General features: G+C 33.5%; 7 protein-coding genes across 24 annotated transcripts; 4 read left to right on the top strand and 3 right to left on the bottom strand.

The window, feature by feature from the left end:
* The first annotated feature begins 5,586 nt into the window (after positions 1-5,586).
* Positions 5,587-8,698, top strand: LOC129290849 (MATH domain and coiled-coil domain-containing protein At3g58270-like). Its single transcript, XM_054927901.1, has 4 exons — positions 5,587-5,769; positions 5,853-5,989; positions 6,109-6,263; positions 7,643-8,698. Exons 2-4 carry the CDS (start codon positions 5,862-5,864, stop codon positions 8,485-8,487), a joined length of 1,128 nt encoding a protein of 375 aa, XP_054783876.1. The 5' UTR covers positions 5,587-5,769; positions 5,853-5,861; the 3' UTR covers positions 8,488-8,698.
* A 567-nt stretch (positions 8,699-9,265) lies between these two features.
* On the top strand, positions 9,266-17,901 carry LOC129297476 (MATH domain and coiled-coil domain-containing protein At3g58270-like). Of its 10 annotated transcripts, none has more exons than XM_054935963.1 (5): positions 9,266-9,442; positions 9,519-9,710; positions 9,878-10,032; positions 10,367-10,450; positions 10,523-11,522. In XM_054935963.1, the coding sequence occupies exons 2-5, from the start codon at positions 9,589-9,591 to the stop codon at positions 11,323-11,325; spliced, it is 1,164 nt and encodes a 387-aa protein (XP_054791938.1). In that variant the 5' UTR covers positions 9,266-9,442; positions 9,519-9,588; the 3' UTR covers positions 11,326-11,522. The 10 variants fall into 10 exon arrangements, with proteins under 10 accessions (XP_054791938.1, XP_054791867.1, XP_054791814.1 ...); XM_054936097.1 differs by lacking the exons at positions 9,266-9,442; positions 9,519-9,710; positions 9,878-10,032; positions 10,367-10,450; positions 10,523-11,522 and adding exons at positions 15,073-15,181; positions 15,458-15,506; positions 15,703-15,862; positions 15,958-16,115; positions 16,852-17,901; XM_054936153.1 differs by lacking the exons at positions 9,266-9,442; positions 9,519-9,710; positions 9,878-10,032; positions 10,367-10,450; positions 10,523-11,522 and adding exons at positions 15,080-15,181; positions 15,458-15,506; positions 15,662-15,862; positions 15,958-16,115; positions 16,852-17,901.
* A 550-nt stretch (positions 17,902-18,451) lies between these two features.
* Positions 18,452-20,268, top strand: LOC129322711 (uncharacterized). Of its 4 annotated transcripts, none has more exons than XM_054969079.1 (4): positions 18,452-18,470; positions 18,659-18,742; positions 18,885-19,042; positions 19,145-20,268. In XM_054969079.1, the coding sequence occupies exons 3-4, from the start codon at positions 18,997-18,999 to the stop codon at positions 20,104-20,106; spliced, it is 1,008 nt and encodes a 335-aa protein (XP_054825054.1). In that variant the 5' UTR covers positions 18,452-18,470; positions 18,659-18,742; positions 18,885-18,996; the 3' UTR covers positions 20,107-20,268. The 4 variants fall into 4 exon arrangements, with proteins under 4 accessions (XP_054825054.1, XP_054825046.1, XP_054825025.1 ...); XM_054969071.1 differs by lacking the exon at positions 18,452-18,470 and adding an exon at positions 18,494-18,512; XM_054969050.1 differs by lacking the exon at positions 18,452-18,470 and having other exon boundaries at positions 18,529-18,742.
* Positions 20,269-20,462: 194 nt separating this feature from the next.
* LOC129322680 (probable glutamate carboxypeptidase AMP1) lies at positions 20,463-29,420 on the bottom strand. 3 transcript variants are annotated; one of them, XM_054969012.1, is made up of 11 exons: positions 28,166-29,420; positions 25,642-26,610; positions 24,634-24,876; positions 24,090-24,242; positions 23,721-23,789; positions 23,389-23,476; positions 22,398-22,481; positions 22,205-22,293; positions 21,542-21,655; positions 21,296-21,430; positions 20,463-20,782 (listed from the first exon to the last, which is right to left on the bottom strand). In XM_054969012.1, the coding sequence occupies exons 2-11, from the start codon at positions 26,596-26,598 to the stop codon at positions 20,600-20,602; spliced, it is 2,115 nt and encodes a 704-aa protein (XP_054824987.1). In that variant the 5' UTR covers positions 26,599-26,610; positions 28,166-29,420; the 3' UTR covers positions 20,463-20,599. The 3 variants fall into 3 exon arrangements, with proteins under 3 accessions (XP_054824987.1, XP_054824996.1, XP_054825004.1); XM_054969021.1 differs by lacking the exon at positions 28,166-29,420 and adding an exon at positions 28,006-28,153; XM_054969029.1 differs by lacking the exons at positions 20,463-20,782; positions 28,166-29,420 and having other exon boundaries at positions 21,299-21,435; positions 25,642-28,080.
* Positions 29,421-29,698: 278 nt separating this feature from the next.
* Positions 29,699-32,361, bottom strand: LOC129322700 (amino acid transporter ANT1). Its single transcript, XM_054969039.1, has 3 exons — positions 31,763-32,361; positions 30,877-31,524; positions 29,699-30,111 (listed from the first exon to the last, which is right to left on the bottom strand). The coding sequence occupies exons 1-3, from the start codon at positions 31,976-31,978 to the stop codon at positions 29,704-29,706; spliced, it is 1,272 nt and encodes a 423-aa protein (XP_054825014.1). The 5' UTR covers positions 31,979-32,361; the 3' UTR covers positions 29,699-29,703.
* Positions 32,362-36,073: 3,712 nt separating this feature from the next.
* LOC129317373 (uncharacterized) lies at positions 36,074-44,890 on the bottom strand. Of its 4 annotated transcripts, none has more exons than XM_054961719.1 (3): positions 44,710-44,890; positions 44,150-44,222; positions 36,074-37,144 (listed from the first exon to the last, which is right to left on the bottom strand). In XM_054961719.1, exon 3 carries the CDS (start codon positions 37,064-37,066, stop codon positions 36,302-36,304), a length of 765 nt encoding a protein of 254 aa, XP_054817694.1. In that variant the 5' UTR covers positions 37,067-37,144; positions 44,150-44,222; positions 44,710-44,890; the 3' UTR covers positions 36,074-36,301. The 4 variants fall into 4 exon arrangements, with proteins under 4 accessions (XP_054817694.1, XP_054817700.1, XP_054817685.1 ...); XM_054961725.1 differs by having other exon boundaries at positions 36,074-37,077; XM_054961710.1 differs by lacking the exon at positions 44,150-44,222.
* A 6,864-nt stretch (positions 44,891-51,754) lies between these two features.
* On the top strand, positions 51,755-62,947 carry LOC129306578 (D-lactate dehydrogenase [cytochrome], mitochondrial). The gene is made up of 18 exons (XM_054947258.1): positions 51,755-52,205; positions 52,881-52,974; positions 53,131-53,231; positions 53,844-53,892; positions 54,176-54,268; positions 54,978-55,092; positions 55,225-55,285; positions 56,181-56,217; positions 56,291-56,352; positions 57,563-57,659; positions 58,509-58,583; positions 58,797-58,905; positions 59,444-59,553; positions 60,458-60,520; positions 61,008-61,087; positions 61,229-61,359; positions 61,876-61,919; positions 62,397-62,947. Exons 1-18 carry the CDS (start codon positions 51,940-51,942, stop codon positions 62,514-62,516), a joined length of 1,707 nt encoding a protein of 568 aa, XP_054803233.1. The 5' UTR covers positions 51,755-51,939; the 3' UTR covers positions 62,517-62,947.
* The last annotated feature ends 2,949 nt before the right edge of the window (positions 62,948-65,896 follow it).

The following is a 65,896-nucleotide window of genomic DNA, read 5'->3' as shown; positions in this document are numbered from 1 at the left end:
TAATTCTAGTAAAACATGTTAAAAATGAGTTATAAATAAGATCAGATAGCATACTTAAGGGGAAAAAAAGAAATTTTTACACATCAAGCAAAAAATAATCACTTTTTGTATATTTTAGTATGTGCCAACCTATGTATTTTTTTTTATTACTCATATAGGTATAGTTGTCAAAGTCTCAAATTGACTCTATGAATAACGTTTTTACATTTTCAATTTATAAAATTGTGTTAACTCATTCATAAACTTAAACTAAATATAAATTCAATTAAACTAGCAAGTTTATTTTCAAGTTTATCATTTTTAACGTTTCTAACTTATGAACTTGTATCGACTAATTTATAAACTTAGATTAGATGCAAGCCTGATTAAACTTGTTAAGTTTGTCAATTTTTTTTAGTTGAACGAATTAAGTATATATTATAAAGAATTTAATTTTTAAAATTTATAGGATATGGTTCAAAGGAAAAAAAAACTTGAAATGCAAAAACTAATATTAATATAAAAGAAAACAAAAATACCAAAAATAAATTCTCCTATTTTAAAATTTTTATGTCTTGTATATGATAATTTATCAATATAGATGAGTTTAATTTTAATTATTTATATTTTTAACATATTTAAATTATATTATAATTATATTTTAATAATTATTTATTAACAGAAGTAAACTTTTATGAGTTCATGAACTTTTAATCATAAACCATCATGTTTAAGACAAGATTGGACATTAAATATAAATATACTCCTTCTGTCGCAAACTATATGACACTTTTAAAGGAGATTTTTCATCTCAAAATCTAAGATACTTTAGTAAATTAAGGTTTTATTAAATACATTAATTTTAATATTATCCTTTCTCTTTTTCTATAATTAATTTCTATTTCTTTTTTTTTAATATATTAAATGATTGATATTTTTAAAAATTTATATTTTTGTTTGAAAGGATAAGGTTGTTAAGTGTATTTTGAGATTTATTAATATATAAAATTTTATTTAAAAATATTTTATAATTTAAAATTAAGGGAGTATTTTCCAGTGAGATTTGAACCAGGATTCGTACGTTGTGAGAGAGACCAATTCTTTTTGTTTCGTAATCCCAATCTTGTTGCCAATTTCTGTAGTTGTAATGGCATGACAAATAAAAAGGAATAGCTTACCATGGTCCTTTAATTATTAACTTAATATACTTAAATCTTATTGATATTTTCAATTCTTTTTTGAAGAATAATAATAAAGCACTGTTCATTTTAATGGACAGTGGAGGCTAGATATTTTCCCCCCCGGCCAAAAGATAATTCATTTCAAATTTCATTGAAAGTGGACGATCATGGAACAAGCACAAAACGACAAAAAAAGAGTCAAGCAGGTTAAGATAACAAAGCAAATAAGTCATCCAACGCCAGCACGTGCTCCTCGAGTAACTTCCAAACCCAGCAAGTCTTAGACTGTTCGGATAGAAACAGCGATGATTCTAAGATATTTTCTTGCCCAATGATCATTCTAAGAAACTAGATTCATTTGCACAGGATATTTTAATATTTGAAAGATAAAAACAAAATATATAATTTAAAAGGCTAAAATTTTCTTTTAATCTTCTAATTTTATATAAAATTTTCAGTTTGGTCTTTAAATTTTATGAAGTATATTTTCATTCTTCTAACTCCTAATATTATTAATTTTAAATGATTATTTATTATATTAATAATTATTATTTTAAAAAATTAAACTTAGGATGTCAACATTTAAAGATATTTTATTAATATTTAAAAGTTCAATACAAAATTTTTTTTATTAATAAAACTAACAGTGTTAAAATTAAGGAATTAAAAAGAACCTTTATAAAATTAAAAGATAAAAATAATACCTTATATAAGATTAAAAAATTACATATCTAATTTAACCAATTGAGAAAATAATTTATTTTTATGTGTTCAAAATATCATATTTTGTTAATTTACATAAATTAAACTTTAAATAATAATTTAATCTATATTAAATTTTTTTTGCTCATATGTATCAAAGATAAAAATAATTACTTATCTTTTCTTAAAGTATGTACATTTGCACTTTTTCTTCTATTAGTATGTGGGAAAATTTTAAAATCAAGTTAAAAAATATAATTCCTATTATGTTCTTCCCCATAGTTAGTTGAAGAAAAAAACTTACCCTTAAAAAGTATTCCTAAATCCATCATTCTTGGTCCCATATAAATAAAAATCTAAGCAGTAATTTCTATTTTGAAACGTGTTATTCTCTTCATAAAGGGTAGCTTTTTAATATACGTAAGAGAATCATGTATATTAAAAGATGTAAATTTTATTTTATTTTAAATTTATATGATAATAGCATTTTTAAATTAAAATTATAGCCAAAACTAATATATATATATATATATATAATAATTTTAAATTAAGCAAATAACATAGCCTATATTATACTATGTCCTCCTATCACTTTTAATTGTCTCACCGTAATTAAGAAAATATAGTTAAATAATTAGTTTTGTTTAAAAAAGAAAAAAATTAATTTACCTTTATTAAATGTATCATATTTAAAAGATAATTTTTTTATATGTAACTCTTTTCTCTATTTATAAAAAATTTGAAAATAAAAATTAACAGCCCGCTTTCTATATAAAAATACTTTTTCAAAAAACCATCAATTACCTATAAAAAGTGATTCAAGTATGAGATTGGTGGTGGTGCTATTTATCAATCACCGTTTTTATTAAAAAATATAAATTATTTTTAATTGAATTTCATTCTCAATAAAATAATTATTTATTTTTAAATTAATCCTATTTTTTTAACATTTATTTCAATTTAATAGCACATTTCATTCTAAAATAAATATAAAATAATTTATTTAATAAGAGTACTTTGAAAAAGAGATAATAATTATATTTTAAAAAATTAAAAATAAACATCCAATCTTTAAAAAAATATTTTATATTTCTTAATAAAGAAAGTGCACGAATCGCATTTCTCACAGTTTCTCAAATCTTTTCAACTATAAAAGTAAAAAAAAAAACAGAAAAAATATTTTTTAAAAAAGTTTAAGAAGGGGGTTACTGTTCAAAAGAGTGTTGATGAACAGTAAATCCCATTAGACTTTACATTATGTCTACATAGTTTATAATTTTTTACCCATGTATATCAAAAAATAAAGGATAAATTGGCCCACTAATAAAAAAAATTGTGTGCAGAAAATATGAACTAAATTTTTTAAAATTTAAGAATATGATCAATTTATATTGACAATATACAAAATTTATTATTAAAAATTTATAAAAAATTTATCATTGATATACAATAATATATCATTAATAAATATAATAAAATGATCATAATACAAAATATAATAATTTTTGAATTGTTGGTTTGGTTTTGTCCTATATAACATGGGTTATATCATTAAAAGCCACAAAAATAAAAAATAATCTTTCATTTGAAAATATTATTTGCATTTTATTATATAATTTATTAGAAGCAACCAACAACGTCTCATGCATATCATTTTAACATGACTTTTATATCCACTACCATTTTTTTTATTGTGAGTCTCACAATTAATTTTCATTGCAAGTCCCACGTGATCTTTAAACAGATAAAAGTACAAACAAAAATCGTTACTGTTCATCCATCTTTAAACAGACAAAGGTACAAACAAAAATTCTTACTGTTCATCCAACTTAGATGAACAGTAACAAATGACACATTTTACAATATACATAAGAAATAAGAGTAAGAATATAAGAAAGACAAGATAAGTTTTAAATTTCCAATCACTCGTCATCTACCGATTTACATAACTCTACGCGCTACCGATATCTAGAATAAACAAATTAAATATTTTTTATGTATTATAATTTTAAAAATTAAAAGATGTGACTGAAAAATTCATATCCTATCAAATATAAAATTTATAAGAAACTCAGCTATTAAAAAATAAGTAATAAACCGGGGCCATTCTGGATTTCTGGTACTTTAAAAAATAAGGTCCTGTGCATTTTTTATTCATTCAATAAAACAACACATTTTAACACGGTTTTGATATTAGGAAAAATAATTCTAACTATTTAAAAAAATTTATGTGGGGAAAAGATATCTAGTTTTACCTTTATGTCCATTAATTTTCTATTTTGAATATTTCCATGCATTCATTTTTATTAAGGTCGTTAAACAATCTGAATGAGCAATGTGATTCTCCCGCCCTTCTCCAACTCGATATTGTCGTTAACGTAATGTCGAAAAATTGATCACCAGAAGTTATTAGTATCCTAGTATATTCTTCGATGTTGTTTTTTTTTTGAAATGTATAAATATAAAATTTCAATTAGGCCATGCACGTCAAAGAGGGAAAGAGAGACACTTTATACAATACTAACGGTTGATTATGAAGAGTTCTTCATTTGCATGAGTGAGGGATCGAATGTTCTACCATATATTTAAGGGATAGAGCAAGATAGTCATTACACTGACATGGTGAGTAGCCGGAGTTTTAATTTTAACTTGGAATGTGAACTTTCAGCTTTTACGAGTCCGACATGGAAGGGTTTTGCATTGCATAATCCGAAAATTAGAAACATCGATCGACCAACATCTGTTCCTAAAAATAGCCTTTAATTCGTTCACTCCATCCAGGCTTTTCTTGTCAGTATACACAGTTTTTTTGGCCCTCCAAAAGTGGCTGGTACTGGCAAATTTTGTGTGTGTGTATGTGTTTTTTTTTTTTTTTGGGTGTTGGGCAATAAAGACGACAGGACGTAAATGCGAGTGCTTTTTCTTTGTCAAGATTCAACGTGTCAGTTTTGATTTTTGAGTACTGATTCTCCCAATTCTCTAAATTTTGCTTCCAGCGTCAGCATTCAAAATATTGCTTTTTCGTCTCTTCTAATACATACAACTTACTCTTCTCGAAAAACAATTGCTTATATTAAGATCTAAGGTTCTGCCACACGATTGTTTCACACGTTCTAGAGGGCCCCACCAGTGAAAATTGTTAATGCATATTGCAAATAATTAAACAGCTAATTAGTTTCTTGTTTTGCTTGGTTTATTTCTGCGTGATATTAATTTTATTTTGAAAGGCACACGTTATTGACGATAAATAATATGATTATAGGTATATACCCTTCTCGTTGGCTCTCTCTCTCTCTCTCTCTCTCTCGGCAGGAAAACACAATCTCGTTGACTCATTTTATTTTGATGACTTGTATTCTGTGAATATGGACCTCAAATATGCATATCGAAACAAATCTAGCATAATTAAAGTAAAAATAGAAATTTCAGTGTTTGGCTATCTATAATGGTCAATTTTTTTGGCTGTTTTGTCCATGAATTAAATGAAAGAATTGTGCAGGGTCCCGCCAGGTTGTATATGTGAAAATTCACAACAAGGACCTTAATGAATTACTAGCTGAGAGGTGGAGAAAAAAAGTTTGAAATTTCCTCGTTGGACAAAAAGTGTTGACTTGACTCGGGTTTTCACCTTCGCTTCTACTTCTTCGTCTTCTCCAATTCTTGCTCATTTCTTTAGTTTGCTTTCATTTCAGATTCGTGGATTCCACGATCTTCTCTAGAGTAAGCCAAGCCTCTCTTCATCGTCTGGCAACCTCGGCCACCAAGTACAACTTCCAAGTCTCCTAAATATCCTCATTCCTTATCTCCCAATTACAGGAATCTCTCTAGTATATGTATAGATATTCTTAAATCCCTATATATAGGTAACTGTCATCTTGATTCGTTTTCAATATCGCGGGAACAACCTGTGAGCTTGTCTTCGCAATCCACTGGGTTTAATTTTCTAAATTATCGCTTCGTCGTCTTTCTTATACATGCTATGTTTTGAAGTCAAGCAGAATGGAGAATCAGCAGGGGATCAATAAGGTGGTTGCTTTCGACAAATTCACATGGAAGATTGAGAATTTCTCGAAACAAAACGCCACCAATCTGCGCTCCAAGCCCTTCAAAATCTACGGTTTTAAATGGTACTCACCTTCTTTCTGGACTGACCAAATTAATAATGCTTCAAATTTATGATTTATCTCACCCTAATATTTTGATCCTCCTTAATTAATTAATTTCCTTCCTTAATCTTCACATACAGGAAGATCCATGTGCATCCGCTGAGGAGGGACGTGGACCATTTTTCTGTGTATTTGACGGTTGCGGATTCATTACCGCCATATGGATGGAGCAGAAACACACATTTCAAGCTGGTCCTCGTTAATCAGATCGACCCCAACAAGTCCGTCATCAAGGGTAGCTCTCTGTCTGTCTGTCTCTCTCTTCGTCAATCTTGTTGGTTATTTTTCATAACTCCATATTAATTATATGACAAATAGTCTGTCATTTTCTTTGAATAACCTAAACTATAATAAAATTTAATTTGATGAATTAATGATAGTATTTTATCAAGATACTCTTGACTTGAAGATCTCTTGAATAAATTATTGGAGTAGGTTGAGAAATTAACGAAAAATAACAAAAGAATAATGCTTCCTTTTAAAACATTTTATAGGGACAGGTATTTTTAAATAGTATGAAACTCCAAAATAACAATTGCTATATCGTAATTAAAAAATTTTATATAAAGAAGATATTGTAAATGATCACTAATATTAAGAGAAGCAATCTCAAATTAATTTCCTTGAAATAAAAAGCAGTATTCCTTGTTTCCTTTAAAAGTTGAACGTTATTGCGGTTAATTGCCATGCGCATTTCGCATTTGTGCTTCCTTAATGACTTTGCTTTTGTTGGCTAACAATGAGTTGTTTAGATGAGCAAAGAGAACATAGCCTAATTAAATAGATTTAGTATCCTTTTATTTAAGATTAAAAAATAAATAATTTTCAAGTAGTTTAGAGATTTTATAAAAAAGATTTATTTTATAAAGATTTTATAAAAATCAGATATTATTTTTAAATTTTATAATATTTTCCTTAATTTTTATTTTATAAAAATAATTTATTATTTTATCATTTTAAAATTTTATAATATATTTATGTATTTATCTCTTTAAAACATTCTCTTTTATCTATCGCATGAGATTATTTTTCAAAAGCTACTCAAAGTAGCTTTTTAAAATAATCATAAATATGCTTTTTTTATTCAGATTATTTTTAAAAGTTTAAACAAATATCATAAAACTTATAAAATAGATTTTTTTAAAATAAGTGATTTTTTAAAAAAATAAGTTAAAACAAATGGACCCTTAAAAGCACGGTAACTGATCTCTTACATAGCAGTATAATGTTGGGATTTTTTTTTATTCCAACAATCTTGGGATATTTGCTAATAATAGATTTAAATGTACGTTTTTAACACTTCCTCGTTTTCCTATTTTTTTCTTTAAGAATACATTGATTAAGAATTACTATGTAAAAATTATTTTCCAATTTTTAAAAATTTAATTGAATTTATTTTATTTATTATCTCCATAATTATCTTTCTTATTCCATAATTAAAGTTGATAAAGATAATATAATAATTACAACAACAACAATTTATGTTGATCTCGAACTTTAATAAAAACATTTTCCCCCAAATTACAAGACAGTTAAAAAGAGGAGGAAAATTTTGGGATATTTGCCATCATACACCTACTTCGGCTGATACATAAATGCGCTTTGATTCCCCAGAAACACAGCAGAAATTCAAAGGAGGACATCGTAGCTGGGGCTCATTCTTCGTCACTCTCAAAGACTTCTACGACCCCAAACAAGGATATCTCCTCAAGAACACATGTATCATCGAAGCCCACGTTTGTGTTCCCGACGTTGTCCCCAAAATTCAAGCCACCAAAACGACCAATATCCTTCCAACAATAGAAGGTGAACAACAAAGCACAGAACCCACCATACAGAACGAAGATCAAACAACATCAGATCAATATTCCGACGAAATTAGCGACAGACCTAGTTCCCTGACTAGCGTGTCCAGCCATCCAGAGCTTGACGAAGTCCAATGCTCAGATTTAACTCTACGAGACCTCATAGATGTGAGCAGTTTTGGACCAGATGAAGCAGCTTTCGTCCCTTTATTGGAAGAAGCATGCACGTGGCATCCTCAACTGATATCCTCACAAAGGGACAGAACTCGCTGGTTCAAACTATGGGCATTCACGTCTTTAGGCCAAGTTCTGTACTTTCTCAAGACAAAACGAGTTAAAGACATGGACGAAGATGGGTGCAAGTACCTTCAAGGTTTATGGGACGAGCTTGTGAAGTCGTCTGGGTTTAACTTGAGCTGGCTAGAGCCTTATGTTCAATCGGCGTTGAGCGCGAAGAGTAATTTGGTAAAAGCCGAGGAAGTGGAGAAAGCTACGCGGAAAGTGACTGATTTGGAGATTAGAGCGAAGAAGCTGAAGGGAGAATTGGCTGTTGCTGAACTGGAGCATGAATTAGCAAGAAGAGAGTTGGTCGAAATCAAAACAAGTTTCCATGAGTTGGATTTGAACGCTGGATTAGATTATGCCATGTTTTAACACACACACGCACGCACGCACGCACGCACATATAGGAGCTACCGTGCGCTCATGAAGATGGTAGTGGGACTCCGCGTAAAGATGTTGAAGGTTGACACTTGGATTATTAAAAATGTAATTAATATAATAACCGCGTAAAGGTGTGAGAATGGACGAGATTAAGGTTCTTTAAAAATGTGTAAATAATTCTGTCTATATTGCTGATTGCTTCCGCGTTTCGACTCTTTCATTTTTTTCGTTTTGTTTTGGTGGGACGACTCTTTCAGCTTATATTAAAAATATGATTAAATATAAGATACCCTCTCCAATGCAGTATATTTTCATGCCGGAAGACTTACTTATGTCACAAGGTTCTAAACAAGTGATCGGCTGTAATCATCAGTCATGTTAGGAGAGAGATTTACAAAATTATTTTCGACAATAAATAAAGAAAGTGCAATGACGATTTTGAATGCAACGAACTTTTCAAATATTCAGTTCATGCAGAAACCACATTTCCAAAGTTCCAAACTAGTTATTTGAAATTCATCTGAAGTTCGTTAACATTAAAAAAAACAGTTAGAGTAACAGACCGCAGAGAGCAATAGAGGCCAGGATATTCTTTAAGTGAATAGATTAAAGCTGGTTTCTTATTCCTTGAAACTTTAATCGAATAGATCTGCTTAACGTGTGCTGGCGTTGAAATTTCTGAGCAGCTTCATTGCAATTTACACATTCTAATCCAGTCCATGAGTTTGAGTTGATTATTAATTGTGCTATCTGTCTTTTTCCAATTTTCAGGTTGACTTTTGAGATTCAACGACCTACTCTCGATCGCTAGCGTGTTTCTCCGCTTCTTCTCTTAGCCAGTGGCAAGCAAAAGGGTCCATTAATCTTCAACTCATTCGTTCTTTAGCTTCCTTCATCAACTGGGATTTCCGTTCATTAATTCTTCCAAATTCCACCGAGTTTAAACGTAAGTGTCTATATAAAGTTCTGGCATTCAATCACAATACTCTTAGTTATATTTTACATATACATGCAATACGCAGATAGGTTTCAAGCTTTTGACGCCATCAATTCTCAAGTATCTATCTTTTTTCTTGGTGGGTGATAGCGAGGATGGAGAACCAGCAAGGAAAGGGCATCGTTTTCAAGAAATTCACGTGGGTAGTACAAGATTTCTCGAAAAACAAGACCAAGAAACAACGCTCCAAGGCTTTTGAAGCTGGTGGTTGTAAATGGTAGGTACTTGTTGAATTTCAGATCTGCTAGTTAGTTTCCTGCTTTCCCATGACTAATCACTAGAAGAGATAAAGTTCTAAGTCAGTCAATAATTTCTGCAATGGCCAAATGATTTATTAATTATGATTACCAGACAAGTAATTAACAACATGCGCCTCAATCTCAGGCGAATCCTTGTGAATCCAATTGGGAAGGGTGAGGAATATTTGTCCTTGTTTCTGAAGGCTGCAAATTCTTTACCATTATATGGTTGGACCAGATATGTCTATTTCAAGCTGTCTCTCGTCAATCAGATCGACAGCGAGAGGTCCATTTCAAGAGGTATATATTCGTGTCGTCTAAATTCAGTTCGGCTTTTATTATGCATTTCTCTTTGTTTTCTTGTGTTCTCAGAAACTATGATCATGATGGGAAACCTGCATTTTTCTTCACGGAACACTCGAAATTTTCAAGTGAATGACGCAATTAATATTGGATATACAGCCGAGTTCCCCAGCAAAATGTGCTCAGTTCAGCTTCCAAGAGATTTGGCTTTAATCAACTATGTCAGATATAATTAATGAGTTTATGTTGCCATTAGTAGAATTTAGAACAGCTAAGAATGTTACTGCATGCTTCAAGTTATTACTTATTAACATGTGTGTTTCCTTTTCAGAGACTCAACAGAAGTTCAATGCAGGACATAGTAGCTGGGGTGCATCATTCTTGCTTCTCAGTGACTTCTATAATACCATAAAAGGTTATCTTGCGAACGATTCATGCATCATAGAAGCTCAAATATCCGTCTCATATGTTGCTTTTAAGATTCCAGACAAAATCAGTAACCAAACACACGAGGAACAAGACAAAACAGAAGAATCCACAGAACAGCTTGAAGATCATCAATGCATATATTTCTCGGATGGGACGCCTAGTTACAAATCCTCTGATGAATACATATGGAATCAGTCAAGTCAAGCAGAATCAGAAATCCCACAGAAACAAGAAAAACAAGATATTGTTGGGGCACCAGCTGAGACACCAAGTCCTAATAAACCAGGGCATTATGAACCAACTGCTCCGCCTTTATATCCTCGTGTAGATGTATCACCCGTGGAAATACCCTTAAGCCCTCTTAGTGATCTTATAGATTATCAGAGTTTAAAGCCAGAGGAAGTAGGTTTTGTTCTATTACTAGAGGATGTTTGTTCACGGAATCCTTCACTGATAGAGAGCCAAAAGAAGAGAAGTCCCAAGTTCACACACTGGGCATTCATAGCTCTAGGTCAAGTTCTGCATTTTCTGAAGACTACGAAGGCGAAAAATATGGATGAATCTGCTTGTAACTACTTCCAAGGTCTATGGGAAGAAGTTCAGTTATTTGGATTTGACTTGACTTGGTTGGAGCCTCATGTGCAGTATGCCTTGGGAATGAAGGATTATTTGGAAAGGGCAAAGAAAGTGAAAAAACTGGAGGAGGAAGTGGTTGCTTTAGAGAATGAAATGAAGAAGCTGAGGGCATGTTTGGCAGCCACGGAAGTTGACCTTAATATAGAAAGGAGACACTTGAGAGGGGAAGAGAAGGGATTTGAGGAGAAAGACGTGGACGCTATATTGGACTATGGCATAATTTAGATTTGCACTGCACGATAATTACGGATACGGGTTAATTTTCCCATGGTATTATTTGGTTTTTAATTTTTGATTTTTGGTCTTTATTGATTTCTTGTTATCCAATTAATCTTAACTAAATGTATTAAAAAAAAAACTCAAACTAAGTATGAATTCATAATCTCTGTTTTTTTCCCTCTCCAAAGCAGTTGTATGCGACTACGTAGCATAAGTCATCTTCTTGAGCTGATACAGGCAATAAGAGCACCCAACTTTTTTTTTTATATATATAATAATCAATTATCCTCACTAATTTCCTTGATTTTTAAATGAATAAAATATTTTTTTAAAAACCACGTTAATAAAAAATATTATAAACATGATATTTGTGTAATGAGTAAGTCGGTTAGATATAATAGATTATGAAAATAATTGATTAAATAATAAATTTTAATCATAATTAATTATGTTATAATTCAATCTGTTTGAATACTATTTTTTTAAAATTAATTTTAACATAATTGAAGAGTTTGGATAATTTATTCATAATTAATTTTAACTGTATAAATTATTATAAAAGATATTGCTTTTCAAAATTAAATTATTGTTAAATTTATATCTAATATTTAAAAAATAAAATATATTATTTAAATTATATATATGATTAATTATAAAAATTTAAATTATATTAATATTAATAATTTTAATTTACATAAATAAATAACTTCAATATATCTTAGTTTAAATAAATTTAATAAAAGAGAAAAATTTAATTCTTAAATACCAAACATCAATTTTACAATAATTAATGAAGATGATAATATACAAGTCGATCTTTAATGATATCACAAATATAAACTATATTTGATAAAGATGTTAAGCACTGCTTAAAAATTTGGCAACAAAAAAAAAAAGCAATATAACAAATAACACAAAGCCTCTCTCTGTGAACTTTTACAATAATTTTTATAATAACCTTTAATTTTAAATTAAATTAAATTAATTTTCATCTACCAATTATTATTTTATTTAAATTTATAGCAAGTGGTAAATGGTGGTTGGCAGAAACTTATACTAATAATTTTATTAAAAATTCAAACTTTGAATTTTATTGAGAAAAAAAAGAAGAGAAGAGGGTTTTATTTTATTTTCATTAAATTTTATATGCTTTTTTTTATTTTTTTTAGGCTTTTTATGTAATTTTTTCACATAACTTTGTAATTAAAAATGCAGAAGCTGAATCTTGCAGCTTGGGTAAAATATCGACTTTTTCCCAAAAAAAATTTTTTTTGGATAATTGATGTTTGGGTCAATTATGCTTTAATTCATTTTTTTGTCCAAAAAATTGATTAACTCCTCAATGCAAACAGGCACTAAAGTGAAATTATTCCTCTACTTTCCTCCCTAAGCAAACCGCATTAGAATTCATTTTCTCATTCATCAACCAAGCCAAACAAGTAATGAAATGTTACAATGCTTCGTCCAAATTTCTTTATCTTCTTCTTCCTCGCCGAACGCATCATCACATCTTATACGGCGTCACACAGTGATAAGCATTATGTTTATTGTTGCGGTAATATATAATCTATTTTTAAGTGATAAGTAAAAGATTTTCGTAAAAAAAAAAAGTGATACGTAAAATATTATTGTTATTTTAATTTTTTCACTTATTTAAATAAAAATATTTAAACATAATAAAATTAGATTAACTTCACTAAATTTAAATTTAATCGTTCAGGTTTGTTAATATCCCATCTATGCTCATCATTTGGCATAAAAAAAAAACTTATGCCATCATTCTTAACTAGCAAGATATTTGTTCCCGTGAATATTTTCCTTATTTGTCTTTGGAAAATGACAATTAAAAATTTCATAAGACTATTAATTATAATTAAAAATTTTAAATTATTGTAATATCAATAATAGGTCATCGTTCTTATTTAGAATTAAACATATATATAAATTTATAAAATTATTTTTTAGTATTAAAATTATTATTATGGATTGAAACTATTGTTAATTTTAATTGAAAAAACTAAGATCCATACATGAGAATTTGATTGACAATAGTTCCAACATAATAATAATTTTAATAGTCTCAAACTATAATATTTGGGATCTTGGTTTTTTAATTAAAATTAACAATAGTTCTAATTCATGAGAGTAATTTCAATAATGTTTTTTCTTGATTTTTCAAGTGACTTATCTATATATTGACAAATATAAAAATTTTAGAAATAATTTTAATAAATTTTTAAGTGATTATTGTATATTTATAAGTACCTTTTGAAAATTTTATAAGTGAAATTTTATTTTATATTGAAAAGCAACTCATTCCTGAGTGTGAATCTTGATTTTCCATATTAAAACTAACAATAGCCCCAACTAAGGTTGTTAAACTTATGAGTTTAAGTGAACTCATAATATGGATGTAAATTTAAAACATAAACTCAGATTATAAACTCATAAGAACCTCTATTAATAAATATTTTATAAAAGTACATAATTAAATAATTAAAATATAAAATGTGACCATAATTAAATTTAAATAGATTTCAAATATAAATGATTAAAATCAAATCTATCTACACTCATAGATTATTATGCTCAATATAAAAATTTCAAAATATGGCAATTTTTTTTGGTATTTTTTGCTTTATTTTTTATTGATATTTTTTTTAGTTTTAGTTTCAATTAAAATGGATCCTACTGCTTTTCTAAATTAAGTTGTAAACGATATATACTTATCTTGCTTAACGAGTTTATGAGTAGATTAGTATGATTTTATAAACTAAAAATTCAAAAACGATAAACTTGAAGAGTCAACTCATAAATTTTATCTAATTTAAATTTATAAGTGAGATAATATGATTTTATAAGTTATAAACTTACGAATGATAAACTCGTAAAATCACCTTGAGAGTTTGATAATAATGGTCTCAACCCATCATAGTAATTTCAGCATTTTCTTTTTTTTATTTTTCAATTGAGAATAATTTTATAAACTCATATATATTTTTAATTTCAAGTAGGATCATGTTTGTTGTTAGAATTTCAATAATTTAAATTTTTAATTGTAATTAATAATTTTATGAGACCTTTAATTGTCATTTTTCTTTTATCTTTTCGGCGTCTGGTGCGATGCTTGTGCTTTCGTGTATATTTGGATTAAAAAATTTGTAACTGAGGTTAGGATTCAATTGAAGTTAGCAAACTAAGGTTAGGAAAAATGTTTGTAATTTTAACGTGATTTTTATTTGAATACTTTTTTTTTAAAATCAGTTTAGAAATATAATGATAAAAAAGGACATAAATTTTATTATATATTTTTGTGATTAATTTAGGTTTTTTAAAAAAATATTAAACTTTGTGATTAACCAACATTTTGTTTTAAAAAATCAAACTTTAAATTATAATTTTATTTTAAAAAATAGAGTTAAGAAATCTAAAATAAATTAATATATATTAAACAGGTTAATCAATTGGAGATTCTTCTTCAACCTCTCTACTGCTTTTGTTAGTGAAAAATAAGAAAAAGCTTTCCCTCTCACACTGAATGTTGATGCAGAAATAAATAATAATAGAAAATTTAAATGGATTAAATGGTTCCAACGCTGCTCAACACCGATGCAGGAGTTATGAAAATGAGCTTTGAGAAAAAAATTCATTTGAATCTTAATTTTAGTTGAAATTTTTTTTTCAATTCAAACATAATTTTTATTTTGTAATGAGCTTTTATTAAGATTTGGGCCATTTCAATTTTAGTTTGAAGTTAATCCAAACATAGCCTTCGTCCTCTTGGCTTGCTGACTCGTCTTTTATACCTCTGACTTTCTCCGCCCTCCGCGGTTCCCCCTTGCGTAGAAACTCCCCAGCTCCGGTATGTCTCTTTCTGGTAACTTTGTTGCCTACATCCTTACTTATTCTTGCTGTTTCGTTATCGTGACATCCATCATCTAGTTCCCATCTGACTCAGAGCTTCCGAGTTTGAAGCTGTCATTGTGTGTGGGTGTGGGTGTTCACTTTTTGGATTCTGGATTCTACTTTGTTGATGACGCTCTGTTTTGGGAGATCAGATTTCATATACGTATTCTAATATTTAATGTGCTTTATGTTGTGTTTCTTTGAGTCTGAGTTTTCGTGTTTCTTCATTCAGGGCTGAACAGGGGGCCGAGAATAGCTTCACCACAAATTATTCTGTTAAGGTTCGTAAATCATCATTTTAATTTTTTATTTTTCTAAATATGGAAATTTAATGGGTTTACTTTTCAGTTTTACCGTTGCCAACCCCTAAGGCATGTTGTATCATTTTAATTTTTTATTTTTCTAAATATGGAAATTTAATGGGTTTACTTTTCAGTTTTACTGTTGCCAACCCCCAAGGCTTGTTGTATATTCCAGTTTTGGTGTAGGAATTGGTGGGCTGCGCATAACTACAAATGGATAATAAACGAACAAGTCATTTGCCCAGTGAGAAATTCACATGGAGAATTGAAAACTTCTCTAGGTTGAACTCTGTTAAGCTTTACTCCGAGACTTTCATTATGGCCGGTTATCCATGGTATTTCCTTTGGTTGGAATTTACTGAATGTCTATGTCCTCTCTGACATTATTTTCATGTGTTTTGAATTTGATTTTATTTTGGCTTGCTATCAGGAGAATTCTCATGTTTCCTAAGGGGAACAAAGTGGACTACTTGTCTTTATATTTGGATGTTGCGGATTCCATCAATTTACCTGCTGGTTGGTCCAGACATGCATGTTTCAGCTTGGCTGTAATTAATCAAGTAAGCGTGAAGAAAACGGTCAAGAAAGGTACCTTTAGTTTGGGAATTTCTTTTCTCATCTGCCATAGTCCGCTTTGGTTTTGTTATCAAGTTTTTGGATGGAAGGTGTGTTTCTTAACATGTTTTATAAAGAAGTATTGGATTGAATCTATTTGCATTCCCAGTAGGTGGTATCATGGTTAACACCTGACAGCCTTATTTGCCATTTAATATAGTAAGTAATGTGCTATTCAAATTTTTGCTACACCCACCCTTCAATTCCTGTCTGGCCTATTTCTATCATTGTCATCTTTAGTGGTGTAATCTACCGTCCCAGATGATTGTCATTTAGAAGTGCTGGAAAATTGAAATTATCTGATGAAATCTGTAATCACGAGTGATATAGTAATTAAGCATATGAGATTGAGAATCTACTGAGTACTGACTGAATGAATGCTATTTAATTTAACAAGGTTCACCATTTAGCTCATTTGGTTCAATGGTGCCCGAATAAGATAAAATCATTAGAAGTTCATTTAATCGAGCAAATCTGCTGTTGGGGAGCTGAAATATTTCACGCTACTGCTGATTCATGTGCTTAAAAGTTAAGACAACTAAAACTTGCGCTCTCTAGCCATACCTTTCTATATCATTTTCGATACTACTATAGTAACTGAGAGTTGGGATTCCCATGTTCACTAATATGACACCAACTTAGTAATCATATAATGTCAACTCTTTTTGGACACAATTGACTCTTGAACCTTCATGTTTGAATTTTGCAGAGACTCATCATTTGTTCAATTCAAGAGACAGTGACTGGGGCTACACATCATTTATGCCTCTAAGTGAACTTTATGACCCTAGGAGGGGTTATATCATAGAGGATACATGTATAATTGATGCTGAGATTTCTATTCCCAAGTCTGGAAAAGAGAATCAAGCAGCTGGCCCGGTATCCCTGGAATCTGGAGATCAAACTGGACAAATGGAAGTGGAAAGTTCACTGCAAGATCGAGAGCGAGAAATGAAAACTCCCCCACTTTCTGCATGTGTTTCCGTTGAGCCTGCGCAGCATACTGGTAATCCTTCATTGCCTGCAGGACTGACCTCAAACCCAATGGATGAGCTTGTGGATTTCTGGGGTCTTGGGAAAATAGAAAATGTTTTTGTTCCACTCCTGGAGGAAGTATGTTCGAAGCACTCATCACTTATTGAATGTCAGCGGAAGAGAAGTCAACGATTTGTTGAATGGGCGTTCACATCTTTGGGCAGAGTCCTACATTTCCTGAAGACTAAGAGGGTGAAAGACATGAATGATGAGGCTTGTGAGCATCTTCAAATTTTAGGGGAGGAACTCGAGACTTTCAGATTTGATTTGAGTTGGCTGGAGCCTCATGTTCAATCAGCCTTAGGCATGAAAAACTATTTGGAGAAGGCAATGCGGGTGAAAAAGTTGAGGGAGAATGTGAGTGCTCTGGAGATGGAAATGAAGAGGCTTAAAGCAAAGCTTGCTGCTGCAGAGATAGATCTTGAAATAGCAAAAAGAGACTTGGTGCAAGCAGAAGAAGGGTTCGAAGAGAAGGATCTGGATGCTGAACTAGGATATGGGAGGCCATAAACCGCAATTTAATTCCATCTTGGTAGTGCGTTATCATGAAGAAACGCATCAGAGTTTGATGTGTACTAATATATCTAGAGTTAGATGCGGTGACTAAAATGTATCCGTGTAAATTGTATTTGAAAATTCCTGTGTTGTAATGAGGTAACTACAATTATGTGTCATTGTTTGTAATTCTAAGATACAAGGGTGTGTCATGGCATTAGCATCTTCATTCTCGAATCCGGAAAATTAAGTGTGGGATCTGACCGTGATCTCTGTTGCTAGTGAAAATTCCAGCTTACTGGGGTAGATATTCATGATACAAACTAGCAAGTATTTACCGATGCTAGTCATGCTTCTTGCCCGCAGGTTTTGTATGCGAGACTTCGGTTATGCTACGAGGTTCTAAGTGGAGGGAAATTAATCAGAAGTGTTAGTTGAGGAAGAATTTCAAAATATTTTTAAAAAATGTCGATAGTTGAGTAAGACAAATTTGGTACTTGATGAACTGGAAAGCAACCTACAGTTGACTTTCTATCATCGTCATTTTGGTCGTCATTATGATATATACGGTGTACGCAGAGATGAAACGTTCTAATCAATCTTACAAAACTCAACTAACTTCGAAGATCTGATATCACAAGTTTATTAATTTAAAAAAAAAAAACAAAATAAAGTAATAGAGCACAAAGAGGAAGGCAATTTCCAATACATTTAGCAAGTAATTGATTTAAACTTTTTATTACGATCAATTTGGAATTTCTTATGAGATTGACAGCGGATACCCAGTTGACTTTTTAGGTGGGCACGTTTGCCGCAGTCCTCCTAGTTTGTCTGCAACAAGTTGTATTCTTTATTCACCATCTTTTGATTCTATCAACCATTCTTACTTTCTAGGGTTTCAAAATATTCATTGACTTGTTCCTCTGGGTTTGCATGATAGCTATTGTACTGGAAGATCATCTGAGAACTAATATTGCTTTTCATAGATTCACTTGGACAATTCAAGATCTCTCAGAGAGGATAACCAAGGAACTACGCTCCCAATCTTTCGAAGCTGGCGATTGTAGATGGTACTTACTTGGTGAATTCCCAATTTTTATATATATATATATATATATATCTCGCTTTGTGTGTGTGTATTTAAGTATGAACTTCTACTTTCCTTCACGTGATTTCTTAAGCATTCGATGTGGGTCGTTTCCCAATGCTCAGGCGAATCGTTGTGAATCAAGTAGAAAGGAACGGGGAGCAATATTTGCGAGTGATTTTGAGGGTTGCAAATACTTTGTTACCATTGAGATGGAGAAAATTTGCTCGCATCAAGATGATTCTTGTTAATCAGATGGATCGGAACATGTCCATTGAAAAGGGTAATTTATCTTTATTATTTCTCACTTGAAATTGTAATGATGTTGTCTTTAGATCAATCTCTTGATTCCCCCCCCCCCCACCTTATAACTGTACATTTGCAGAGACTGAACAGAGGTTTAATGCCGGATATAAAGCCTGGGGTACACCATTCGTGAATCTCAGTGAGTTCTATAATACTACGAGAGGCTACCTTGTGAACAACACATGCATCATAGAAGCGGAACTATACATATCTCATGGTCCTTTTAACCTTCAAGACAACGCAAGGACTCAAAATGTTGTCCAAACCCATGAATCTCCGACAAACATGGAGGTAACAACACAGCTTGGAGATCAAGGAATAGATTCTTCGGATGACACCTTGAGTTTCACATCCCTAGAGTCTACATGGAATCATGCCAGTCAAACAAATCTAGAACTCCTAGAGATGGAAGATCAAGTATCTGCAAGTCCTTCCAACGGGAATCATAGTTTTACAGAAGTGTGCTCTTTACATAGGGATCGCCCTTTGTATCCTACCATAGATGATGAACCTGAGGGAGTGCCCTTATCCCCTCCTCTTAGTGAGATTATAGATTTCAGAAGTTTAGAAGCAGAAGAACTGGCTCTTGTTCCATTGCTGGAGGAGGTGTGTTCATGGAAACCTTCACTGATTGAGAGTCAGAGGAAAAGAACTTCAAGGTTCATTCGCTGGGCATTCATAGCTTTGGGTCAAGTTCTATATTTTCTCAAGACAATGAAGGTGAGAAATATGGATGATGAAAGTACTTGTAGGCGGCTCCAGGGTTTGTGGGAGGAGCTTCAGATATTTGGTTTTGACTTAACTTGGTTGGAGGTTCATGTTCAATCTGCCTTGGGTATGAAAGCTTATTTAGACAGGGCAGAGCAAGTGAGATCACTGAAGGAGAAAGTGGCTGGTTTGGAGATTGAAATGAAGAAGCTGAGGGCTAATTTGGCTGTTGCAGAAGTTGAAATTAACACAGAAAGGGAACGCTTGGCAGATGAAGAGAAGGGTTTTGAAAAGATTAACATGGATGCTCAACTAGGCTATGGCATGTTTTAGACAATAATTTAGTTTTATATTGTTAGTTAGCTGAAGGCTCTAGGAAAGGCCTGCCATGCTATGAATTGATCCGTCTCTTTGATCAGCAAACTCTCCTTCAATATCTTTCCTACTCTTATCCAGTTCTCATTAACTTGAATTTATCCCATTGACCTGGCTTAATTCTTATTATAATACTTCAAATTATCTGTTTGCTTTAATTTAATTATTGGATATTTAATTTATTTTTCAATTTGGATTATATTTATTAAATAACTTCATTCAATATTTTAAAATAATCCCTTAATTTTCTTCATAGTATTTGAAAATGATTCTTCTGCTAAGTTATCATTTTATATATTAAAAAAAATAAGGGCTAATCTAAACTACTCGCATTTACTTTCCAGCCAAAAAAGAAAAAATTGAAAAAGAACACAAAACTTAAGGGCTGACTCATTCAATGGCCAGTAAAGAAAGGGCCAACCCACACATAGGTTGAAGCTTCCCATAGATTTTACATGAACTCTCCCCTCAGTGCTGAAGCAGCTCTTTTGATGGCTCTGGCAACCCTCCAGATCTCATGTTGAATATCTGCCTGCCCTTCTTTTTCACCACTTCTGGCCGAGCAAGCGATAGAATCAGCAACTCCGGGGAAGAAATCCATCATACTTTCATGATCTCTTGGAGGTCCAAACACCTTTGCAAGAATACACATAATCAGGTTTATGATTAAGAATCTTTGAAAATGACGTCTAATGAAAGTAATGATCATGGATAGGGGGATATGATCCTCGTCCCCGATCTTGTAAAGATATATTTTCCTCATTTACAGACCTATATCCCAGTTCAATAAATTTAGTTGTTAAACTTAATCCCTTTCCAATACCTAGTTGCGAGTCTAACTACTCTGGATAGTGAGCAGCTACTCATCTGAAACTTGAGATACAGTCAGGGCTTTCAAGGGGTAATAACTAATTATCCAGTAGATTGCCACTATGAACCAAGATTATGATGGGACGTATGAAAGGTCCGGGGCCTGTCCTTAAGGGGTAATAACAGATTCAGTTTTGGTTTGTATTATGTGGTTTGACATCTGCCTATACCAGTCTAGCAGTCAGGGTAAAACATATTTTTCAAATCGATCCATCCATACTATTATAGTTGAAACAATGATGAACACGAGTCAAGGTTTAGAAGGCAACACACTCACAAGATGCTTGAACCAGTTCCTTTCTCTAAGCCCATCTGGATCCAGGAAGCCTTTTTCAGCAAGCATTAATCTATCATTTAAAGCTCGCCTTTTTAAATGCATGGAACAATCAACGGTTTCTTGCAATCTCAGTGCCTGCACTTCAAAACAAAGATGCATAACTAGATAAGAGACAATAAATAAAAAATAGGAGCAATCATAGCAGCTTTATATAGTAATCAAATCAATAGGGTACTATCGCTTTACATTTAATTCATCATCAAATTCTTCGACAGCTGATGCAAAGTCTTGTATCGAGGCAGTTAATGGGTGCAGAGAGATTGATTGGTCTAAAAAGTTGCTCAGCCTGTTCTTGTACACCTGGCCAAAACAGATGAAAGTTACACAATCCATTAAGATATATGAATGTTACAGCAGAAATGAGGGAAGTGTTTACTCTGCAACTCCAACATCACTATAACTTATTTCACGTTGCCCCAATCTCTCTCTCCCCCCCCTCCCCACCCAGCAAATTTCATTTGTTCTTCCGTAACGGATGAAAACCACTATTTATTGTGAACTAAACCTTGTGCACCTAATTGTGAGCATCCCATCCCATGATTTCAAGCTTTTCTTTTTTGTCATCTGTTCAAGACTTCAAGGTAATCAATCATGTGCGTGCATGCGCACGGCATGCACATTTAATTCACGAAATCATTGTTTAATTATTTAAGGCTAGTTGATATCTATGTTCTAGAAAGCTCAAAACAGGTTTCAAAAAGTTGTGGCCTCAAAAATAGCACCCAGTAGAAAATAGTAACGCAATTAAGTTTTGGAGTAAAATCTCGTAATTGACTCGACTATATAATTTCCTTTCCTGAAAGCCATGATTTAGCAAGAAATATCAACTCAGTGAAGACGAAAACATACCTGTAACTGATCTACATAAGAGTGGTAATTAAAAGGAAGAATTAGATCATCAGCCAGGTGAAGTGCTAAAAGTCCCCAAACTCCAGTTACTAATCAACATGGAACAGAAAAGAAAAATCATCTTATGTTTCCAATTTATTGATGGAAAAAATTCATATCATATTAACAGTAAGTAGAAAAGAATCAGTCTAACCAGCCACATGGCGCAGAAAGAACGGATCTCCATATTGTATCATCCAGTCGTAGGAGTCAAAAGCAGTGTGATAGACAGGAAAATCTACAGAAAAAGTTCAATAATCTAAATTCATTTAACACCCAAGACTATCGGACAGATTATTCTCATTAGCATAAACAGCATGCCTGAGACAGAATTAGTTGTCATGTTACAATTTGATGGAACCCTGCTGTTCAACACTAAAAATACAGAGATAACAACAATAAAACAGCCAGCAGGTCAAGGAAAATGCTAAGGTTTGATATAATGATTCCAAAAGACTAAATCAGTGTTCCAAAGACACTCCACTGATTCAGAACCAACCCTATTCCCTACAACAACCAAAATATCCAACAGAACAGTCAGCACGCAATGCCATCAAGCATGCATTTTGATTTTCGAGAGCCAGTCTCGACTCTTTTTCAAAATACAAAATATAACTTACTTCTCCTAAAAGACACTAGTGACTACCATAATTTCAAAAGTATCTTGCACAATCTCCATCATCATTTTTTGCTAAGACAGACCTAAAAACTCCCCGCCAACACTAAGTCAGTATAGCTTTCCTTTTAAGAGTAAGAATAGCAAAGTCAGCATCCAGCCCCTCCTAAAGGTGCTGTTCCTTTTTCTTGCATTTTCCTATTTCTCCTCTTATAGGTTTGTAGCTTCTTATTTCTCCTCTTATAGGTTCGTGCAGCAAAAGAGATTCCATCACAATTCTTGCTTAAAAGAACTAGAGATTGATCATTACACTTCCGGCTCCCAAACTAACCTCTAACATGCACAAAAAAGCCAATAACAAAATAATATTACAGTGTATTAAAAATAATAATAATAATATTACAGTGCACAACCAGAGTAAGTGCCTTCATATGTAAAATTTCCCATTGGCTTGGCTTTTCAATCATTCACTTACATCGCTGGTTTGCTTTTTGAAAACATTTTTGTTCATATGAATGAAGTAATGTACCTCTTCCATAATATACATCAATAGATGGAACCCCCGCATGTTGCACAAAGGGAGCAAAATCAGAATCCAGTCCACTGAGCCTCAAAATCTGTAATCAACCAGGACAAACACTGGTAAGCAACAAAAAATATATTGCGCCAATTGCCTCACAGACTATAAATCTAAATTGGCACTACTAACTGCACAAAAGAGATAGTATGATAGATGAATTGAGAATATTTACTTTCTATGCAGACTCTGGTAAACAACTATATAATTGAAATGCTTTAAACATATCTAAACAAATGTTACATTAAATGCTATTCAATAGATAGAGGTAAAAGAAGCAGTACATTATAATTTCCACTAACAGCTGCCCAATTTTCATATACAGTTGTACTCGTGGAGTCAGGATCCTTGACCTGAATTTGACACACATTGTAGTTGATTTTCAGCATTAGTAAGAAACCCAAAGTAAACACAATGTATTGTGCCATACAGACCTTGAACCATAAAAAACGAAAATGATGTAAAAAAATAAATCTCCCACACCCTTCAGACTAATTTTTGAATGTTATAATACAATTTTTTCCTTGAGAAATTCATTAAATTTAAACTAGTCAAAGCAGTGAATTACAAAGGATGCTAAAGGGCTGCTCATCGACATTTAATTAAAACATGAAATACACACACACACACACACATTTATATACACAACTTACCTTTTTTGAAACCTCAAGGATGAGACTATCAAGCTGAGGAGTGGAGCTGGCAAAGAAACCAGATCCCTGCACAGCACAGTCTACATTTAGATATGCGATCGCTTTAGAACCAAGATTGATTAGGTTCTGTTCCACCCACTCAGTGGATCCAATCTACATAATTAAATAAACTTGATTAGAGAGCATGTTACAAGAATTGTTGCCATAATTGCAGTTGAGCAAACTGAAATGTGAGGATTTTTCCTCTACAGGAGCAACTGACAGTGCTAGGAAAAAATTTGAAAACATACAAGCATAAAGCCAGTCAAAAGCTGAAATGTCCAAGAAATAAAATTTCAGCAAGGCAAACCAAAATCCCGTTGACGAAGGCATAGACATTTAATTATTTGCCTTCATAAGTCCATGATAATCTCTTTTACCAGATTATTACAACAGAAGTAGAACTAAGGAAAATTAAAAGGAAGGAAAAATATTAAATTTACAGTCTGTCCATTTTCCGGAACCACAAAAATAAGTTCAAAAATGAAGATGAATTGCTGCCTACCATTCCAAACTCCTCTGCATCCCAACTACAGAGGATAATTGTCCTTCGTGGAGTCCACCCAATGTGCAATAGAAGAGAAAATCGCCGAGCAATGTCAAGTAAGGCTGCAGTCCCACTGCTGGGGTCTACAGCACCATAAGTCCAGGCATCCCTGTGGTTACCGAGCAGGACAAGTCTGTCGGGTTCTTCTGATCCCTTTATAACCGCAAAAACATTTTGAATGCCAACCACCTTCTTTTCCCCCTAAAGATCAGACAAGCAAGACATAATGAAGCAATGACCTAAGAACCAGCTTAATGACTCTTCTCTTTTCAACTTTACAGCCATATTTTCACTCCATGTCAGACATGCTAAGATATGCTTGATCTTCTATGCATGTTGTAAATGATAAAACATTGCATCTTTAGGTTCAGCATCAATGATATTTGAATGGCAAGAAGAATCATATCATTTACATCTTCACATATGTTATTATCTCACCCAATTCCTTCAATCATCAAATAAGCACTTTCTAGCATCTACAATGTTTCACATCAGGGGGAAAAAAAAAACCTTCTAGCTCAACCATAAAGGCGAAGACGTGAAGGCAAATTAGGCAACTTTCAGACTCATCATGACCCTTCACCAACTTCTCTTTTTATATTTTCCTCTCTGAATTATAAATTTAGGATTTCGAACTGTTCCAATTATCTCTCAGTCTAAGTGCCAAATACTCAGCAAAAGTCACTCACATACACATGCACGCATGTATCCTGCCCATGTACATATTTCCATATACATATGCCGTCAAATTTAGTGAACGTCTAAAGAGGTTATCCACAAAATATAACAACAAAGGACAAGGTCAAAAGTCAAAGACGCCTCTATAGGCTCCGACATAATAATAATAATAATAACAACAACAATTCGACCACTAAAATGAAGAAGATGAGACACAGACATACCCACACTCAGATGAAAGTCACAAAACTTAGATTCCAATATGGCTCAAATGATCCCATCACCAACCTGGTACGTGAAATTGAGCATTGTCGGGCCAGGACCAACATGCCTGAGTACCTTGGACCCTAGCGAACTCTTCCATTCCTGTGGCACCTCAGCGCCTACTAGTGAGTGCAAAATGGTCTCAGCAATCTCAGTAGAAAGGGGCATGGATGGAATTTTGGGAAACCTTTTCAAAACCTCACTATCTTCCAAATCCAAGCTCTCGCCGCCATCAACCCCAGCCCACCCAGGGCTTAGTGGGTCCCCAATGCCTCTCATGACATGTCCCCTCTCAAACCCATTTCCAAACCTGTCCCCATCGGTATATATTAGCACCGCCACTGCACCGTACGTCTCCGCCTTCTCCACCACGGCGCCTCTGGTCAAACCGCTGCCTTTCCTCGCTAACACTATGCATCCGCTAACGTTCACTCCTAGCACCCTCAGCGCCCGGTAATCCTCGTCCCTCCCATAATTCACGAAAACCGCCATCGCATACGCCGACCCAGATGGCGAGTAAGCATGGTATGGTGGCACCACGTCCTCGTCAAACTTATTGGATCGAACCATTTCACCCAAGGGAAACTCCGAGCAGGATCCGTCGCTAAAATGCGCGGAGATGGAGGAGTGGAGGGGATAAGAGAGGAGGGCTTTGTAGTTCACAGTGTGGGTCTGAAGGCCCAGGTCTCTGAAATGGTCGAGAACATAACGGGCGGTGTCGGAGCCAAGTTTTGTTCCGGCGAGGTGCGGGTGCAGGGTGAGGTCACGGAGGTAGGAGGCGATGGTGGAATTTGAGGAAGAGGAAAGGAAAACTTGGCGGAAGTGAGACGCATTATGGGAAGTGAAAGAGGGCGAAAAAGAGTGAGGGAAATACAGGGTATAAAAGCCCAGAATGCAGAGGATGAGAACCAGAACGAAGGCACCCAGAGGAGAGGGTTTTGCAGTGAACATGGTCTTCGGCTTTGACAAACACTGAACCATTTTCTGAATAACCTGGGAAGCAATGATTGGAGAAGAGAGAAAGGGGTCGAGTAGTGAGACTTGAGGGGAAAAAATGAAGAAGCAAAGCAGGTTTTGTTGAGAAAAGGAACTGATTTTCTGCGGCAGTTACTACTACTTTCGAGGAGAATGCAATGATGATGCATTTTGGATTTTTTCCCAAAAAAATATATGAGCGAAGGCTTTTTTCCTGTCTGCTTCATCCCACTAAAAAATGATGCTTGCTTTTTGGATGTGATCGGATCGCAGGGTCTTGCGAAAGCGTTCCGCGAAACCCAGCGCGACGATCCTATCGTTGCATAGAACAACTCCTGCTCCTTCTTCATTTGGAGTAGACTAAGATAATTTCGTCCAATCAGGATGTTATACTATAATTAGAGCATACAAGCTGATTATTAAAGTTAGGATTTGAATCCGAATCCTTAGTAATTATACGTCTCCCTGAAAACTACTCCCTCTGGTTTGTATGAAAAAGAGAGGAAAAACACAATATAAGATTTTATACTTTGATCTCTTTTTGTTTCTAGTTCTCATAATTTGATTTTATTGTTTTTAATCCCTTTAACTAGATCGGTTTCAACGTTGATTTTTCAAAATTGTACTAAAAAACTATGAACTTGTATTAGCAAAATTTGTTGACATATACTTATCTCTAATATGACTAAAAATAAAATATAAATGGAATTTTTTTTATATTTGATTTCAACAAAATGCAGAAGACGAAGATAATACTTAAAGCAAAGAAATTAATATAGTTCAATATATATAAGTAAAATTAACTCTATTGATACCAACTACGCGATTCTTACATGCATTTTTAAAAATTATATAATTAGCATTGCAAATGAATCAAACTAAAAAAAAATTGAAAACAATAAAATAAAATTATAAAGACTATAAAATTGCAATCAAAATATAAAGATATATTGTCGAAAAAAGAAAAACTCTCCACCTTACATCATCTTTAAAAAAAAATCTAAAAAAGGTAAAATTTAACACGTTACCACTTGATGAATTCTTTGTTTCTTTTTATATATATTGATATTTAAAAAAAAAAAAAGCAAAGTCGAAAAAAATATTATAATTAACATCTAATAAATTACCCTGTAGTAACCGGCTCATTCCTTTTCGAAGAAGAAAAACCCGAAAACGGTAACCAATTAAGCATAAAAACGCCTTGCTTCGAAAGAAAATATAAAACACGTGAACAACTGGAGTTTCACGTGAAGAAACCAACATCAGCGTAACTTCCTCCAGGCTCCAGAAACCATGCAAGTTTAGTACCCTTCGCTCAGCTTTCAAATGTTGAATATTCTAAACCGAGAATGTAGTTACGCGCATAAATAAATGAAAAGAACTAGAATGAGATTCAAAGTTCAATCAAATTACCTAGCCAATGAATAGCCATCTTGCATTAAATGACATGAAAGAGAGCAAACCTTCTCTAAGGGTCATACGTGCTGCCTTTAAAAAAAAAAACAGAGGAGGGGAAAATAGAACCTGTTTATTAAATTACATAAGATCCTGCGAATAAGAGGAAGTTGATTACCTCAGATCCTGCGAATAAGAGGAAATTACAGAGAAAGTTTTAATGGAAGAGAGTTGAGTAGCTCAGATACGGCGAATAATAGGAAAATATAGAGAAAATGCTAGTGGAAGAAAGTGGTAATGGTCTTTCATGAGGAAAAGGAGATGCATTCATTATTAAAATGTGAAGAGGTGGATGACAGCAGGAGGTTTGTCTTGTGTTCATGAACGGTGGGGATTTTAAGTCGCATTATAATTATGAAACTAAATCAGCACTTCCTGCCACTCCTCACATGAATATCTTGGTTATTTTCCAGGAACATCTTCTTTTATAGATACTAAGAATAAACCCAATTTGTGGCTACAAATCCATACTAAAGCAGCCCCCTGCTAGCATGGCTGAAGAAGCAGACGTGATAGCTATCGCCTTTTGATCGATTTTTTTATTCACCTCTGTCTGCTATATGAAAAAAGAATGAGAACCCATGTCTTGTTTGTTTCAGCCCTGTCTTTTTCATTTCCTCTAAGATCCAAGCCAAAAGCAGGGTAAGTGGAGAGAGCATTAGGCTCTCGAGTATCCAAAAATGTTAGTACACATCAAAAGATATATGCCAGCATAAACGTGTAATCATTATAATATCCTTTCACGGAGCAGAGGAACTCAAGGTAGACCCAGCTGTTCCCATAAGATTCTCAAAGTCCAAACACATGTCTCCACCTGGACTTCAAACCTGGACTTCAAGGATTTCCCCTTTTCCGGACTGAAAAAGGATTTACTACTTGCCATCTTGTTATTGGGCAGTGTCGTGTCAATTGCATCAAAATCACAGGCTGGGCCGCATTATTGATCCTTTATCGAAGTCCCTGTTATGAACATGTACAATAACAAAATGGTTGGAGAAAGATCCAGGGGCTTCATGCAAGGCCCACATAAGTAGATAAGCTCGGGTTTGGACTATGTGAAAGGGGCGTGATTATCGCTGAGTACTAGCACGGATTTATTTTTATTTTTTTTATAGGGAATTTCAATTTGCCACATAACTCGATTTCATTGACAAGAGAAATGAAAATCAAAAGGATTTAAAAGCTACAATTTTGACATGATAATGATCTTCTCAATACATCAGTGGTGCTATGGTCTCCACCGGGATGCAGACAAGACCAAGCAAGGTGGCGGGGATAAACATGAACTTACTGATTATTACCTTTCACTGTATCAACTCAAGTCAGTTCTGTAGCTCGATATGTTGTGCAGGCCAAGGCCACAAATTCAAAAGATTAACGACCTGACAAATGCAAAGAAGCAATAGACAAGTTTTGGGGCTCATCACTGACAAGAGGAAGCTGATGTAGTCCAAATTTGAGGTTGCGGGAAATCACGGTTCCGTATAACTTAATTAACCAAATTGGGAAGGCTCATGCAACAATGAAGGGGGGAAAAACAGCATCTTGTGCAGCCCGCATGACATATTCACAGTAAGCACTTGTTGTATTACATGAAAAATACCGATTTGTTTTCTAGAAAGGCTTTTACTGAGTAGGATGCAGGTTCAGAAGCATTTAAACTCCAACTATGGTATTGTGTGTGCCATAAACAGCAAAAAATAAACCACAGAACAGTACAATAAAATCCAAGGCTTTCTGCCAAAGATGTAGAGAAGAACCAAATAGCTTTAGGTGAAATGTGGCTGGCAAAACAAATGAGATCAATGCACACACAGTACTCCCCACAAATGAGGCAAATACGCCAAAAGCTGGCACGCATGAGGCCAAGATAGCCAACACAACCACCACAATTGCTCGACTTATATAGATCCAAGTCTTTCCTAATCTGGTTGTTGAATCATTATTGTCCCAGTGGCAAGGCCTGTAAAACCATTTGAGCCTTTTCAGCTTTCCCTCCACAATTTCATTAATAGGGTGGACCATGATTGGGAATGTGAACACCAACCCTAAGCATAATCCGATCTGTCATAATAGCAATTCGAGATCTCAATGAATAATCAGAAACAAACAATGTTAAGAAGATAAAATATGAAAGTTGGCGGCAAAAGAACTGTTAATTGGCTGCTTTATCTGCTACTTATAATGCTTAAAATTTGAAACATTTACCTTAAAAGTGGATTTCATAAACCATGTATAAGCACAAATCGATCATGTCTATGAATATAATGTGAACCACGCACACAGAGGCAGAGAGATACACATGCTGGCATACACATGCAAATACGCCGACTAAACAGATCACATGTACAACACAATTTAGGTGACAAGCCTAATAAATATCAAATACTAAATCATCTTCAAGAGCCAGCTGCTTCCGCTAGTGCCCTCAAAAGGATATCCAACCATTTCAATCGTATCCAACCAATCATATCTGATCGTAAGATATCTAGCCCGGTTGGTCTGCATTCTTGGAAAGTGGGAGACTGCAAGTCACTAAAATTTTCTCAAGATCTGATTCATGCAATGGTACATTTGCTTAATGACTTTTGCTCGTCTTTTGGCTTTTATCAAATAATATAATTTCAATGTTTATTCATGTCCAGGATACACCAGGAGCAAGATAACACAAGATATATATCATTATAAATCCAGAACCAACTAGCCGAGAAAAAGAAAGGGGGGAAATGCAGGATATTGATATGCTAAGTGAGAAAACCACGAGAGAGTAATACGTCAAACCAAAAGGGCAATACAACATTCCATAACTTAGTGTCTTAACCATATTACCTGTACTACCATAGATGACCAATTCCTGGGGAGATTGAGGGTCACGATATCTCTAGTTTCATCACCATAAGCCATGTAACCAAAAAACCCAAAAAGAATGTACACAAGTGTTATCCCACCAAAGGTCTGAGCCAGCAAGCTTGGGAACTTAGCCCTGTCCTGCATCGAATTCTCCAAGGCCAATGTCATCCCAAACCCTTCAAAACAAAAGACCGCCATGCCTCCTGCAAAAGGCAGTCCACCTAAATTGGATGTGATTGCAGTTCTCTGTTCAAATGAGAATTCACCCCTTAATGCTTGCCGTATATCTTCCTTCGCCACAATTCCCATCGCTAGGACATTGCAAATATCAGCAAAAATGCTAAATGGTGCTAAAGTAGATAAGCTCTTTATCCATGATAATCCAATTTCAACTGGCACTAACAAAAATATATAGGATGTGAATGCGAGACCGTGGTTTAGGAAAATAGATTGGAGGTTTTGGCCAATGAATACCAAATATGCAACGGAACCTCCACTCTGTGCTACCAAGATAAGAAATTCTGACAGATAACGACCAATGGATCCAAAGCTCTGATAGCCCAGATCCCCATACGTTTTTGCTTCGACTGATGATCCATCTGCTGCCAACTTCTCTCTGCACAAAACCTGTGGCAAGGAAAATTAAATGCAACTTTTCAATAACAAGACACTAGCTGACTTCCAAGGAAAGGACGGAAAGGTTCTCTCAGCTAATTCCTATAGGACCTGAGTCACAGAAATAGGTCAACTAGTTCCCGCAGAAATTAATCGTTCCCCAATTAACACCTCGGTGAATCAAACGTATTCAAACTTATGTGCTAGACCAATTTAAGAAGAAAAACTAAGAGAAGGGATGCTCACTCACAAGAAGGAGCATGCAATAGTAGGTGGTTATGCCAACGATAGAAACTCCCAGTGAACCAGCAAGCCAACCAGCGATCCGAAAAGCAAAAGGCAATCCCAGTACACCGGTACCAACTATAGAGACTATGATATTTCCCAGGGTTTGAAGCTTTGACGTTGTTCCAGAAAGAGGCGATTCCAGCAGAGGGGTTGCGTAGCTTTTTGTGTCTTGCTCCATCGTCTTCTGATCCTCAGCCACGAGTTAACGACCGCTCGCCGATCTGCCATGAATACCTAACTCTTCTCTGGATTCGAGTATTATTGGGGTTTGGGATTCAATTTTGGTATAAGAGATGCATTTTCCAAATCATGATGAATGGCCCTCTGGAAACAGGAAACCAGTAAAAGGAACATTTTGCTACTTGGTACACGTTGATTCTGGTAATTTGTTGGCACGGAAATTACCAGTTGCCGCCATTATGAGCCGCCATCCTGCTAAGGCGTTGCTTGAATCTTGAGGAGTTTACGTTCATGATATGACAATTCATAATACAGAATGAAGGAGATCAGAGATTCTTAATCCCGCTTTTCATTGACGGATCTTGCAAACGTTGGTCGGTTTGATTCGATTTGGTCTCAAAATGTATACATTTAATTGATCAAACAATATTAAAAATATAAATCGAATTGAATAAGGTTATCGAACTAAACAAATATTGAACCAATTTTTGATTAATTCAATTTTGAGTCAGGTATTTGGACTTCAACCAATTTTATTATTTTTTTATTAAAACAAACCAAACTTATATATAAAATTAAGTTTATAAAATAATAATAGTTCATTTTAATTAAGGGTTAAAATTTTAACTTATTAAATGATATATTTAGTTTTATTTAAGAATAAAATTAAAAATAATAAAATAAAGCAAAGTAATTAATAAACTAAATATAATTTATAAATTAATAACTTATATGTGTGTGTGATAATTTAATTTATTCAGTCAAACAATTTTAAATTTTACTAATAGAAGTGAATCAGTCAATCAATATTTGAAAGGATGAGAACAAAATCTAATTTAAAATCTTGATTATTGTCTTTAAAAAAAATTTTACGTATAATATCATCTGTTTAGGAAGAGATTCATTTTGGGCCCCCAAAGAAAATAATAATAAAATAAAAGGAGAGATTTTATTTTGGCCAATAATGAGTGAGAGAGAGAGAGAGATTGATTCATTAACTTTAAACAGGCAACTTCGTTTTATTTTAACAAAATACAGCAACTAATTCATAGCTCGTTTGGCAACAAGGAATTGAGATAGGAGAAGTGAAAGTGAAATCAATATTTTTATCTGTTTCGTACCATAAAACCCAATTCTCCATGAAACTCAATTCCATAAAAAATGATAAGACTCGGTTCCTAGCTCATGCTTATAGAACTATGTTCTCTCCTCACTTCCTTTCTCATTAACCATCTTTGCCCTTCAAGCTTCTCAACTCATGACCTAAATGCGACAGTGCTTGATCGACGATAGTGCATCACAGCCACAACGATGGCTATTGACTTTTTTGAGTCAACTCATTGGATTCTTTTGCCCATCAAACATGATTCAATTTTTTGGTTCCAATGAATGTCTGCAATGAAGGCAAAAATGGCACGATTTGATTTTGGATTCAATTCCAAGCACAAATTATTTTTTGATTCAATTTTTATTTCTCAATTTGAGTTTGACAACTTTCAAGCATGATTCAGTTTTTGTTTTGTTTTCTTCTCCATGATCTGGGTTTGACACATTCAAGCATAATTCGACTTTGCTTCTCAATTTGATTTTTGGTTCAAGATTCTTGATTTTTTGTTTCAATTAAAACTTCTATTTAAAAGTTTCACACTTTCAACTAATACTTTTATTTCTATTTTTGATTCACAACTTTTGCTTTTGAATCTAATTCTACTTCTACAAACAAGTCTCTAATTTTTCTTTGTTTGATTTGATAGAGAAGGAATGATTAGCATGTGTTTTGCAAGTCTAGAACTACTCTTTCAAGTCTATTGATAGCAAAGGCTGCAGATTAATTGAATGAAAAGATGTGCGCATCTATAATGCTATTAGAAGAAATTGTGTCTGCTTCATCACAAAATTTTACAAGTCTTTGATTTTTTATTCTTTGACCTTGGTGTTTATCTTCGACTTAGATTTTTTGATTCTCCATTTTTAACAATTTTTTGGAAACAAATTTTGAGATTTGGTGGTTTTGTTGTTTAGACATTTTGAGATCCAGTAGAGTGTTTACTAGTAGAGATGAACAATGAAGACAAATGATGAATATGAAGATGACTAATTTTTTTAATTTTAGGGATATTTTTGTTTTTTCAGAATATTTCTATGTTCATTAAATATAATTCATATCCCACTTTCATATATATATCAAACATATTTTTATACTTCAATTTCACTTCCATTTCCACTTTTATTTCTAATTTTATTTATATTTTTCTTCACTAAAATCATTTCCCCGTACCAAAGGGGCATTTTTTTTCATTCTCTTCCTTTCTTTCATTTAACTGATAAATTTTAAGTATTTTAAACCACTAATAAAATTAATATGGTAACTGACAAGATCTTTTCATGCATTAACTAGGAATTAGAATATGTTTCTCATGCATTATTTATTTATTCCAATGAAACTTTCTCCTTGAGATAGTTTAAATAAATTTTACAAATTTGAGCTTATTTATTTATTTTTTAAATTTGAACTTGAAACTATTTAGATTTAGGATTAATAAACAAAATGGACCTTGAAATTACATGAAAAGTGCCCAAAATTCTAAACTCTTAAAATTTGCAAAATGGACTCTAAACTTTTAAATTCATAGTAAATTAAACCCTATCATTATCTTTTTGTTAACGCGTGTTATTGTTCACTGTGAGCCCTAGTTAAATGCTATCGTGGCAGTCCCTTACTGATACGTCATTTATTAATTAGCATCACAGATCCTAAACTATTATACGAATAGCTTCCTAGACTTAACTTTTAAAATTTCAAGTAAATTAACCTCATCGTTTATGTATAAAACATTGAATATTATATAGACCAAATTAGACTTAGTGTGATCCACTACGGTGAACGCATCATTGACCGTGGCAAACAATATATAATTTTGTGAAATAATATTTTTTGCCTTTTTTTATAATATTTTTCAAACAATTGGTATTCCATACTTCCGCATACTCTATAACTCTAATTTAGTCTTATTTTGAATAATGTTTATTTATTTAATAGTGAAAACTTGGAATCCTGTTTGAAAAAAAATTTAAATATTATAGGATTTTACAGATGATAACAGCGAAAGTCGACAACTTCATAAACAAATTTAAAACCCAAATTAATCAGTTAATTAAAATCATTTGATATTTAAACTTTTTTTCTAATAGGATCTCAAGTTTTCACCATTAAATAAATAAACACTATTCAAAATAAAATTAAACTAGAGTTATAGAGTATATAAAAGTACGAGACACCAATCGTTTGGAAAACATTACAAAAAAATGGCAAAAAATATCATTTCACAAAATTATGAATCATTTGTCATGGCCCACAATGCATTCATAATGGCAGATCATGCTAAGGCTAATTTTGTTTACTGTTAAGTAAATACTCCAAGCATAAACATTAAAAGTAATTTGCTCGAAATTTCAAAAATTAAGATCTAAGTCGCTACTTGCATAGTAATTTAGAATTTGTGATGCTAATTAATCAATGACACATCAGCAAGGGACAATTACGTCAGCATTTGATTAAGGCCCACTGTAATAGTTATGGCATTAACAAAAAATTAACGGTAAAATTTAATTTATTACGAATTTAAAAATATATAATTTATTTTGTACTTTTTAAGGATTTAAGGTTAAAAGCCCTTTCCGTGCAACATTTGAAAGTTCATTGTGCTCTTTAACCCATAAATTTAATAGGAACTACCCAAATTAATAAGAATAAAAATAAAAGAAAAGGATTAGGAACAAATTTGACTTTCTATAGGCTAAATGAAAAATTAGAGATTTAACAAATGCCTAACACAAAAAATAACAATAATTTTCATCATGAAAGAAACCCAATTATAACAGCTTTCATCCTAACAATGTCCTACTGCCAGCTGAAACCAGCACGAACCAGTTTGGCGCTCAATGAGAATCGGCGTGGCCAGAATCACCCGAAGCAGGGTACAATCTCACCGTACGCGTTAAAGAATTAAAGCACGCAGTTGCCTTTCGCTTTGTACGGGCTTAAGGGCTTTTGCTTGCCCCGTTTGTAACAAAAAATACAGAAAACAGAAAGAAAAAGAAATCATGGTGTGCATGTTGTATAACAATGTCTCATATTGTACAAGTGTCCATTAAACCACGTGAAAGTAGAAACCTCTAAGAAGCCAACCTCGTGCATCTACTATTGTGGTGCTTGAGTCTTGTTCTCTGTTACACTACAAGCTGGCGCTTAAGAGCTCCCAGAAACCAGGTTTTGCCTTTGGGTAATGTCTTGTGTTTACTCACAAAAGCCTATAAACTTCTACAGTGCCTCAAAACAATGTGGCTGGCAAACACAGTCTATGGCATGGATCAGTTTCCTGCGAGGCCCGACTGCATTGGCACCCATATCCTTGAGCTTCTTCATGGTTAGATTTACCAACTGATACTTATTTAGCCTCTTCCCCTGAAAAATTCTCACAAACTGCCCCAGTCCAAGTGACGTCAGCCACTTGCTCAACCCACCAGCTCTTTCAAGCTTCCTTTCTAGATTCGATGCCCGCAGACCTTGATTTAGACTTGTGCCCAAGTTTGGATAGCTACTAGGTGCAAGTAGTAGTCTTGGCTGCTTTATAGCTTTGGATATCTTAGAGATCCCAAGTAATCTCTGTGACTTTAAATTACTGACTTGCTGTGGAATTTCTAATTCTATTCTTCGATCTATCCTTGCAATCTTGGCTGAAGTTGGATTACGTAGAGGAAGGGCTTTTCTAGTTACCTGAATCTCCTTTTGGGCAGCCCATATTGTCTTCTCTAGTTCATTCACTGAAGAAAGTGCTGTAGATGTCCCCATTTGAAGTTGACAGTTGCTGCTGGCCATGTTGGACGGCCCATGGGGTGCTGCTATGGATATTTTAGTGGAAAGGGGAACAGCAGGGATTAGAATGGTCACTCGCTGCTTTTTTACAATAATCCAATCATCTTTGTCATGTTGTTGACCAGACTCTGAGGTGTCAATAAGGCAGGATGGAGTACCACTTTTCCTGCCAGCAGCAATTCCTGGGTGTCTTAGCTTTGTTTTCACCATGAGCTTAGGACCTGTTCGTCATATACTTGGTTATAGCAAAAAGCCACTAGATCAACCAAATTTTCCTTTGATCAAAAGCTAAAAAAAAAAAAAAAAACAATACATAAAAGATCAGCGTGATGTTGAAAGTAAATGCAGATTACTCTGCCCTATATATAATAAGAGTTTCCTCAGATGAACGGTGCAAAATACAATCATTAACCAAATTACAGTATTTCCAAATAATAGACATAATAAGTGCAAAATTCATGTTTTGGAACTCAATTAAAATGAAATGCATAAGAACCCAGCACATGAGGTGCACATGGAACAAAAATCTACAAAGACATGCTAGTCAAATTCCTTTTTACAAAACAACGATTGACATAACAATTTTCTCAGATCAAAATCAAAATATGGCAGTTCCCCCATGGCCTACACAAATAACCAATCAATGCAAAGCAAGCACTGAAAAGATAAAAGAAAAGTAAATTTTCTATGTGACAGTGTACATATTTACAGAGAATTCATCAATGGAAAATCTCTTTGTCGCAAAAATAACTGCTACAAAATCGAAGTGCTTTGTTTTGAAAACATGACTTCCATAAAAGCGTGCGCTGAATTGAGCCGTGAAATTTTATGCTCTGGTCCGTCTAAAAGTACCATAAATGCTAATGAATAAAGCAAAGATGCTTATTGTCATTTCACGGAGTCAAACAAAACATTAGATGTGAGTAAGGCTTGAAATCTCCAGTTTTAATCCTGTTTTCTGTCAATCAGTGTGTTTGCTACATACTCTTGTATCTCACGTAATAATTCATTAAACTCTTCAGACCTCCACACTAATCCCCTCCCAAGAAAAAACGCCATTTGATATGGCAATCCATTTCTTGTGTTGCATTAGTTAAGGAACTCTAGAAGCCTACTCTAACTAACTTATAGCTTAAACTGGTGGATGACAGTCTCTTAAAGTTGATGGCGTCTGAGATAAGTGCAGAAAAAGGGGGCAGTAAAACATATTATAACTTACTGTTGTAAGCTAGCAGAGAATCTAATTCATAGGTATGAAAGTATTTAGTAGAAAAGCAACACAGCACTATCTACAGCAAAGAAGCATAATCAAGCATATTACATCTGTATTTATTTTAGCTTATCTGTGATGGTTTTCTCATATCTATTATTACCATGCTTCCAGGGATCTCAGTGCTTTTACTGCCAACCTTTTTATGATGAACTTAAAAAAAAAAAAATTCCTACTAGGATCAAAATTAAGACTTGATTACACTAGATTAAACACTAAACATCATTGAAATAAAGACAAGCCTCTAGACTTGTAGGAAAAAGAGATCCAGGAAAAGAGACAAAAAGTGAATTAAGTACCCTAATAGAAACTTCAATTTCTGGTGATGTTCTAGAGTTTCCCTTCAAATCAGACCTACATTAACAATCTAAGAGCTCAACATAAAACATCATTCAACCACAAACTATTTTCCCAAAATTCAACTGCAAAACATCATGCTTGACTTTATCCCTAACATGACGGAAGCCGTTAAACTCCATATATAAGCATAACCAACAATTGGTTGTCCCCTTAAACACTTTGAGCTGCAGATCCATAAATAGAAATCTGAAGCCCAACCAAGTTTCTTTAAGCTTTTCCAACTCTATAAGCATTACTAGCCTTGATGCTTGCAAGGATACCACCAAAAACATCTAGGACAAGTTTATCTGGTAAGGCCACAGAAAAGGCACTTCATTTCAAAGCAGACTAATGTGTGATCATAATTATAATAAGTGGAAATCATTAGTGGGTAATTAGTTAGAAGGTTACTAGGTCTAAATGTATAAATAGGCCAAAGATGTAGATGTATCTGATATGAAAATTGGCATAATGAAGTCTCCCCAGTATTTCCAAAATCTCCCTCTCTAGTTCTCAATCCTTTCCTTACTCTCCTTTCTCTATCCTATCTTTCCTGTTCTTTTCTTCTTTATTCATTAGTGGTATTGGAGTCGTTCATGCTCGGCCTGTATGCAAGAAACTCGATCAAAGAAACAACAAAAAATCATAACAAATCAGAACAATGGCCGTATTCGTGCCTTAGAGGATGCCTCCTCAAAGTTGGCAAGTCTTCTAGCAAATGTGCAAGCACTTGCCAATCAAGTAGCCCATATAATCAAAGACCATCGCCAAGAATATCCAGATAGAAGCCATGCAAGCAATGACCGTCACCATCATCATCAACCACGAACAGAGGCACCCAAATACCAACCTCGCACATGCTTTACCAAAATGGAATTTCCCTAATTTCAAAAAGACGATATCTTGGGGTGGATTCTAGAGTGTGAATATTACTTCTAAATTGACAACGCACCAGAAGACTGGAAGGTTACCATAGCAGGCACCCATTTAGATGAAAAAGCCTTTCAATGACATCAAGTTGTGGTCTTGGGGGATGAGTACACATAATGGACTTGGGCTTAATATGCCAAAGCCTTGAAGACTTGCTTTGGCTCTCAATATGAAGCACTAATGGAAGATTTGATGAATCTCCAGTAAACAAGGTCTCTAGATGAATTCGACACCACAGCCTGCAAAGTCAAGCTCTCCAAAAACTATTTGGTGCAAACATATACAGCTAGTCTGCACCAAGAGTTCACAGCGCATGTACGTATGTTCAAATCGAGGACCGAGAGAAACGTATGAGTTATTGCAAGAACCCATGAGATTAATCATTAAAAAGCAAGATTCCAAACGCATGGCAGTGACTCATGCAGTTGCACAGTCCAGTGCGCAAGAAACTAAGTTGGGCAAAAAGACCATTCCTTTGATCCTTATCCACGTAGGCAAAAGGAGACAACCAGGTGGGGTAATACAAAAGCTCCATCTGGAAATTCTAGGTCGCACACTTTTAAGGGTAAAAATGTCCAATCTTATAATTCTTTTACACCAAAGACTAGCTCTACCGGCCCTGTTTCTTCTATTTCAGGAACTAGGTCTTCATGCAACAACACCAGAAGCTTTAAAACCTTAAGCCCAGACGAGGTGAAGAAATTGCGAGCCAAGAACCTTTGCTTTTATTGCCGATAGCCCTTCTCTAGAGACCATGTATGTGCCCAAATGCATAAGATGCAGTCACAGCTCATTGAATTAGAAGAAAAAGGCGTGGAGGAGGGTGAAGATGACATGGGACAAGATTTAGAAGTCCTTGAAAAATTTGAGGGCATACCAGAACAATTAGAGTGTTTTCAAATCTCTCTTCATGCTCTTCAAGGAAATGTTGGACCTTTGGCTATGAGAACACGAGGGTATGTGGGAAGGAGGCAGATTCAGATTCTCATTGATAATAGGGCCTCACATGCTTATATTGACCATGGTTTAGCAAAGAAATTGGGTTGGGAGGAATGTTCTTATTCAATGGCAAAATTTGAAGTTGCTAGAGGTGGGAGGTTGAAGGTTTTTGGGGTTCTTAAAAGGTGTTAAGTTGAGGATGCAAGGAGAAGAGTTTTAATCAGATTTTCAAATTTTGGAAGTCAAAACCTATGATATGGTTCTGGGTTTATCTTGGCTTAAGACTATTCATCAAGCTCATTGGGATTATGACAAGTTATCTATGACCTTCTGGTATAATGGAAGAAAGTGTCATTTACAACCTCAAGAACTACCAAGATATAGGATTGTTGATTTTAAAAAGATTGAAGGAGATTTAGATGTAGGAGGGCAGATGTTCATGTTGCATTTAGTAGAGAATGATGATGGGGATCTTCATTGCTCGAAAGTACAAGGAGATAATAGTTCTGCTGAAGCTGTGACAGAGTTATTATATGAATTTTCATGGGTTTTTAAAGAACCTAAGTCTCTTCCCCCATTGAGAGAAGGTCATAATCACCCTATTATTCTGCAAAAAGGGTCAAACCCAATTAATCTAAGGCCCTATAGGTATCTAGCTGTTCAAAATAATGCTATTGAAGACATGGTAAGGATCTACTGCAATCACAGTTATCCAGGAAAGTAGTTCACCCTCTACTTCACCAATTGTGTTGGTGAAAAAGAAAGATGGGCCATGGTGCATGTGCATTGATTATAGAGAACTTAATAAGAGGACAACTATGAATAACTATCCTATTCCTCTTGTGGAAGAGCTTTTGGACGAATTAAAGGATGCTAGATACTAGATCTAAGGGCTAGTTACCATCAGATCAGAATGGAGCCAAATGATATCTACAAGACAGCTTTTCACACTCATTCGGGCCACTATGAGTGGTTAGTGATGCCGTTTAGGTTTGCTAATGCACCTACAACTTTTTAAGGTGCTACGAATAATATATTTAGGGAGTATTTAAGGAAAGATGTCTTAGTTTTCTTTAATGATATTTTAATTTATAGGCCCTGCTTAGATTTTCACACACAACACTTGCGTTTAGCTCTGAAAATTCTGAGAAAACATTTTTTTTTTTTTGGAAGGACAGCAAGTGTGCCTTCACTGCCAAACAAGTGAAATATTTGGGTCACATCATACAAGGAGTAGTCTCAACTGACCCAAAGAAGATCAAGGCAGTCATGGAATGGCCAAAACCAACTACAATAAAGCAACTTAGGTCATTTTTAAGACTTGCAGGCTAATATAGGAGGTTTATTAGAGGGTATGGGCCCCTAACTAGACCTCTCACTGACTTGCTACAGAAGAATAGTTTTCAGTGGTCAGAAACAGCTGCTGCCACATTCAGGAAATTGAAGGAAACTTTAGTGGCAACACCTATCCTTGCTCTTCCAAATTTTTTTAAGGAATTTATGGTTGAAACTGATGCTTGCAATTCAGGCATTGGGGTTGTTCTGATGCAACAAGGTCAACCTATAGCTTTTTCCAGCAAGGCCTTAGCTCCTCATCACCTAAATCTTTCTGTCTATGAGAAAGAGTTAGTTGGTGTAGTACAAGCCATGGGGCATTGGCATCAATATCTTGAAGGGAGGCACTTTATTATTAAAACTGGTCAGCAAAGTCTCAAATATTTGTTGGATCACAAATTAAAGACAACATTTCAGATGTATTAGGTTACTAAACTCATGAGGTATGACTATGAAATTCATTACAAAAGGAACAATGATAATAGTACAGCTGATGCTATTTCTAGGATGCCTAAAAATGAGGTTTTTTGAGTTTCTCTTCATATTTGTTCAGATTTTCTTTTCTTGGAAATCCAGCTAAGTTGGGATGATGATGTAGATTTCAAAGCTTTAAAGGCTCATTTGCAATAGCATGGTGGTTTAGAAGACAAATACACTTGAGATGGTCAGTTTTTAAGGAAAAATGGCAAGCCAGTTGTTGGAAACATTCCAAGTGTGAGACTTAAGATCCTGGAATGGCTTCATGCTAGTCCATAAGGGGGACATTCTGGTGTGCAAGCTACTTATCAAAGAGTCAAGAAGCTATTTGGGTGGCCAAAATTATTTGAGGATATTAAAGATTTTGCGAAGCATTGTGATACATTTGCTCAGTGTAAATCTGAATCAATGGCTTATCCTGGGTTATTACAGCCTCTTGCTATTCCAAGCAAGGTTTGGGAAAGTGTCGCCATGGATTTTATTGAAGGCTTACCCAAATCCAATGGTAAGGACACAATTTGGGTGATTATTGATCGTTTTAGCAAGTATGCACATTTTTTGTATTTATCTCATCCTTTTACAACCTCTACTTTAGCACAGCAGTTCCTTGATCATATTTATAAGTTACATGGAGTTCCTGTTGAGATTATAAGTGATAGAAACCCCCCATTTATCAATCATTTTTGGAAGGAGTTTTTGAAAGTTTTGGGGGTTGAACAGAAGCTTACCTCCTCTTACCATCCATAAACAAATGGGCAATCAAAAGTTCTTAAACGCCGTCCAGAAAATTATTTCAGGTGTATGTTGGGAAAAACCTAAGGAGTGGCATAAATGGCTTTCTTTGGCTGAACAGTGGTATAACACTTCTTACAACATCTCTACAAAAACTACTCCCCATGAATTGCTGTAGAGGCAAGCTCCTCCTTTACATATTCCTCATTTTCCAAGAGATGTTACCGTGGAAGCCATTAATAGAACATTTACAGCACGAGAGGAAGCTTTAGGGATGGCAAAATATCATCTCAATCAGGCAGTTAACAGAATGAAACAATAGGCAGAGTTGCATAGGAGTGGTAGAGAATTTGAGGAAGGACAGTGGATGTTTGTCAAGCTTCAACCTTAGTTAAATTTCTGCAGCATCAAGGAGCTCTCAGAAATTGGCTCCAAGGTACTTGGACCTTATAGAATTTGTCAACGAATAGGTCCAGTAGCGTACAAAGTAGAGTTACCTCCAGAATCTAGAGTGCATCCTGCTTTTCATGTGTCTTTGCTTAAGCTCCGTCCTGATCCATTTGTAAAGCCACGGCAACCACCTGTAGATTGGCCTGAGCCTCCTCCAACTCTTATTCCAAAGACAATTTCGAACAAAAGAATGGGAAGAAGGAAGGGGAGAATTATTTCTGAAATAGTGGTGCAATGGAAGGGCCTTCCAGATAAAGAAGCAAGCTGGGTTCCTTTATTCCAGCTGCAACAGCAGCACTCTTCTTTTGTAATTTCTAACCCTTGAGGACAAGGGTTCTTAAGGGGGGTATCAATGTGTAATCATTATTACACATCATTATTAGAATAAGTGGAAATCATTAGTGGGTAGTTAGTTAGAAGGTTAATGGGTCTAAATGTATAAATAGGCTTAAGATGTAGATGTACCTTATACAAAAATTGGCATAATGATATCTCCCAAGTATTTCTAGAATCTCTCGCTCTAGTTCTCAATCTTTCCTTACTCTCCTTTCTCTATCCTATCTTTCCTGTTCTTCTCCTCTCTACTCATCACAGACCTTTTGAATGTAAGGAGATGGGGTTAAAAAAAAAAAAAAACAGGTATTTAGGTAGTAAGTTGCTCAAAAGATACCCCAGTTTGTTAGTGGTTGTTTTCATTAGCATGATTAAAAAAATAGATCTCAAACCAAATTCTCTATGTTTTAAAATTGATTTATTTCCTCACAACCAAAAAATCCAGAGGCTTTTTAAGGTCATGATCATCCTGCAACAACCGAACTTACATGGACTCAGCGATTTGGGAGAAACTTCACCAATCTAACCATACATGATAATGCCACGACTCTGTATTTCAGCCTAATCATATTTCAAAACATTCAAAAGAAATGGACTTGCATTATTTTGAGGCTTTCCAATATATAAATCATAATAATCTAGAGTAACTATAATTCAAGATAGGATACAGGATAGCACAGAAAACACTGCAACAAATAGTTCCACACAATTTCGAATACTGCATATATGTGAATAAGTCACCGATATCACCACTAAAAAAGCCACTTCAGTGACCACAATAAAAATAATTGCAGCAATTTCACTGGAGCAAATTTCACTTGCTACGTTTATCATGATTACTGCCCATGAACATTTCTGGCACTGAGTCGGTATGAAGAACCTTCTTCGAGATTCCAATCTAAGTTATGCATTGACCCTCAATGTTGTCCTAATTCTCTTAAACAAATAGCATTGATTTATAACACGAAATCCAGATATGAATAGAAAACCTAGTGCAATCAACAACGCAGTGGAAAAATATTAAATGGTAATGAAATAGAGAAGAGACCTGGAGTTCTAAGGATAACAACAGTGCAGCGTCAATCTCGATTTCAGCAATCGACAAGACTAACTTGGATCCTAGTCATGGATGTGCGTTCCTCCTCTCTCTCTCTCTCTCTCTGAAGGACCTTGCCCTGCCAGACCGTGAACTGATTATCGCGGGAATTTCCCCTTTTTTCTTGATCGTTGAGTCGAGTTGGCTGAAAGATACAATCATAAAATCGTTCTGTCGTCATAATTGTATAATAAATTATACTTGCTGGTTAAAAAAAAAAAAAAATCGTACAATTCCGTTTAATTTATTTTTTGAATTTGTACCTTAGGAAAAATATGATACAGTGCTATAAATTTAATAATTAAATTAAAATAACTAAATAAAATTAGGGAAATGACAACTAAAGACGCTATAAAACTATTAATTATAATTAAAAATTTTAAATTATTGAAATCTCAATATTTTTATTTGAAATAAAAAAACATGTGATTTTAGAATTAAAAAAACATTATTAAAATTAATATTATGAATCGAAACTGTTGTTAATATTAGTTGGAAAAATCAAAATGCACACTTAGGAATAGAATTAATAATATTAACGATATTCATGGGACATGACAAAATCAGGACACCCTTGTCTCATGTCTCATCCTAAAAAAAAGATTAAGATTGAATTTTTATCTTGTGTTTCGTCCAGTCTCAAAAGTAGTCTCATCTCATTTGGAATCGAGATGTGCAACTGTCCTAATAAATCAGAGAATGTTAAAGAAAGATTTGAATAATAAGATTCATTAAAATTTTAAATTATATAATTTATTAAGTTTAAAATAAAAAACAACACAAGTACATAAATCACAACAATTTAAAATTAATTATTGAATTACATTAATTACAACTCTATATTATGATAGTAATTATAAGTAATCTCTAAGTTATAAGAGTAGCAACAACAAACAATCAAGCACAACATTAAATCATTATTTTTTTACTTTAATTGAAATATACTAAGTTAATTACTCTTCCAAAAAAAAGTAAAAAAATGCAATATAAATAAAAATTATTAAATAGATACTCCCTTCATTTAAAAATGTAAGGCATTTTTAAGAAATTGAATGTTAAAAAATGTAAGACATTTTTAGTCTTTTGAAGTGTAATTGTTGCTTTTTTTCAAAAGTGTTCCTATTAAAGAATAACTTTATATTTATTGTAAGGTATTTAATAGAGGTAAATATAAAAAGATAGGATTGGTTTGAAAGCAGACAACTACTTTATTGAGGTGAGATTTGATTAAAAAGCTTTACATTTTTTAACACACGGAGTAGATATAAAAATAAATTATATTGATATAATTAATATATTATAAAAAAGATATCATCCTATTCACTCCATATCATTAAAATTATCAATATAAAAAACTTTAGTTTTATATAAGAATTGCAATTATTGAAATTATAATCAATATAATTAATATAAAGATAAATTATATTAAAATAATTAATATATTTAATGTTTTTTAAGATTAAAAATAATATATGTATATATATGATATTTGTGCAAGCGAGACGTCCCAATAGTAATCTAATGTCCCATCCTGTCCTGAATCCCTTTTTTGTCCCATTTTGATTGTTTTCAAGCTGAGATAATATCAGGACGAGTATAGGCTGAACATCTCTACATCACACTTAAGATCCTAGCTTTCCCAACTGAAATTAACAATAATCTCAACTAATGATAGTAATTTTAATAGTGCCTTTTCTTTTTTTTTTTTAAGTGGTTTGTGTATGTATTGACAAATATAAAATTTTATAAGTGATTTGCTTCATATTTAGAAGTGAATGTAAATTTTCAAATGACTATTGTGTGTTCACAAATTCCTTTTAAAAGTTTTATAAGTGAATTTTAATTTTATGATGAGGAAAAACCAATTCTCAAACATGATTCTTACTTTTTCCAATTAAGATTAACAATAATTTTAACTCATAATAGTAATTTTAATTGTATCTTTTTTAATTTTAAACTCATATTTTTTACTTCTAATTAGTGACCATGGTCTATTATTAAAATATCAATAATTTGGAATATCTAATTATAGTTAATTGTTTTATAAAATCTTCAAATGTCATTTCCTCATAAGATTATGCTATGTTTTTGTATAAAAATATAGAGTAAAGTACAAACCTGGTCCATACATTTTCAAGGAGGCACAACTGATATCCTAATGCTTTCAAAGACGTAATGTTGCCTTGACATCTTTTATAATCGCACAATGCGACAGAAGGTTCATGTTGATTATTAACATTTATTATTTGACCAACATACTTTGCTACTTTATTTGCCACATTTAATGTGGCTATTATAAAAATTAAAACACAAACTAAAATGCTGACGAGGTTGAAGAGGCTTTAGGTTTGTGAGATTGGCAAAGAGTATAATCTGCATCTTGAGGAAAGAGTTTGGCATGTAACATCTCGAGTTTTAATTTCCTGATTAATTAAATTTAATTAGGGTAATTAAGTAAATTGGAGTGGTGTGTGGTCGGAGAGGTCTAATAATCTTGTTTGATGTTATTTCAGCCCTAGTTGTATGTCCGGTATTGAGACAGGTTACTCGGGCATCGAAAGGAGAGGAAAAAAAAGAGTTAAAGCTGTTGTGCCATACACCGCGACTCACAGCCATCTCTAAGTGAGGGAGAACCTCTCTGTGCCATGCACCGCGGTGTTTGTGTGTCCGCCACAGCGCATGGCCATTTTCTGTACTTTATTATACGCAAATTGAGATAGAAAAAGAAAGAAGAGAAAAAGAGAGAAAGAAAAGGCACGTCTAAGCTCTGCTAGGGTTTACTTGGGGATCACTTTAAGAGTATTTTGAAGGTTACAAACACCGAAGATAAGTATCATACTCATTAATTTCCCCTTTTCTTCCACATTTATAAGATTATGGTTAGGGTTTGATAGTTGAAGTGGAATTTCGGTCCATATAGGTCATGTGTCTGAATTTATTGATTTAAATGGAGTTAATAGGGGTATATTAGAGTATTTAAATCTAGGTATGATGAGTTTTGGTGTTTTAGATTGTTGGGCACCATAAATACCCAAAAAATCCCATTTATTATGGTGGTTAAAAGTTTGTAATGCCATTAATGAGAATTTGATGGCTCATTAATGCTATAAGGAGCTAAAGGTAATTATTAAACCCAATGGTTAGGCTCCACTTCTTGTAAGGTGAAGGTTAGGCAATTTAAAAGTAGAGATTGAGGGGTTCAAATGGTTGAATTTGTTATGTTGATAGAATTCAAATTGATTGATTATAGCTTTGGCTCTTGGTCACCTTTTGGAGTGGAAATTCAAGCTTCGAAGCTAGTGAATTAAAGGGTAAATCTTTGACCTCTCAGGTTTTAAGGTAACTGAGGGAAAACTCTACCTTAGGTAGTTGTGTGTTAATTGATTGTTTGAATGCTAATGGTGGATATTACATGCATGAGATTGATTTTTATCTAACACTATGCATTAGTTTTCATTAAGTGTATGAACATTTGATTGAGCACAATGCTATTTTGGCTCAAAATGCAAAATGCAAAGTCAAGAGGATTTTATTATGAAAATGCTTATGTTTTGAAAATGAATACAATGATGAGTAGAGATAATTGTGTGTTAGTCATGAAATGAATTTGAGAAAAGATAAGAATACACACTTGAATAGCGCAAGGTCGTAAGCCTAACGTGATTGTTGTAATAGTGGGTATATGAAAATGAAAAGTGAGAATAAGTGAGTAATGATTAAGAGATGATCAATGGCGGGAGTTCGTCTAGGAATTTGGGAGTAGGGAAAATTCATATGGTAATTAGGCTGCCCTCCGGTGTATAGGGGCTATAGCCTTGTCCTATTGTCTATCAAGGGACTGTCCCATAGTTTGTCAAGAGATTAGAACCTAGCCATCTCCACTGGTTCAATGAGGAGAATAACCTAGGGTATGAGACACACTAGGGATTCGAGAATAGAGGAAGTCGTGGTTCAAGAGTGAGTCTTGTGATCTTTGGCCGGGTCACACCTCACAATTGGTGAGCCTGGGTAGTCCAGTCACACGAACGGAGCCTTGATCGATGTTATAACTCACGATTTCGGTCTAAAGAAATAAGAAGGATATAAGGTTAGTTGATCATTGCCTAAGTAAATACATAATGTGTCACACATGCTAAGTGGTAGCAAGTCGCAAGAGTATGGGTCTTGTCTCATATCTGAGAATATGGGGATAATGCACTTGGTTATATAAGTAATGAAGCTATAGTGTGATAAGTGATAAAATGTGATATATGGGTATTTGTTTTAGAAATTTGATTTCCTTATGCCTGTTTTTGCTTTATAATTGGTATATAATTATATAGAGTAGGTTTAACCTTGGTTACTGAGTGACTAGACTCACCCCTCTTCTTTAATACTTTTCAGGCTTTAGCTCTAGTGTTGAGAGGGAGAAAACTAAAGAGGCAAGGAATTAGTACCTTCCTGTATGCCTCTGGTTTTTGATGTAGTTGTGTAATAACATATGTTTGTCAATTCTAGAATGCATATTACCCATATTTGCACTATTTTGGTTTGAAAATGTTAAAATTATATTTTAAGCCTTTAGCCTTTGTGTATTTTTGTCATATATATATGCTCATAGGGCCATAATACTAATGCAAGTATAGAAATAAAGATTTGGGCATGTTTTGAATATTCTGAGTAGAATGTAATGTTATTTTTACCTCCCCCTTTATTTTTGATAAATTGGGGTTGATGAGCGAATTTCAATTATAATAATGTTACAAGGCTTGTGACGTGTTGTACTGGTAGTTTTAGGTTCATTGGACATGATCTAGGTGTTAGGAAAAGTTTTTGGCATTTGTTGAGGGTTTTTAACACCCATTTTGTATAAAAGTGTTAAAAAGTGGTTAAATTGTGTTTGGTTATCCAACTTCCTGGTGTGATATATTTTAAAAGTAAAACCCATGCCATTAGTTAGTATAGGAAAATAGCTTTTCGTGGACACCTAAATAATGTTAATAAGACGTCGGATGAAGAATTGGGGTGGGGCGAAAGTTCTCCGATTCTACTATCATTTTGATAGCAAAACCAGTGAAAATTTGTGCAACACACCGTGGCGCATGGCACAGAAAGCAATACGCTATGGCGCAGAGTGCGCCCGCCGTGGCGCACTGCTTTGTTTTTCAGCACATGATTTATTCTTCACCGTTTTTAACGTCTTTCACTCCCCTGAGGTATCCCATGCTTTTGAAAGTTTTCTTTACTATGTTGTGAAAGATTTTTATCGATATGAATTTGTTTTTATTTAGAAAAACTTGGGATCCTTTATTTTTGAATTAAAAATTTGGTAATCACTCTTCGGAGATAATCCCTTGATTACCATGAGCTTGATTTATTAAATATGTTTAGTGAAGCGAGATATTACATGGCACACGTTTAAGATCCCTCAGCCAATAGTGTCTGACCAAACTACCTTTATTAAGATTTGCAATCAATCCCTTTTCTAGTTCCTCCATCGTTCATAAAGCTTTTTGGAAATGGGGCTTTGTCTGCTTCACAAACTTATTCATAAACCCAACTAGACTTACATCAAGGTAAAGTTTAGGGGGATGAAGAGGCTTTCGGGTTTGTGAGATTAGTAAAGTGGGTGAAAAGGGGCAAGCTTATCGTTAGAGAAGAGTTGGTTGACAGTTCATGACTTGATCTAAACCCAAACTGACGAGATCAACGAGGTGTTTTTAGATTAACAAAATTGACTGTGTTTTCATATAAACTTGATATGAATAAAAAATAATGTCTCTCTTCAGTTTTCAAGTTTAATCTCAAACAACCTCACAAGGATGGAGGCGATGGGAAGGTGGTGACTAAAGCTCTGTGTGTGTTTTAGAACCTTCAATTGTAGGTTTTTGGGGTTGATCTCAAGCAACATAAAGTAGCGATGATTAGGGGTTTTTAGGTTTAGAGTATGGATTCATTGATTTTATCATCTGGTTTAACAATTTTGATTGAAATCAAATATAAAAGGGCAAGATAATTGCTTGCTGAAATTTGTCATTGAAAACATAAGAATGCTTGCTGAATTTTGTTGGATATTATTGTATATGTTTTGTGTTGGGTGTTCTTTCTAGATTTTATAATGCTCGTTGGATTTTGTTGGATATTATTGTATATGTTGTGTGCTGGGTGTTCTTTCTAGATTTTATATGCTTTTTTATTTAGTTTGTTCTTTAGCTGAAATTGCTTATGAATCAAAGAAGAAATTTATGTTTCATGATTGATTTATTGCAGGGTATTATTATATCTCATGGTTGCTTATGCATTCTCTAGACAATTTGTTCCATCTTCAATATTTTTCTTCCTTTACTGACAACCAAAATAAACATCTTACAATCAAACAGGGTTAATTCGATTCAACATTTTTTTTTGTCTATGAGAATTGGGTTATGCATTTGTGAGATTATTTAAGGAATGTTTATGGCTACTGAAATTTAAAAAATGAAGGTAGGGGAAAAAATGAATTGAATAAAACATATTAAAAATGGGTCCCATTATCAAACATGAACCTCCACTTGACTTGCCGATTAGGCATTTAACAGTTAAAATTAAGAGTTACTCCATTTGGTTTCCTTTTTAAGGTACTTTCTAAAATGTCTATTTGATTCCTTTTATGAGTCACGGTGTGATTTTGTAAGTAATATTTGAAAAATATTTTTAAAATTATCCTTCATGAGAGAGAAAAAATAATATGACATTACTTTTTGAATTTATTATATATGTACATATTTGAAATTTTATACATTCTTATTCTTTATAAATTTTTTTACATGAATATTGATAGATTGATAGAAATGACTTATAAAAAAAAAAGAAGAAGTACTTGTCAATGCAGTTAAACTATTAGATTAGGGCAAAATTATATGATTTTGAAAAATATTGGGATGATATTATACTTTTAAAAACATAAGAATATCAACTGTGCTTTCTTGAAGACGTCTTGGGCCGTTCTAAAACTAAAATTGTGCTTAAAAAAAACTGCAAACATGCACTAGCGCGGGCAGTAAGTGGCTCTAACTAATCTGGTCATTTGAGGATCGACTCTCGAGCTTCCTCTATACTATCGTCGTGGAAGCAAGGAGTGAAGGGCGAAGCTGTTGGCTCCTCATCGGATAGCTCTTCCCCCACTTCTTCACTCTTTGTCCCTCCGTTGAATTGTTTTCGACAATGGCTTATTTCTTCTCCCGGTTTTCCCGTCTGCGCTCTTCGTCGAAGTGTTTCTACGAGAATCTGAGAACCCTAAATTTCCATAACTTCAGGACCCAGAAAAATGCACACGCTAGAAATGTTATGGACTTCGAGAGAGCAAAGAAGCCATGGATGACATGGTCAAGCTCCGTGCTTCCTTTGGCTCTCGCATTTTCTGCCGGATCACTTGCTTTAAAACCCCAGTTCAATCCTTCATTATGTGACGCTCCTAATTCCAATAGTCGGTGAGTTTTTCTTTCGGCTCACCAATCCGTTTCAGCATGTCATAAAGTATCTGTTTTGAACACTCTGAGGCGATGGACTCTTTAAACGCGTTTATGGAACAAGAAGACGAATAGATTATGCAAATACAGCTGGTTATCCTCAGTGGAAATTAAGCTGGGGGAAATGGAAAGGGAGAAGGTTGAATGTTATCTCTATATATTCTTTCTTCACTCTTTTTGCTCAACTCCTTTATATTGTTCTACGGCAAATCACTGTTTCAAGTGCCATCTGCTAGATGTGTTAGCATATTGCCACTGTTTATTCTTTCAAACTGTCGCCATGTCGCTCTAAGTCGATAAGTAACTTATTTCATAGCTATGTTTCATTTCATCTTTTTTTTTTTTTGCCCCTTATTGCAATAATGTTGAATGCAAAGTAAATTTTGGACATATAATATGTTTTTCAATGATGATACTAGCTTGCATAAGCTCTGATCCTTCCCTGTACTGCTATATTGCAACTAATTCTCTTGATTTTTTTGGGAACTGTTGACTTTTTTTGGATCAAAATTTTCTCCTCCCCTCTTTACGCCAATTATAGTAACCGAGCAAACGGTGAAATTGCACATTTGCGTGCCTCAAAGAGGCAAGTTATTTATAATGTGAATGACATGGATATTCTTATATGGATGATAGACTGGGGGGGAAAGATAGCACCCAGTTTGTGGTTAAGGGATCACAAAAAGAAATTCCACAGGTTCTTCTCAAGGAGTTGGAAGCCATCTGTCAGGTGCGGGATTCAATTTAATTGCAAGGAACTCATAGACTTAAATAAAGAGAAGAAATGAATGCCTCAAAATGCCTAGATGGATTGTACTGTTCAAATAGGTTGGGTTTAAAACTTCAATCTCATGGTTAATGGTTTGAGTCCTTTATAATTCGACAGGATAACATGACACTTGATTACGATGAGAGATATATCCATGGAAAACCACAGAATAGCTTTCACAAAGCTGTTAACATACCTGATGTAATTGTTTATCCGAGGTGAGACTAACTGTTTACTTTCAACTGAGATATTTATGGCCACTGCAGTTTGCTTGTGATATTGATTTATGCCTAATGAGCTATGAAGCAGTTTTCCCTTTGCTTTTTTGGCTGAAAGGTTGTTTGAAAATAGACAAAACTGATGAAATCTAGTTGATTTCTTTGTTAAATGATTATATAGATAAATTAATAGTCAAAGTATGCTTTCATTTACATTTGGTCTCTGAATCCCACGGAACATCATTTTTCTATTTCCAATCCTTTCCTTTGTGCACACCTGATGCTTTTTACTTATTTTATTGAAAGGTGATGCAACGACTTCTGTAGCATACATTAAAGTTTTATAAGAGAAACATTATAAGGTCACCCATGCTAATGTGATATTCGATTTTTTATATTTCGTACTATTGATTTCAATTATGCATGTATTTTCTCTATAATTTTGACCAAAAGATAAAAAAAATTTCCATACTTCATACGATATCAAGAATGGACATGGTTAAGCCCAAGAAAGTAGGGGAGATTATTGATTCGCTAGATATGTTCTTGGAGTTAATGGTAAGGTCTTCACATATTTTTTCTCTCATGTGGTGATATTAATCATATTTGCAGATCTGAAGAGGAAGTCTCCAAAATTGTTCAAGCATGTAACAATTATAAGGTTTGAGTATCTTCAACTTAACCCACAATTCTAAGCAAGTTTAAGCTTATTGATTTGCCTTCTAGAATTTGTAGCATAAATTTTTATAGGATCTGGCCAAGTCTATATCCTTGATACATCTTTTGCAATCCTGCCCACTAAATTGCAATTTCCATGTTACTTCAGATCTCACAAACTTCATTTCTGTTCTTAGTTTAGCTTTGTGCTTGCTAGAGGTATAATGCTCATATTGGTTATGTTTCTCAGAAACTGCTGACCTAGGTTTTCCTTCTATTTATAACAGGTTCCTATTGTACCCTATGGTGGTGCTACATCGATCGAGGGTCACACCTTATCCCCTAATGGAGGGGTTTGCATTGACATGTCATTAATGAAAGTCTGTACCTGTTTATTTTCTATGATAGTGAAATATCTAAATGTAGTTATTTCAATTATTAAATCCGTCCTTTTTTTCTGTGGAATTGGTCTGACATCTTTTAGTTACAATCCCTGTCTTCACATATCTCCATAAATCAGGCGTGTTATACTTCTAGGAGGATTAAATATTTTTCCTTGAGAAGGGTTATGTTTCAACTTTTTTGAGGATAAAGAAAGTCATGTTTTTTGGGGGACAAGGAGGGGCATCAAAGGCAAGAGGGGGAAAGTGATCTCAAGCTGAAGTATGTTCTCAAGGTCGTATTGGAGAGGTGGGCAGAAGAATGAGGGACAGCTTTAAAAAGTTAGAAAGGATTTTCCTTCCCCTTCGGTCATTGTAATAAACTAGTGGCTTTTGTTTGATTGCATCAAAAAACTGAAGCCACATTTTTGCTTTCATTACTTGCTTCCTTTCACAAGGAACTGAATTGAATATGTACTATGAGAAAGTTGTGCTAGGAAGCAGCTAACCTCCAAATGACTGAAGCATTTTCAGTAAGATTACCATTTCAATAACTTGATTCATTAATGCTTGTACCCATGTGTTGACAAAACATTTGCATGCATTTATTCAAATTTGCAGCATAAATACAATGCATACGTGTTAAACATTAAAGATGAAACTTTCTTGAGATGTCATCTTTAGATTATAATGCCTGTTCAATTAATAGAGAGTGAAAGCATTACATGTTGAAGACATGGATGTGGTTGTTGAGCCTGGAATTGGATGGATTGAGCTTAATGAGTACTTAGAACCTTATGGTCTATTTTTTCCACTTGATCCAGGTTAGTTGAATGTCATTGTAAGACAATTTGCGTAGAATATTTATTTCCTATATTTGGTGGAAAAACTGGAAGAAATCAATAGTTTCAATTGCATATCCCTTGAATAGTGAAATTTCTACATGTTATGTGTAGGCCCTGGTGCAAGCATTGGAGGCATGTGTGCCACCCGCTGTTCTGGTTCATTGGCTGTCAGGTGGTCACTTTCCTCTGTTTCTATAGTATTTCATATAATGTTGATAAACGCTGTTGTGTTCTGGCTTTGGCATACATCACAGTTTCTATTACTCTTTAGTCACCAATCTGTGCAATCGCGTACTGTTGTCATTTAGCCTTTTGTAGGATTTGCATAGATGCCTTGCTGTTTCCTTTCTAGTTTCTACTCATATGCATACCCGCACAAGTGCACATATATAAGGCGAATTTACATCAGCCAATCTTTCTTCACTTTTTACTTTTTATTTCTTTGGTTTTTTTGGAACAATTAGTGTGAATTTAATCACATAATTATAAAATTTTATACTGAAAAATGGCTTTTTTTTAGCTACTTCATACTTTAGAATGTGGGTGTCCTTCATTGATTCAGCTGTACGTTATAATCTAGCCCTATGCCTACTTTTCAGTTTTATTTTTGTTTTACAGATGAATTTGCACTTATCATCCTTATTTTTTGACTTTTTAAACTCTTTTTCCATGTATAGAATCATGGTTAAATTCCTCTTTGTTACATCATAATCTCTTTAGGACGCCTGACATTATAATTCAAACTTCTACTTCTGTTTTTATTTGTTTCAAATGCCTTGTTTGTCATTGTACCATTTCTACTTTCACCTTTTGTTATCATGCACTCCCTTAGTCCCTATTATAATGTGTTTTCAACTACTTTACTAAAACCAAAGAATGATAGTTAACTCATTAAATATGCCTTAAAATGAAAAAAATCTAGCCTTTATTTAAAAATAGAAAGAGAGAGATGCACAATATACGATGAGCCATAAAATTAAATTTACAATGGGGATAAAATCAGAAAATGGTAAAATTAAATTTATGATGCTAGGCATAATGGTTTGGTTCGCCTCACTAATTTGCAGGTATGGAACTATGCGTGACAATGTCATCAGTCTCAAGGTTTGTTAAACCCAATCTTTGGTTTCTGATGCATCGATGTAATTTTGTATTTATTATGCTACATGTGTTCCAGGTAGTTCTTGCCAATGGAGATATTGTTAAGACAGCCTCTCGTGCAAGGAAGAGTGCAGCTGGGTTTGTTTTATTCCATTTCTCTATGGCTAAAATACATAAAACTCCCTTGAATTTTGAGCGAAGTGCATATAACTCCTTTCACTTTTAAAAGTTTAAAATTAACTCCCTTAACCTTTAATTTTGTTTTTCAAAGTCCCTACTGTTAATTTTATTATTTTTTTTATAAGGATTAAAATGTCATTTAACTAAAAAAAGTTATTAAACAAAAATATTATATTGTAGAATTATTTATAATCAATTTCTTATATTTTTTATATAGTTAAAGCATTGATAGCCAAACAAATGTTATTATCACTATAAAAAATTTTAAATTTTTATGTTTACGTTAGCTTTATCAATTTTTTTTGTTTTCAATAGTGTATAGTTTTATTGTTTTAAAGAATAAATTTTTATTTATATTTTCATGTTAAATTAATGTAATGCACATGGCTATAATATTTAAAATTTTAAATATTATCATGTTAGATTAATTTATCCTTTAATACAAGAAAATTTTACATCATTGATAACAAAAAAATGGATAAAACTAATACAAAAGTAAATATTTAAAATTTTATAGTGATGATAATATTCTTTTATTATCAATACCTAAACCATTCAAAAAAAATATAAGAAATTGATTAGCCATAGTTCTACGATATAACATTTTGTTTAATAATATTTTTTAGTTAAATGACATTTTAACCTTTATGAAAAAATAATATAATTAACAGCAGGGGGTTTTAAAAAACAAAATTAAAGGGTAAGGGGTTAATTTTAAATTTTTAAAGGTGAAGGGAGTCGTGTAACTGCTTCAAAATTGTGGAGGGTTTTATGCATTTTAGTCTTTATCCATTAATTTTACTTCTATTTTTTCCCCCCCAATTTGTTCCTTTTGAGACATAGACAAAAGAAAGAATGTGAGTAAATGAGGAAACAAGAAAGGGGGATATGAAATGGTAAATTTTATTCTCTATCACAAGATAATATATAGACAAGAAAGGGGGCGGCATCAGGGGGTTGGAATCTGTTAAAGTCAAACTTATCTGTAATGATCAAGAAAGTACAAAGACAGTGGATAAGATAACCCTTAGCATAGATTAGCATGATTAGTTGGACTTCAATATAGAAAATGTGTGATTAGTTTTAATTTTGATTTAATTGCAATGTGATGTTAGTTGTTTCATGTTTTGTGACTCTAATATTAATGGTATTAAATTATACATCTTAGGTATGATTTGACCCGCCTGATGATTGGAAGTGAAGGAACTCTTGGTGTAATAACAGAAGTAACACTGAGGCTTCAGAAAGTTCCCCAACATTCAGTGGTATGACTATGTTGTTATTTTATTTCATTCGTTGAATTTGTTTTTTCTCTCCAACTTTTCTCTGGTCCACTGACCTATAGTTGTGATCAATTTATTGCACATATGTGTCTATGCCGTCGTAATGTGATAAGAGATTTAACTTGAATGGCATGTTTTAGTGGAAGTTGTGTCATCCAAATTTTAAGCTTTGGTGGGATGGTCACCTATTTCTGGTTCCTGCCCGAGAAAGTTGTTGGTTTGGAAGCAGCTCATCATAGTTGATTGTGCTTGTACCTTTAGGACATCTCTACCTTTTTTCACTTGGTTATTCCTATAAATAACTTAGTTATTCTCTCACTAACTTATGATATCAATTTTCTTCGTAGCTCTTAATTTACATGTATTCATCTCCATATATGCAATCCTTAAAATGATTAAGTACAAGTTGCCCTTCATCTATTTATATCCGTCTCTAATATGCTCCTACATCCTAACAAGATATAGTATAATATAATCTTTCAAATTATTTGGAGGCGCATTCAGCTGTCAATATACTATAATTTTATTTAAGTCATCATGCCATCCCTTGCTAAATTGGATGAGAAAGGGTTTATTATTTTAAATCTCAATTGCTGCTTCTATCAAATTATCATTTTCTCATCGAATATCTTCAGGCACTTCCTTTTGTACCATACATAATTTTAATTATAGCTAAGTAAGATGCAAAATCTGTTTTTGGTGACAACTCCATTCTTTTTACATGTAGCAAATATTTCTCTGGATAACTCATTTATATGACATCTGCTTGCTGTAAGTTCTTGTTTTGGGTTGTTGCTATACCCATGGATTGTCTAAGTTGTTGAACTACAGGTTGCAATGTGCAATTTTCCTTCTGTAAAGGATGCAGCAGATGTTGCTATTGCCACCATGATGTCTGGTATACAGGTGGGACTCTGGCCTTAAATTTGGTCTCTGAGGAGACTTGATAGTATGGGATATCAAGTCCCACATTGAATAGTATGGGATGTTCAATAGGGTATATAAGTGGGTTGGTTCTCCCACTTCAACAGCTAGCTCTTGGAGTAGGTTCCCCATCCCACTTAGGTACCCATCAGTCTCTTTCTCTTCAATCATAATTTTAAATTTATTGCTTGTTAGGTTTCAAGGGTAGAGCTATTGGATGAGGTTCAAATGAAAGCTATCAATATTGCTAATGGGAAGAATTTGCCTGAATCTCCAACATTAATGTTTGAATTTATAGGGACAGGTGAAAGATGAATTTCTTTTGCCTCTTTTTTCCCTTGACCAGAATTTACGATGCATATTTGTATGTCGCCTTCATGCATTGTGTAATTGGAGAAAATTTGTGTTGATAAGCTAATCCCAGAAGACAGAAATGAGAACAAAATAAAGAACATAAAAATCAGGAAATTTTCTTCAGATATCATTTTTCAGCTTTATTGTCTGCCGATGATTTTGGTGATTGTACAAGATGAGCACAAGAACTCATACTGACAATAATAATGCATAAGAAGAAAGAATAGATCATAAAAAACTGAATGAGGATGTAATATGCTGGACCACAAGAGTCCACAGAGGAATAAGGGTAAGAAAGGAAATCTGCTTAGATGGGTCTGTTTATTTAATATATGTCATGATGAAAAAATAAAGAATATAAAAATGGTTATAAAATCACTTACATGTATTATTCACATTGCTTTCGAAGATGTTGTTGCAGTTTTTGATAAATGCTTCTTAAGTTTTATAGTAATTGATATACCTGACTTACTGTTATATATTTTCAGAGGCATATGCTCGTGAACAAACGCAAATTGTTCAGAGAATTGTTTCTGAACACAGTGGCTCAGATTTTGTATTGGCAGAAGAACCTGCAGCTAAAAAAGAACTTTGGAAGGTAGTATTTATTCCTTTATAATATTTTGCAATCCACTCTTTCCAATCTGAGTTTGTTCTGTGAATACTCTTGCTGCTGGGCTTGTTCCTTTTAACTTATTACACTACCGAGGAGGCAAACTATGGGTGGTTATTGTTTTGAATGTGTTTTTTGATGGATGAATAACGTCTTCCAATCTTGGAAGGAAGTTACTCCTGATGCCTGTTTTGTTTTTTCTTTTTGACCATGAATATCTCACACCTTTTGGGTGGGGGACCAACATTGCTTGGGAGCGGAGGTCACCCTTTCCTACAAGTGTTTGCAGACGCCAGACTCAAGCCCTTGACATTGTCAAGGCCCCTCAACTGTTTCGTTCAAACTTGCTTACCACTTGAGCCAATACTTGTGGGCTGAGGCCTACTATTGTTATGCAATTTAGATGCCGCTATCTCTAGCTCTTTTTAACCAAAAATTAAGCTTACAGTTAGTTTACTGTTACTTGCCTGGCATAGAACATTATTCTCAATGCTCAAGATTCTTGCTTTTTTTTTCTTTTAACACTGGAGCCTAGGCATAGACTTCTTAATCACGTGTTTTAAAAATAAATAATTAAATAAAGCTTGAGTAGTTTGTTTATCCTTTTTTCTTCTAATTGAAATCAAATAAGTTACCAACTTCCCCTCTATCTTTATTGTTAAGAAGAAAATCGCAAAAGAAGATATTGGGAATCTCATTATTTATGCACAGGCAAACAGCAAAAGAAAGTTAAACTGGTGAACTGCAAATTATAGTATAGATCATCTGTGGTTAAAAGTATTAGATTGTGGTTGGCTTCTTTTTTAAGTTACCCCATTGCAACCCAATTTTTTGTTTTCTGTCAGGCTTGTAACTTATGTATTCAGGTCAATTTCTTCTTTATGTGCAGATAAGGAAGGAGGCCCTTTGGGCGTGCTTTGCATTGAAGCCTGATTTGGAGGCAATGATTTCAGTTAGTTTTGAAATTTTATATTTCTATCTCTAATGTGTTTTTGTTCAGATAATCTCAGATTGGGTGACAAAACGAGTTTCTATGAAACAACTAAAAATTTTCATTTAATCCTAATAAATGCATTTGAACCCATATTTTAAAAATATGTGTCTACTTATTCAATTTGGATTTTATAGTGCTTATAGATGTCAACATAAACAATTAGAATGACAAAATGGGTTTTATTTCAATATATTCCTCTTGCCTATGAGGGAAGCTTCCAATCTTAAAATGTCTGCCCTTGTTGCCCCCGAGATCAAAACAGTGTAAAGAATGTCTGCAGAGGCTAGTAGCATGTGAATCAATAACTTTTGCTTTGCCTGACTATTATATGGGTATCTTGATGTGCTCACACTTGCTCGGCATTTCCAAATGAGTTGAGTTCTAATTGTAATTGATTTGCCATTTCTTTAAGCCTTGCTAAGGGCACCATTCCCTGGTTTTGCAGGATGTATGTGTGCCTCTATCGCACCTTGCAGATTTAATTTCAAGGTCTAAAAAGGAACTGGATGCTTCTTCACTGGTTTGGTATGTCTGATCAGGGTGATTTTTTGTTCTGGCTATTGAACTTGGATTAAATTTTAAGATCCATGTTGTTGGATGATGATGAATGAACAAATGAACTAGTGCTCATAATGCACGTTCCGTTTGTTGCTGTCTTATTGCCAGCACTGTAATTGCCCATGCCGGTGATGGTAATTTCCACACCGTTATTCTGTTTGACCCTACCCAAGAAGAGCAACGGCAGGAGGCAGAGAGACTGAACCAATTTATGGTTCATGCTGCCTTGTCATTGGAAGGTACAGTTCATCTTGAGTTACGCGCTTGATGGAATAAAATTATTGAAATATGCTGCTAGTGTGATGCTTCTGGTTCTCTGGAGCAATCAGTGGTTTGATGTATCTCTATGCTTTTTGGTTCATATGTCACTATGCTTAGAAATCTTAAGTTTACAGTAGGGCGAAGGGGAAACAATATTCAAGAAGTCATTAGCTAGGAACATCTAGTAGTTTGAATTGAGGAAAAGTGCATGAATGCCCATGAAATTATTTTTTGGTGCATCTATGACCAAATCATTAAATTTCATTTCCACAACATAATGGTCAACATTGTTGACCTTTGACGGTTTGTTCATAGATGCACCAAAAAAATAACTTTATGGGCACTCATGCACTTTTTCTCACTTTAGGCTACTGGATGCTATTAGCCAACAACTTCTTGGGTATTTTTCCCTTTGCCTTTTACGATATGTTGCTTTCTCTCATCCTTTGTTGATAAATTATCCTAAAAATTGTTTTCTTGCAACTTTCAATCAGGAACTTGTACTGGTGAACATGGAGTTGGCACCGGGAAAATGAAGGTGCTTCATTAATATTTTTTAGTTTTTAATTTCCAGATGATCAGTTACTCGTGCAATTTTTAATGATGCATTGGCAAGTTAAAGTTTTAAACCCCGGATATATTACGATGTATATTGCTTAAAGTTTAGATCTAGGAACCTGCTTTCCTGCATTAATTGTGACATGTCTAGCAGCAGCATTAAAAGTACCTAAATGAGAAGGTGTATTTAGATTTTAGAACACCATACAATCTTAGAACACCATACAATCATACGCATGAAGAAGACATGGGAATTTTAAATTGCTAATTATTCTTTTTCTTCTAGAAAATTTGCCTTGTGGAGGTTGGCAACAGATCATAATTGAATGCTTCTTGCTTCTATTTTTCAGAATTTAAATAGTACTTTGTGGTCAAGTTTGTATGATGCCTTTACTTTTTAGATATAAAATTTTTACCCTTTTGGTAATCAAATCCTCATCCTGATTGCTTTGTCAAGTACCTGGAAGAAGAACTAGGAGTGGAAGCATTGAGGACAATGAAGAAAATAAAAACAGTCTTGGATCCCAACAATATTATGAATCCTGGAAAGCTGATTCCTCCCCATGTTTGTTTGTAATTGCCCATGAAATGCGAGAACCGTGAAGCATGTTGCTGGTGGTTGTCATTGCAGTGTCTAACCTTGTTCGGAATCTGCTTTGTGTTATCTGAAGATAGTCACACTGTACCACACAAATTCAGTGCATAGAAATGACTCGGGCCAGTTCAGATTTTCTGGCCTCTTCCTGCCTATGAAGTTTGAACCTACATAAGGCGGCTTTCTTTTTGTTGTCTGTATAATATACTGATATATTCACCCCTTGATTATCCAGGCTAGCCTCTTCTCAACTTGAGGTTACTGTTGATTGGATGTAGTGTAAAGATTATATATGTTCACAAGTTCATTTTTCACTTCAGCAAAATTGGTGATGTTTGGAATGCGGAAATTTTGATTTTCCTAACATCTAAGAAAATGAGATGTACATAATGTCATATATACTCTTTCCTGTCCTTTTTGTAAGGCCTTGTTAACTACTTTTCTGAGATTAAGAAAATTAGTTAAAATTAGACGTCATAAATTTTTGAAAGGTGGTGAGATGAGGCATTTTTCTAAGTAATTAGCTAATTGGGGACCAGGTATCAGAGATACCGTTCCTCAGTGATGACAAAGAGAGTGACCTCCATTGGTCATTGGGATGTGCTGCTGTTAGGATATACTCAAATTGAACCATGTTCAGCGATGTTCACTTGATCATTGGTCCTTTTCTTCTTTCCTTCACTAATCCTGACAACATTCTTTTTCTGTTCTCTTTTACTAACTACTATATAGGAGATAAGTGTGCAACAGAAGTGATTCAAATATGGTCGGGGAAACAAAAGGAGAGTAACAGACAAAACAGGGGGGTCTAGCATGATTGAGCTCGGTGGTATGATTTAGCAGAAGATGGGAAGAATGAAATAGGTCTTATTTTTTACGGATCTTAAGTGAGAGTCACTATCTTATTCATATTTCTCTCTGGCTTTATCGTTTTAAAATATATGAGAATCCAATTTCATAAATTTGTAATTAAAAAAAGTATAATGAGTTGGCCAATGGAACAACTGACCCATGACATGGGGAAAGGGCATTAGGACTTTGTCTGTCTCGTTCCGGCTTCCTCACTTGCTTTAAGGTGTAAAAGCGACCCCATTCCCAACATAAGAGATAAGACCATGAGTTAGGTTCTAATCTATGATCCACATATTTCTCCACCAACTCCTGTCTCAATTTCATTAAAAACGTTGGCTCATCTCTTCAATTCTGCTTTTGCTGGCTCCGACCCAACTTCATGCGTATTTCCTTCTTGTCTTAAATATGATGATGACTTTCAACTACATCGTCGTTAAATTATTGAAATAATTTTTAAAATTAAATTTCTAAATTTATCCTTATTTAAAATCATGAATTTTTTAAAAAGTAAATTTTAACAAGGGTATTTTAAAAAATAATATTTTTCCTTTTTTATCATATTTATAAGTAACTTCCTTAAATTTTCATCACAAATTCTCTCATTTGCTCTCTATGAAATGTTAGAGAGAGAAAATATATTATTAAAATATATATATTTAATAGGGATGAGGCTAAAAAATTATTAAATTTTTAAATAGAATTAATATAAGTTTTAAGATTTTTTTAAGTTTCAATAAAATATGATAAAAGTAACTTTTAAGTAAGATAAGAAGAGTAGCATCATTTATTTGTTCTCAACCGTGGCTGATGTATAATATGTAAAAATAACGGAAGTACATTTTTTACACTCACAAAATCCACCCCCACCACCAAAAAAAAAAAAAAAGCCTTTTCCATCGCCTAGCTGTGTTACTCTTTTATAGTTATTTTCATTAAAGCCAAATTTAGGTCATCTTGGATCCTGTTTTTGGGTCAAAGTGAATTATTCAAAAAACATATTTAGAAATTTTCTTAATTTAAATTTAATATTGTTCGTGCTTGTGTATTTAGACATAGTTGAATAATATTAAATAATTATAATATACTCAAGTAATAACATATTCAAAAAACATACTCCCTCCATTCAAAAAAATAAAGTATTTTTTGAGAGGTTAGATGTTCAAAAATGTAAGACAATTTTAGTATTTTAAGGTGTAATCATTACCTATTTTTAAAAGTATTCCCATTGAATAAATTACTTTATATTTATTTTAGAATAAAACACCTTTTTAAATAGGAGTAAATATAAAAAGATATGATTAGTTTAAAAATAAGTAACTACTTTATTAAAGGTAAGATTCAATTAAAAATATCTTATATTTTAAAAAAAGAGGAAGTATTTAACATTTTAAGATATTAGTTAAACTTTACTTACTAGTTTGAATGAAAATAAATATATGCAAATTTTTAGCATAATATCAAGTTATTGAAATGAAATTTTTTTAAAAAAATCAACTAAAAATACAAATAATTATAATAGATAATATTACCATCTAAATTATGTTTAGGAAAAATCTTATATGTTTAGTCTTATGTATTTAAGGTACTTTTTTCTAACTAAATCAAACATGTGTATCTTTTATATATTATTTATTCTACAATAAATTCTTCTTGATATTATTAACATATTAAAGTCCACATGTTTTGATTTGATTATACAAAAAGTATTTTATGTATATAAAGCGAAATATATGAATCTTGCCTATATGTTTAGGTAAAATTGTGCTATGTGTTTATGTTATGAGTTTATCTATGGCTTTCAAGTTTACTTTCAATTAACAATAACTCTTAAGTAAAGTTATTGACTTATTTTTACAGTGCATTTTATTTTTAAATTATTATTTTTATTTTTTAAAGGGAAAATAGCAATGAAGGACTGTTGAAGGAAATTTATATCAATTAATAACTAATTATTATTAAAATTTGAATGAAAAAGATCTAAATGAACTGTTGTTAATTTAAAATAAATTATTGTTAAAACTGAATAAATACATGCTAAAAAAAGACTAATCTAAATTGATAAGTATCTATTTAAATTTTAACAGTAAATAATTCTTAATTAATATAAATTTCCTTCAACGGTCATTGATTGATATTTTTCCTTTTTAAAATGATAATTTTATAAGAAAATTATGCACACTATTATCTATTTTTTTTGTATTTATGTCCCAAGATAGTATCAAACAAATAATCATGTAGCATCACATAGATTTATTTCATATATTCTAAAAATTAAATGCAGAATTTTTTAATATCCCATTCATGATCTTCTTCTCATCTTCCTCCTCCTTTCTAGTAATTGAATAGGAAACTTTTAAACGAACATCAAGCTCCAAAATTTAATGAATTTGAATTGAAAAGTTAGATTAGTTGAAATACAACCAAATTAATGTTTTAAAATATTAAATATTACATTAAACAAAAATAAAAAATTAGGACAGTGATATTTAATTACTATTGATTATCATTCT

Source organism: Prosopis cineraria, unplaced genomic scaffold (assembly GCF_029017545.1).
Source record: "Prosopis cineraria cultivar Desert tree isolate PC_DT_omini unplaced genomic scaffold, ASM2901754v1 PC1, whole genome shotgun sequence".
Lineage (NCBI taxonomy): Eukaryota > Viridiplantae > Streptophyta > Magnoliopsida > Fabales > Fabaceae > Prosopis > Prosopis cineraria.
Note: the sequence above shows the minus strand (reverse complement) of the source record. Positions and strands in the feature narration are given on the sequence as shown.

Bases quoted from the DNA above. Each gene is read 5' to 3' on its own strand.
- LOC129290849 (XM_054927901.1), top strand. From the start codon at position 5,862: ATGGAGAATCAGCAGGGGATCAATAAGGTGGTTGCTTTCGACAAATTC. The intron at 5,990-6,108 runs GTACTCACCTTC...CTTCACATACAG, and splicing joins AAAATCTACGGTTTTAAATG to GAAGATCCATGTGCATCCGC. The intron at 6,264-7,642 runs GTAGCTCTCTGT...TTGATTCCCCAG, and splicing joins CAACAAGTCCGTCATCAAGG to AAACACAGCAGAAATTCAAA.
- LOC129297476 (XM_054936347.1), top strand. From the start codon at position 9,589: ATGGAGAACCAGCAAGGAAAGGGCATCGTTTTCAAGAAATTCACGTGG. The intron at 9,711-9,877 runs GTAGGTACTTGT...CCTCAATCTCAG, and splicing joins GAAGCTGGTGGTTGTAAATG to GCGAATCCTTGTGAATCCAA. The intron at 10,033-10,366 runs GTATATATTCGT...TTTCCTTTTCAG, and splicing joins CGAGAGGTCCATTTCAAGAG to AGACTCAACAGAAGTTCAAT.
- LOC129322711 (XM_054969050.1), top strand. From the start codon at position 18,606: ATGATAGCTATTGTACTGGAAGATCATCTGAGAACTAATATTGCTTTT. The intron at 18,743-18,884 runs GTACTTACTTGG...CCCAATGCTCAG, and splicing joins GAAGCTGGCGATTGTAGATG to GCGAATCGTTGTGAATCAAG. The intron at 19,043-19,144 runs GTAATTTATCTT...GTACATTTGCAG, and splicing joins GAACATGTCCATTGAAAAGG to AGACTGAACAGAGGTTTAAT.
- LOC129322680 (XM_054969012.1), bottom strand. From the start codon at position 26,598: ATGGTTCAGTGTTTGTCAAAGCCGAAGACCATGTTCACTGCAAAACCC. The intron at 21,431-21,541 runs GTAAAGCGATAG...TTTGAAGTGCAG, and splicing joins AATTTGATGATGAATTAAAT to GCACTGAGATTGCAAGAAAC. The intron at 20,783-21,295 runs GTGAGTGTGTTG...ATTCTTGCAAAG, and splicing joins GGAACTGGTTCAAGCATCTT to GTGTTTGGACCTCCAAGAGA.
- LOC129322700 (XM_054969039.1), bottom strand. From the start codon at position 31,978: ATGGAGCAAGACACAAAAAGCTACGCAACCCCTCTGCTGGAATCGCCT. The intron at 31,525-31,762 runs GTGAGTGAGCAT...TCCTTGCCACAG, and splicing joins ACTATTGCATGCTCCTTCTT to GTTTTGTGCAGAGAGAAGTT. The intron at 30,112-30,876 runs GTAATATGGTTA...CTATTATGACAG, and splicing joins GGTCATCTATGGTAGTACAG to ATCGGATTATGCTTAGGGTT.
- LOC129317373 (XM_054961719.1), bottom strand. From the start codon at position 37,066: ATGGTGAAAACAAAGCTAAGACACCCAGGAATTGCTGCTGGCAGGAAA.
- LOC129306578 (XM_054947258.1), top strand. From the start codon at position 51,940: ATGGCTTATTTCTTCTCCCGGTTTTCCCGTCTGCGCTCTTCGTCGAAG. The intron at 55,286-56,180 runs GTGGTCACTTTC...ACTAATTTGCAG, and splicing joins TCTGGTTCATTGGCTGTCAG to GTATGGAACTATGCGTGACA. The intron at 59,554-60,457 runs GTAGTATTTATT...CTTTATGTGCAG, and splicing joins CTAAAAAAGAACTTTGGAAG to ATAAGGAAGGAGGCCCTTTG.